This window comes from Neovison vison, chromosome 7 (assembly GCF_020171115.1).
Source record: "Neovison vison isolate M4711 chromosome 7, ASM_NN_V1, whole genome shotgun sequence".
Taxonomy (NCBI): domain Eukaryota; kingdom Metazoa; phylum Chordata; class Mammalia; order Carnivora; family Mustelidae; genus Neogale; species Neogale vison.
In genome coordinates, this window is record NC_058097.1 from 133,252,463 (window position 1) to 133,324,551 (window position 72,089).

Sequence of the window (72,089 nt, forward strand, 5' to 3'; positions counted from 1 at the left end):
GAGTGGTCAACCTGTTGGTCAGTGTTCAGCTATCTATTAACCTAAAAGAGCTGTTGCTTCTGGTGTCTGCATGGGGAGCAGACCACACAAGGGTTCCTCTAGTTTCCTCTCGCACCTCTAGGATACATCCCTTATGTATCACTCTCTTTGTCCATCTTTCACACCTATTCTCATGTGAAGTGATGGTATTTGTGAGATAAGTTGTGTTTTTCTGGGCAACTTGTGAGTTTTAAAACACAGGGCTTGAGAACTCATGTCCTAGAGGCACAGAAGTTAAAACAAACAATCCTTAGGAGAATTGAAATTAGGTACATTTTTATTTTTATGGATACAAATGCAAAATGATATCTTATATTTTGTGTTTTTAATGAGGACCTTAGAATCAGAGAAATGAATGTGTGCATTTATTAAAAACGTGTTGAGAGAGGCTCATATTTTTGGATTATTCTCTAACTCCTTTTGGGTTTATGAAACCTGCCCTAGGCTGTTTCCTTGGTGTGGCTAACCATGAGAGTGCTTGCAATATCTGTTTTCCTCCTCTACCTTACCCACAGAAAAATAAAACCTGTTTGAGATGGTAATGAATGGGCTGAACTAAAAATCCTTGCTGTCCTAGTTTTTGTGGCAGGCAGTGTGCAGGATAGCTATGAGATACAATCAATGCCGATGAGATGTGAACGGGATTACACCAAGACTTCCCAAGAAAGCTTGATCTTCCCAACTCCGATGCTGGACCCCCTTCCTTCCGTTCTTGCCTTGAATGCCAGCATGGTGGCTTCATCTCTAAAAGCCACTTACAAATCGTGATAGAAAGTCCAAGAGAATCACAGACACATTTACCCTAACACTGAAGTATTGAGCCAATGCCAGGAGCCACTTACTTCCAGACTTTCATTTTATGAGAAAAACAAACCCATATTTTTTAAGTCAATGTAGTTGGGGCTTTCTGTAGCCTGCAGCCACATAATAGACTGGGCTTATTGTAAATGTCCACAGGAGATTATGTTCTTTTCTAAAAGATAGAAGGATCTCTCAGTTCAATAAGAATTGAGACAAACTTTCACAAGGGAAGTCTGAGGATGTAATCATGGAATAGGAAGAAATATCTAAAATAACTCCAAGTCAGAAATTAGTTGGCTGAATCTGAGAGACATGTAAATCATGTTGGGTATGTGAGCATATAACCCTTTTGCCCTCCCTCGGAGAGACATTATATAGCTTGTGTCAGATTTTAGATTGTGTCTCCTCAACACCAGTACTGGAAAGCAGTGAATAAATACTTTCAATGAGTAGTAAGTGCATACTGCTTCTGAACATACTATGCAACATTGTTGAGAACTTCTTATCCTCTGACCTCATTCTGAGGTGTTAGAATATAAAATATCCGTAAGAGATTTTCCTTGTACTTAAGGAAATGGCAGTTCAGTGCATCAAGTTTCATGTAAACAGGTAATCTGAATGTTGTAAGCAATATCTTTTTTTTTTTTTTTCTAACATACTCAAGGACAAATTACCAGAGTTGGTTGGTGGACTTCAAACTATGAACATAGCAAACAACGATAGTAACTGCAAAGCACAGGCTCCTACAAAGACAAGGGCGGATATATAAGGATGTGAGAGTGGTTAATATGTAAAATATAAGAGAAGTGTTGGCAAGAGTGGAGTTAGATTTAAATTATGAAGGGTGTTATATAGTGAGCTAAGAAGTTGGGATTTTAGGATTTTATTCTACTGGTAATGAGGAATTAACATGGATAGCTAAGCAGTGAAGTGAAAGCTCAAGGCATTTGGCTTGGGACTCAGAGTAGTTAGATATGGATGAGTCCTTAAGAGGGACATTATGTGATATCTTATGAAAAGTGTAAGAAAATAAAATAGCATTATTGGGCTTGCAGCACTTTTGGGTCATTCACAGATATGCATTGAGTGGCAAAAAATCTGAGTTGCCCAGCACGCATGGTACCAGCTGAAAGTGAAATAAGGTGATGCTCTGCCTTCTTGTTCTAGCTTTTGTACTGTCAACAAGTATGCTTTTCACAATCCAATTAGTGCTACATTTCTCCCATTTTGTGCTTTCTGTAGTTGATTTCACTGTTAAAATGGCTCCCAAGCACAATGTCAAAGTGCCGTCTAATGCTCCTAAGTGCAAGAAGGCTGTGGAGTGCCGTAAGGAGAAAATGAATATCAGAAATGCTTTGTTCAAACATGAATTTTAGTGCTCTCGGCTGTGAATTCCATGCTATTGAATCAATACTATCTATTAAATATGGTGTCCTTAAACAGAAACACACATAAAACCAGGTTATGTATTGATAGATTGACAAAAATGTGACTAGAGGCTTACAGGAACCTAACCCTGTTTTTCCCTTTGGAGCACTGGTTCAGCATTTGCTAATTTATTGTTCATAGCAATTTTATAGAACATAACTATTAAAAGTGAAATCGACTTGTGGGGTGCCTGGGTGGCTCAGTGGGTTAAAGCCTCTGCCTTCAGCTCAGGTCATGATCCCAGGGTCCTGGGATCGAGCCCCGCATCAGACTCTCTGCTCAGTGGGGAGCCTGCTCCTCCCTCTCTCTCTGCCTGCTTCTCTGTATACTTGTGATCTGTGTCTGTCAAATGAATAAATAAAAAATCTTTAAAAAAAAAGAGAAGGCATCAAATATTAAAAAGAAAAAAGAAATCGACTTGCATATATGTTGACCTGGAAGAGACATTTGAAATGATCAAATTCAGTGCCTTTATTACACAAAAGAAACTGCAGTCTGAAGGTGTAATACAAAGTACCCAAGACTGTATACTTATTTGTCACTGAGATTGGATCAGCATTAGGACTCTTAATTTCTTCTTCAGTGGTTTTTCCACTTCACAACAATGCAAACCTTTAAACAGAGTACTGCCGTGGATGGAATATTTGAATCAGAGTATTAGCTCATTGGACTTCCTCTTATTAACTGGAAGGAGAACTGATAGATATATGTAATGAATTCTACACGAGACACTTAGTTTCTGCTCTACTCCCCTGCCTTCATCAAGATTGATAGTAAACTTGTGTGATTTCAGTCTAAATTTAGATAGACTCAGGACCTAAGAGCCTTTTAAAGATGACTGGAAGGAACTCTCATGCGTATACACCTGGGCTAGTAGAAATACCATGTTTCTAATACCAACCATCAGCCTTTCGGGAGGTTATAATCCAGGATAGGAGTCAACAAACTATGACTATAGATCAAATTTGTTCCATATCTGTTTTTATAAAGTTTTATTGGAACTCACCCAATATTTGTTTATGTATTATCTATAGCTATTTTCATGCTGTAACTGTGTAACTGAGTAGTTGTAACAGAAATTGTATGACCCTTTATATTTAGTGTCTTGCCCTTTATAGAAAACTTTTGCTGACCCATGTTCCAGCCTATAGCCTGAACTCCGGTGCCAGTTTTCCATGTGAACGGTTTGTGGTGACAGTCTTTGAACACATTTCATCAGTTGTTTTGCCCTTAACTTGTAGTTTGAGATATTCCATTGAGGAGCCTTATCAAAGTGTCTAAATGACATGAGAGGATTATCGTTTGCTATTTGGTGTCATCCAAAAATCTGAATCAATTTTACAAAAGTGATCCATAACTCATTTTAGCACTTACTGAATTACATGTCAGTCACCTGACTTCCTCAGCTCAAGGACTACAGTGGTAAGATTCTAAATCTACAAGGCATTGCTTGCGTTAGCCCATCCTTACCAGCTGTCAACACTACCTGAACCAATTGTTATTGTGGTTGTCAGAGCTGACATTCGAAATCAGCAACAGGACAGAATTAACTTCCCAAGTGTCTTTCCTGTTGCACAAGCATATGTAAGAAATGCTTTTATTTAGCTTAGTGACATTTGCTACCCCAGTACTGACAAAACATCGTGTCTAAACAAATGTTGATTGCACAGATTCATCTTCCCATGATAATGAATGTTAAACGCATAGAGATAATTATATAATAATCTCAAAACCACACACAGTGATTTTTGCTTAATGGAATTACTTGGGAAAGAGTGTTTTAATTTTGTAACCTGACACTTCAGTGAAAAGAATACTGTGGTAAACATTTTAGCAGCGCTTCTTCTATATTCTGATTCTTGTTGAAATGAGCATTGTCTGAATGGAGGTTTTCTCAGCCTTTAAAAATTTCTTTTCTTAATTAGCATATTATGGCTAAATTAGCACATCATTTCACTTTCTTGTTACTCTCATTAGATATCTTCAGTAAGGAAGGTTTAATGTTCCAAATGGGTATTTTATTAGAATTATTAATTTGATAAAATCATTGTCTTTGAATGTGCTAGGTCTGGAGTAGAGATAAGTAGGGTAGTAGGGCTTCGGGTAATCAGACAAAGTTGAAAAACTGCTATTCTCTCCTGGATATAGACCAGAGAATATTTTTTTAGAGACTCTTCCCCTCCACCCCTGGAATCGACACAGAGCCAGAGGGAGAGAGAGAGAATCTTAAGCAGGTTCCACATCCAACATGGGACTCGATGCAGGTCTCAATCCCAGGACACTGAGATCATGTCCTGAGCTGAAATCAAGAGTCAGATGATTAGCCAACTGAGCCACCCAGGCACCCTTTCCATAGAATATTTCTAAGGGTTATAAGAATAGTAGAGCAGGAATGAAAAGAAAAGCATAACCATGGGTGAGGAATGCAGAAAGATAAGATAGCATAGGTTTGAACCTCATTTAGAGGAAGGAATGACAAGGTTATGGGTCAAGACTGAGGGTGAACATACACAAAAATTAACTCAGGATGTATTTAAGATTCAAATGTAAGACCTAAAATTGTAAAACCTAAAAGAAAATATAGTGGGTAAACTTGACATCAGTCTTGGCAATGATTTTTTTTTTTTTATTTGACACCGAAAAGCAAAGGAAATGAAAGGAAAATAAATAAGCAGGATCATGTCAAACTAAAAAGCTTCTTCACATGGAAGGAAAACAGTCAACAAAATGAAAAGGTGACCTATGGAATGAGAGAAAAAATTTACAAACCGCATATCTGATAAGGGATTAATATCCAAATATACAAGCAATTTGTACAACTCAATAACAAAAAACCAAACAACTCATTAAAAAATGAGCACTAACTTGAATAGACAATTTTCAAAGGAAGACATACAAATGTCTAAGAGGGTTAAGCCTCTACTTTTGACTCAGGTCATGATCCCGGGGTCCCAGGATTTAGCCCCGTACCGGTCTCTCTGCTCAGCAGGGAGCCTGCTTCCTTTCCTCTCTCTCTGCCTGCCTTTCTGCCTACTTGTGATCTCTGTCTGTCAAATAAATAAATAAATTTTTAAAAAAATAAGTTTAAAATAGAATTGCCATATGACCCAGCAATACCACTCATAGGTGTATATCCAGAGGAAACAAAATCATTACCTTAAAGAGGTACCTGTATTTTCAAGTTCATTGCATCATTATTCACAATAACCAACATATGGAAACAACCTAAGTGTCCATTGACAGATGAATGGATAAAATGTGATAGATGATTGATAGATGGATGGATAGATAGAGACAGAGATATATGTACACACAAAAGAACGTTATTTAACCATCAAAAGGAAGGACATCCTGTCATTTACACCAACATGGATGAAACTGGAGGGTATGATGCTAAGTGAAATAAGCTGGACAGGGAAAGACAAACAACACATGGTATCACTTATATATAGAACCCCCACATAAAACTCAGAGTATGAAAGGGGTTTCTAGGGTCTGGGGATGGAGAAAATAGAGAAAGTTGGTAAAAGGATACAAACTTCCATTATAAGATGTAAAGGGTCTGAGGATCTAATGTCTCACGTGGTGATTATAGTTTTTAACACTGTATTGAATAATTGAAATTTGGTAGCAAAGTAGAACTTATATTTTCTCCCCAAAATGAAAGAAAATAAGTATGTGAGGTGCTGGATCTGTTAATTACCTTAACAGAATCCTTTTACAACATAAATATATGTCAAATTATTGCATCGTATGTTTTAAATATCTTACAAATTTTTTGCTCAATTACACCTCAGGAAAGCTGGGGAACAATGAATGAGAGTGAAGACATAGGATGGGCTGGGCAATATTTATAAAATAAATTGTGATGTGCAGAAATAATCATGTTACATATGATATACATTTAAGAAAGGTAAGAGATTAATTAAGGCTACTGAGGATGCCTTGGCATTGGGAAAAGTGGGCTATTTGAGAAGAAACACAAAATATGAAGATGAGCATATTTAGGATATGAGATTGTACATCTAGATTCCACAATTTTATATTGGGTTAGTTGACCTACGGTTCTAGTTGTAAATCACCAAAAGCAAACATCACTCTAAAATGCCAAAGGACATGTGCAGTTGTGATCAGAAAGGAAGGATTGTCCATTTCAAAGCTGTTCTTTTGTGTAGTCTCAGCTGACCTTAACTGACTAAATTTTTTACCCTTTCATAGGCCAGTGGTGAAACCAGTGACCATCCTGACAATGGTCTGTGACAGCAAGCTCATTAGCATCATGAATTTCATCTTTCCAACCAACTAGCCTTGAGTAAAAAGTCAGTGGAGTGCTGCTCTTCTGAAGGTCCATTGCTCAGTTCCTAACATCATGGACTTGAAAGTCAGAAAGACAGAAATTTTATATCCAGCTTTGCCATTTATTAGGTCTGTGACTTTGGGCACTTGGCTCAACTCCATCCAAACTACAACACTTTATATTAAGATAAAAATAATAATTCCCAGGCTTAGGTTTCTGATTTTTTTTTAAAGGAAATTACCTAGAGTATAGGAAGCATTGATAAATCAGTTATTATAGAAATGAATAGTTTCACCCTTTGAACATGATCTTGGGCTATATTAAGGACAAAATAGTCTATATTCTATAAGCAAATAATGGAGATAAGCAAAGATGGGCAGAACAGCTGGAGTCTTCCAAGGTGCTCTTTGAAACCAGAGTTGAACAAAAATTTATTTTTTTAGATTCTAGCATTAATTTGATGTTCTCATGGCTTCAGCAGAGATCCATTGCTATTATACCATACCATTTCACCAGATGTGGTTTTTAAATCTGTGTGCGGACCCAAAAGATGACTTTGCAAGATGCGGATTTATATAGAATTCAGTCTCTAATCTCTTTACAAATAGATCTAGACAGCAATTTGTGACACAGTATTTTGCTCAAGTGAGCCTTAAAGCCCGTGTTCATCAGGACTCAGCTTAGTACTACCAGATGCACTAATAAGTACATTTTAGGAATGCTCCTTTTGAGAAAACAGAATCTGTAGATTAAAGTTCAATTGGAAGGTTGTGACTCAGTCTCTCAAGTGTGCTGTCTGTGAAGTAGCTCCTTAAAGCAAAACAAAACAAAGGAAAAGATTTCACAGTCAAGTTTAGCCACTAGGTTTCTAAGGAATTAGAACTATGCCTTGATGTCAATGTGGTTTTTTTTATTTTATTTTTTTGCTGTTGTTGTTTTTTGCTTGTTTGTTTTTGTTTTTGTTTTTGATTTTTTTAGAAAATTGTCATATGTTCTAATGAATAAGGCAGATGTGGTCCATATACACTATGGAGTATTATGCCTCCATCAGAAAGGATGAATACCCAACTTTTGTAGCAACATGGATGGGACTGGAAGAGATTCTGCTGAGCGAAATAAGTCAAGCAGAGAGAGTCAATTATCTATGGTTTCACTTATTTGTGGAGCATAACAAATAGCATGGAGGACATGGGGAGATGGAGAGGAGAAGGGAGTTGAGGGAAATTGGAAGGGGAGATGAACCATGAGAGACTATGGACTCTGAAAAACAAAGAGGGTTTTGAAGGGGTGGGGGTGGGAGGTTGGGTCAGCCTGATGGTGGGTATTATGGAGGGCACGTATAGCATGGAGCACTGGGTGTGGTGCATAAACAATGAATTCTCTTACACTGAAAATAAATTAAAAAAAAAAGAAATTTGTCATATGTATATGAAGTAAAAAACAACTTCACTTTGGCAGTCCTTTGTTGCCTTATTCTTTTAGAGCTTTTTAATTACGCTGCCTTCCTTTGGGTCCTTAAAAAGAATCTTCTCCAAACTTGCATGATTTGGTGAAGCAATGATTCCATATAATTTTATTTAAAACAAGAAATTTTAGGATTTGAGAAAGATATCTTCCAAGGCTTTCTTTGATGGCAGAGATTGACCTATACCAGGATTTTCAAAATTGACCTCTATAGAACTCTAGCTGCTCCTTAATATTGCTCCATGAGAAAGAAGGTAGTAACATCATCAGATTTAATTTAGGGATTATGTTTGATTTTTATACAATCTCATAAAAAATTGTGAGAAGCTTCACGCTAGAGAAACTTGTTCGCTCATGTTTAACCCATGGTTTAACTCAGTGTTACCCCCAGTTTTTCTAAGTGTATATACAGAATATACCTTTCTCTCCCCAGCTACAATTTATTGTCCCCTTGTGAATTTATTGTTCTATGAGGGTATACTTTGGGAAACATTAATCTACCTGTCATTGACAAATAATTGCAGAAAGATGGAGATAGATATTTAATTAATTACCTTATCACATAGAATGGGGTGGCACCCTTAACTGATGATAACTTTGTGTCTACTTTTCTGTCAGTCCATTCCTTCTCTCTGTGATGTGGGCTGCGTTTTGTATTGGTGACCCTAAAGAAACGGATTAGTTTGTGCTGAAAATAACCTTTCTTACCCAGGAAGATGGGGTGATTTCCACCTTAGGCTGTCTCCAGACAATTGTCCAGAAGGCTTCCATCCCCTTTAGATTTCTCTTTAGTCTTTTTCTCTCTCATGATTCTCTTTGGATCTTTTTAAAGCAGGTGCGGAAGTACAGCACTAATGTTTTCTATTTTTTCAACATCAAAGCCCATCTAAGTTATTTTGCATATTGTTTCAAATTCTATATTTGGATGGTTGTTTTTAATTTCCAGACTATATCATCTTACACTACCAGCCATTGACTATTAGCATGTTTGAATAGATAATTACTTTATCAAGTCTGCTTTGCATTTAGCTTCATTCTTTTCCGGTTTAATTACTTTTTTTAAAAAAATTGTCACTTTCTGCAAATGTAATGAAGGCATCCTTCATTTAAAACACTGATAGAATTTTCAAACATCTCAGATTCCAGATTCAGCTCTCCACATCCACTCGTGCTTCTAAAACAATTTCCTCAAGGTAGTCCCATTCACTCACCAACCAATCTTTGGAGTTAACCCAAGTATTGAAGTTTTTGAGTGCAAGTTGTCAATGTCACCCCTCTTTACATCTTGGACCCATGAAGTGTCTGTATAGAATATCAACAAACAGTATCAGAGAAGTATGATCTAGACCATATCTTCAGAGCTAACTTGTAAAAATACCACTTGAGAAATAACAAATGCCATAGGGGATCCCACAAATTTTATTTATTGTTTCTTCCTTATTTACAGAGCTTGTTTTCCTATGATAATAAGAAATTAGTCTGTTATACACCTTCATTTCTGCAAGTCGCATTACCTCCCTGCTAAATGTGTACTGAGCTGGATGGCTGCTAGTTTGCATTTTTATAAAATTTATTTATTTTTTCCTATTTTAACATTTGTAAAGTCAGTTGAATCTTATAATTGATGGGATCCTAGCATTGAGTCATAGTTTAATTGGCAGACATTTTTCTTTCTTAGTGATGCATACAACAATGATGAGTAGGATTCAATAGAGATTTGATGAAATACAGTATTTTAATGCTCCCAGTATATAGAGAACAATGCTTTGTGCCTGGGCATGATGAAGTTCTTAGAGAAGAATTATCAGTTTCTCATGTTTATAAAGAGTTCTCACACACATTGGATCATGTGATTAATATAAAGACAATGGAGTTATTATTAGCCTAAATTTGTACCTGGCAAAAAATACATCCTTAAGTGACTTTCCCAAGGAAATAGATTCACAAGGGCAGGAGCCTTATTTATTTTATTTAGAGAGCACAATATAGTGTTTGGCATATAGTGGGAACTTCATACATATTTGTAGAATGAATGGAAGAATGAATTTATACTCAAGTTTAACTTATTCTCATTTGAGTATTTTTCTCTTTCCTTCAAAACATTGGTGCATCTGCCTCATCTCTCTCTAGTATTTTACTGTCTCTCACACATGATGAACTCATTACGAGGCAAGATCAAATAAAAACACATTTCAAAGACCTATCGTGGGGTACCTGGGTGGCTGAGTTGGTGAAGTGTTTGCCTTTGGCTCAGGTCATCATTCCAGGGTCCTGTGATCAGTGGGAGCCCACTTCTTCCTCTGCTCCTGCTTTCTCTCTCTCTCTCAAATAAATAAATAAATAAAATATTAAAAAAATAATTTAAAAACCCATCATGACTATGTATTCAACATTTAGATTTGGAAGAATTTTAAGAGATTATTACTCCTATCTTCTTCATCCTAAAGAAAAAGCACGCCAAGGACACAAGAAACCTAATGATTTCTTCAAGTTTATATGACCAGGACGTGGCAGACTTCAGCTTTGAATCAGGCATTCTGGTACTTTGCATTACACTACCACCATGTCCTCTATATGGTGGTCTAATAAAGCCGGTGAATCTTTTGTCTTCAAGATTAGTTTGAACTTGCAATACATGTGTCCACATTGCTACAACTTACCCCTTGAGGGCCTCACAGGAGCTTCAAACACATATTTTGCAAAACAGAATTTATTATAGCTCATTCAACTTTGCACTGCCTCCTGTATTCCCATCTGGGCTAACAGAAGACCCACTTTTTCGGTCAATCTGGTGCAGCACTTCAGAATCATTCTTGATTTCTCTCTCTCCCCATAGCAGTGTAACTGCTGAGTCTTGCTAATTTCAGAAACTACCCATTTCTCACTTCTGTCTCCTATCCCACATGTCATGGCCTGGTTTTAGGCCATTGCTGTCTCCATCCTAAAATATCATCGTGGTCCCTACAGGGTCCTTCTTCTCTTGGGTCTTATCCTCTGAAATCTATAATATAAAATGTATAGTAAAAAACCTATAAATTCGAAAATGATCTCAATTCTCTTCTCATTCAAATTTTCTACTGGTTCTTTACCTTCAGATTTAAATCCAAGTCCTCAATATGACCTATGAGTTCTTGCAAAATCTGGCTTCTGCCTGACTCTCTGCTCTGTCTCCCAACTGAACCCACACCTCATAGTCACACCAGATGTTCAGGCACAGTGATTAGGAACTCTGCTCTGGAGTTTTCAAAGATAGAACCAATTCCTAGTTCTACTTTACTAAGTGTTTAAGTTTATTTTAAGTGACTTAATTTACCTAGGCCTCGGTTTCCTCATTTTCAAGGTGAAGCTAACAAGGTTCCTATTCTATTACACTGTTGTAAAGAATAAAGGTGATAATCTATGTAAAATATTGATTATATACCTGACACATGCATTTTTAGCATGCAATACATATTAGCTATTATTATATGTTATGGTTCTAGGTCTTTATTCATGTAGAGTAGCTTTCTAGGAATGTAACTCCTTTTTGTTTTAGCTTGAGATGTTCTTCCTCATCACTGAAGACTCAGTCCAGTCCTTACTCAACTTGAAAAACTTCCTTAACAACCTTTCCCAAGCAGTGTTCTCTAGCATCTATGAGCATCTTTATCCTAACACTGTTCATGCCACACATATTGACTTATCTGTCTGTCCAACTACACTGAGGGCAACTTGTCCTTGAGGGCAATTGTTGTGGCTTTTAACTATGTCCAGAAAGTCTAGCATGGTGTCTGAGACAGAGGAGTTGCTTGAGAGATATCTGTTGTAATTATCTTACAACCATGAGGGCAGGATATCATTACTGAATCCCCAGCCCCTGACTTATATTTGGCAGACAAGTTGATAAATATCTGTTGAATGGATAAATTAGTGGATTTAAAGATGAATAAATACTCCTGTGACTAAGACAATAGTGCATGTTAATTACATACTGTAAGACAATACTGTATGTTAATTCAATAATAATGGTAAAAAGAATCATAGGGAGTAGATGTAGCATATACACACAGTGGAATATTACTTACACATATAAAATGAAATCTTGCCATTTGGGAGAACACGTGTGGGCCTGGAGGATATTGTGATAACTGAAGTAAGTCAGACAGAGAAAGAGAGGTACCTTATACCACTTATCTGTAGCTCTAGAAAACAAAATGAAGAAACAAACAAACAAACAAAAATTAAACTCTTAAATACTGAGAACAAACTGATGGTTGCCAGAGGGGAGGTGGGTAGGAGGATGGGTAAAAGAGATAAAGGAGATTGATAGTTAGAAACTTCAAGTTATAAAATAAATAAGTCATGGAGAAGAAAAGAACACCATGGAGAATATAATCAATAATATTATAATAACATTTATGGTGACAGATGGTGAATACACTTCCTGGGTGAGCCCTTAGTAATGTTTAGAATTGATGAATCAATGTTTTGTACACCTGAAACTGAAATAACATGGCATGTCAATTATACAGGAATGGATGAATGAATGAATTTTTAAAAGGTGAATACTCCCTTTGCTAGTTTTCTTCTTCCATGTGCAAGGGAGGAAAAACTTTTCCTTGACCTTCTTAGGATTTTTGGCTAAGCCTGAACATTAAAAACAGACAAGGACAGAGTAATTGGGAAAACACATGTACATTTACTTATTACAAGTTTTACATGACATGAGAGTCTTCATAAGGAAATGAAGACTCCAAAAAGCTGTTAAGCTTAAGCATTTTTATACTAGGTTTGATGAAGAGTAGAAAGTTGTGGGAAAACAAGATAAAAACAAAAGTATATGAGGTAAATAAGAGTAGACAGCTGGGGGAAGTTCAGCAAGGCCTGTTGGTTCCCCTCCCTCTTTAGAGATGAAGATGCTACTTTCCTCTGGGTAAAAGGAGGGCATCTCTCACATGAAGGTCTTCCAGCCTGTTTCAGTGAAGAAGGGGGAGAGGTTAGAGAGTCCTTCCTGCACCTGCCATGGCTCAGATTTCTTTAACTAAAAATTCCCTATGCCAAGGTGCCATACTGGGGGGTCATCACGGCATCTCCCAAAAAACAAAACAAAGCAAAAAACCCACTCTGCTCTCAATCTCTGACCACCAGTACTCTGCACTTCAGGGTAAAATCCTTGTACAAATGGTGTTCGGGATCCGTGATTATTGTTGGTTTTAGGAGGTGACTGACACGTCTGCCTGTGATTTTAAGGCAGTAATCAGTGTCTGATAAAGATGAGGACTGCTGTGTCAGGAGCATTTGGATGTGCCCACGAGACACTCCCTCTTCCAGAACATTCCTCCTGCCACCGCAGTTGAGTTTCCTCCTGTACCTGTGTTTCCCTTGCAACCCCATCATGCCATTGTGTCACCAGTACAGATACTTGAGGGTTCACGGAACTGCTCCTGGGGCTCAATCAGATGGTGCTTCTGGTGCTACGCTGTGCATGGGGGTTGACTCCATCTGCCAGAATTTCTTCTCTAAAAACCCGTGGGTTTGATTATTTACATGAAAATATGCTAGAGGTACAATCGAGATAATCCCTATCAGAGTATAATTTGGTGTTGCTGTGTGGCATTGTCTTGAGAGCGATCCAGGGCCAAGGACCTCCTCTCATGCCCTTCAAGACTCTGGCAGTTCCTCTCTCATCCCAGATCAGTAGATGTCTTTATACTTGCCTGGTTTGTGCAGTCTGTTTCCCCCACCCCCAACCATTAGTGTTTTCCTTCTTCTTTATTCATTTAGTTTCCCTTCTTTGGCTCCATTTGCGACTCGTTCCCCCTGCTGCTCACAGGACATTATTGTCAGCACGTTTTATGGGCCATTTGTGGGGTCACCGGTGAAGTCTTACAACAGGCGTCTAGATTTAGTGGGGTTTTTTTGGCTTGTTTGTTTTGTTTTGTTTTAATAAGGGCAAATAGAGGAATTGGGACTAAAATTGTCAAATCACTAGAAACTCGGGAAGTCAGATTAATTTAAAATGCATGTGAAAACAGTACATTTGCAAAATTAATTTCTTTGGCACTGTAATTTGATAGCATCTTTTTTTTTTTTCACCTCCACCTGAGAACTTGCTAAATCGTGCCTTGAATTATTAAAAAAGAGAAACTATTGGGTATGAGGCATTGGGCCACACTGCTCATGAATGAAACAAGGAGGTTTGCATTAATATTTGCAGATGATCAACTTTATGGAAGAACACCAAATGACACATTCTGTCTTCCCTAACACTCTGTCCTCTTTCAGATACTCAAGCACCAAGCTCTTCACTACCTCAGATCCTTTGTACGGCTATTCCCCCTGCCAGGAAATGCTCTCTCCTCCATTCTCTGAATTGGTAATCTTTCACTTTCCTGACTGTTATCACCTCAGAGATTTGCCTGACTGCTCTATCTTAAACCAGTTTCTCTTTATCATTCTTATCACAACTCCTTTCCTTCTGCCTTCAAAAGCCCCATTGCAGCAAGCACTTATTTTGTTTATTGGCCTGTGTATTTGGAGTTGTCTGTCTCTTTAAAAAGAATACAAGCTTTGTATATTCTCCGGAGAAAGGACTGTGAAATAATAAGAAAAATATATTTGTCTCTGTGTTAGTTCCAGCTAACATTTGGTCTTTGAACCTGTCTCCTCCTAAAACACTTGTAATTTCCTGAGTGATGGGGATGTCTGGCACAGAGCTCCTAAACCCCTTGGAATTTTCTGGGAGCTAGAGGCATCTTTTATTCTAATGAGGCAACTCTTGAAGTTCTCTCTGGAGAGGGCTGGTGACCAGAAAGTTTAAACCATGATTAGAAGCTTGGGATTTTCATCCCCACCTTTCATTCTCCAGAGAGTGGAGCAGGACTGGAAATTGAGTGGATAATAGATCATACCTATATGATGAAGCCTCCCTAAACATCTTCCAAATCCCAGGGTTTAGAGAGGGTTGGTGAACACATCCATGTGCCAGGAGGGTGGCACAGTCCATCTTCACTGGTGCAGAAGCTCCTGGGTTTAGGAGCCTTCTGGATCTTGCTCTGTGGACTTGTCATCCAGCCAATCATCTGCATCCTTTATCAGATCCTTTATCATATAATACACTGGTAAATGTAAGCATTTCACTGAGTTCCGTGAGCTGCTCTAACAAATTATGAAACCCACAAAGGGGTTGGAACCCTGATTTATAGCTGTCAGTCAGAAGTACGGGGGACAGGCTGGGACCTGCCAATGTTATCTGCAGTTTTGTGGGACTTGAGCCCTTAAGGTGAGGGATCTGAGACTAATTCCAGGTAGATGGTGTCAAAACTGAAATGATTTGTACACACCTACACAGTCAGTATGGGAATATGTATGGCCAGAAGGAGTGGCGAAAGCAATAGAAATAGTGTCAAGAGAAACTGCATTTTTCCCTATAGGATCTCTCTCTCTTTCCATAGTATTCCTAGTGGCCAGCCAGTAGTCAAACTCCGTATACAGTAATGTGCTATGCACTGTTGCAAATACTTTCCATGTAACCCATTTACTTTTACAACAACCTCACCAAGGAGATACTATTGTTATCTTTATGTTAGACCTAGGGAAACTGAGGCACAGAAAGGTCAAATAACTTATCCAGTGTCACACAGCTCATATGTAGATTAGCTGGAATTCAAACCCAGGAATTTGGTTCTGGAATCCATGCTTGTCAAAGATAGTCACAGAGTTATATATGAGAAGTTAAATAATAAAAGAAAATGTTCTAATACAAAGGTACGGGATGCACTGGAGTGATGGTGAAATGTCTCCAAATAACTTGGAAACACCAGCAATAATGATGTCCTGAGTATCATCTCTGAAAGAGAAGGATTTCCAGGCCAGCTAAACTATGTAGTTATAAGCATTAAGGTATTGTTAAGGCATTAACATATCTAAAGAAAGAATGTGTCAATCATAATGGAAATTATTCTGCAATGGAGATAAACAACACAAAAAGGAGAATTAAAGAGGTGGTATCAAGCTAAGGAAATCTCCCTCCCCCCCCCAATCTGGAAAGAAAGATGATAAATTGATCAACACCTTACAGGTGTTCTTTTCTCTCTGTCTCTCTCTCTCTCCCTCACTCTTTTTTTCCCCCTGTGATAAAATATACATAACATTAAGTCAACATTTTAACAATTTTTTAAGCGCTCATTTTTAAAGCCTCAGCTGAGAATTCGTATAGCTAATGAACAGCAATTAATATGTATATGCCCTAACCATATGCTTATTTTTCAAATTTTTGGTTATATACTAGGTTTCAGCAAGCATAATAGGGAGCATAGAGGTGGGAGCAAGTTGGATGGAGAGGTAGAGGAGCGACTGTAAGAGTGCTCTCTCTGCATAATAATCATCAGACTGAACTCCAGTATGAGCTGGGGGTTTTGCGAATAACAGAAGGGTTAGCAAAATATTTATCTTCCTAGAATGAATGAAGACTTTTCTTTGGGAAGACATCACAGATGTCCTATCCAACAGTGAACATTATAAGACTCAGAAGGCATTTGGGGGGCTATAGTAGTGTAGTGATCTTTAAAGTAAACATCAAAAATGTCTTGTTTGTAGGTCTTGCTTAGTTGTTCCAGGTAGAATAACAGACTTGAAGAAATACACTGCCAGGGAGGGAGGTGTGCAATGGATTCTGGGCAAGGGGTGTGAAGTTTCCTAAAAGTCATCATGAGAGATCTATACCGTTTTTAAGGAATAAGAGTGGACCCAAGGACAGGAAAGCAGAGTTAGGGGAAAATGGGTTGATATACCATGCAACTTTAAGTGGTATAGTCTTGCAAAAGGAAGTGATAAACAAAGCATAACATTAAGTAACACCTGGTCATTCATCACCCTCAAATGCCCAGGATCTTAAAGTATCACACTGAGAAGTAATTTCAGTTGTTACAGAAGAAAGCAGCTGGGAGGTACAATCCACTTGAAAGCCAAGGCAATGAACCAGAAACCATCCATAAATAACAGGGAGAGGGACTTCAGAAGGAGGGTCTGACCAGCAACTGGGGCTCTTGTTTTTCAAGCATAGTCCAAGGAAAGGATGGACCTTCCAGTATTCCTTCTGCCTGGTTCCAGTGCTGAACACTAAAACTGGAAACCCTGCCCTTTGTTTTAAGACCACAGTGTATAACCAAAATCTGATTATCAATTAGTTTTCAGTGTAGCTTCCTTATATGAAGAAAATATGCTGCTAAAGAGTGTTTATGCTTGGCCCACTTGGTAATTAAAATCCTATATCAACTAATAAACTGGCATTTTGATAGTAATTTGGTTTGCTGTGTAACATGCCTAGTCCAGGGAGATTGTACAGACCACAGTCTCTTTGTTCTGTTCTCTTTGGACATTGCAATTCTCTTCTTACTGATTCACAGTGATTTTGTACATCAGTCCATATGGCTCTGGCTGATATGAGTCACTTCCTGAAAGATGACTCCATTCTTAATGTGCTGAATAAATCTAGTTTCTGACCAGAGGGTGAGGGCAGACATGGGCTGTGATGTATTCATCATCACCTTGGCTTTGGTTTCTTGGTAGTAAAACTGAGCTCCCCAGCTGAATTTCTTTAGGTTTTGTTATGACTTGCCATTTCTGTAAACCTTCTACCTGTTGTGTTAAAAATATTGCAGTGTAGGGGCGCCTGGGTGGCTCAGCGGGTTAAGCCACTGCCTTCGGCTCAGGTCATGGTCTCAGGGTCCTGGGATCGAGTTCTGCATCGGGCTCTCTGCTCAGTGGGGAGCCTGCTTCCTCCTCTCTCTCTCTGCCTGCCTCTCTGCCTACTTGTGATCTCTCTCTGTCAAATAAATAAATAAAATTAAAAAAAAAATATTGCAGTGTAGGATTGTATGTTCTATTTGTATGAAAGGGATTTCCTGAGCTGTGGAAGCCTTGGAATACCCATTTTCTGACACTTAGAAATGAAACCATTAAGGGGCACCTGGGTGGCTCAGTGGGTTAAGCCTCAACCTTTGGCTCAGGTCATGATCCCAGGGTCCTGGGATAGAGTCCCACATCGGGCTCTCTGCTCAGTAGGGAGCCTGCTTCCTCCTCTCTCTCTGCCTGCCTCTCTGCCTATTTGTGATCTCTCTCTCTATCAAATAAATAAATAAAAATCTTTAAAAAAGAGAAAGAAATGAAACCATTGAGGAATCTGCTGCTTCCTAATGAATTTGTAATTTTTTTAGTGTTACAGCCTAGCACTGAATGAACTCAGCATGGTTTTCTCCATCCCCACAATAGCACCATCTTTATTATGCTGGCTGTTCCAGAGGGAGCATACTCCCAACCCCCTCTTAAGCCAGGCTTTTTGCTCTACTTCTGCAAGCTGTGGGAGTGGCCATCTTGTGACCCATAGTCAACATTTCCTACTCTACAACCTGGATGCTTGTTACTGTTCTGTGCTAATACTCATCTGAAAAAGAATTTGAGAAACAGGAATTAGGGGTTTATAGACCCACTGAATTGTTAAATCATTAGATTTAAACTCTTTAGTCATTTTGACTTTGGATAATTTATTTTCATACCAGAACTTATAATTCTGAAAAATCTCTGTGAGAGAGACTTCCTTTTCTCGACTTTATATTTTAAATACAAAAGAATAACACACACACACACACACACACACATAAATTGTGCTGATACTGATTGAACATCTGGTGTTAAATTTGCCTGTGACATTTATGAAACAGAATAACCTAGCAATTCCACTAGAATTACTTGCATATCTTAGTTATTGTTTATGCATTGGTGCTCTCAAGTTAACTGAAATTCCAATACCTCGTGGGTAGGCAGAACAGAGTCAGTAAATCATTACAGTATATTATCAATTCAGATTCCTTGAAAAAGTAGGTTCTTTATTATTTTTTTGCAAGAGATCTCTATATAACTTTTCTATTTATTTATTTATTTATTTTTATTTATTTTTGGCATAACAGAATTCATTGTTTTTGCACCACACCCAGTGCTCCATGCAATACGTGCCCTCCTTAATACCCACCACCTGGCTCCCCCAACCTCCCACCCCCCGCCCCTTCAAAACTCTCAGATTGTTTTTCAGAGTCCTTAGTCTATCATAGTTCACCTCCCCTTCCAATTTTCCTTAACTCCCTTCTCCTCTCCATCTCCCTATGTCCTCCATGTTATCTGTTATGCTCCACAAATAATTGAAACCATACGATACTTGACTCTCTCTGCTTGACTTATTTCACTCAGCATAATCTCTTCCATTCCCGTCCATGTTGATACAAAAGTTGGGTACTCATCCTTTCTGATGGAGGCATAATACTCCATAGTGTATATGGACCACATCTTCCTTATCCATTCGTCCATTGAAGGGCATCTTGGTTCTTTCCACAGTGACCGTGGCCATTGCTGCTATAAACACTGGGGTACAGACGGCCCTTCTTTTCACTACATCTGTATCTTTGGGGTAAATACCCAGTAGTGCAATCGCAGGGTCATAGGAAGCTCTATTTTTAATTTCTTGAGGAATCTCCACACTGTTCTCCAAAGTGGTTGCACCAACTTTCATTCCCACCAACAGTGTAAGAGGGTTCCCCTTTCTCCACATACTCTCCAATACACATTGTTTCCTGTCTTGCTAATTTTGGCCATTCTAACTGGTGTAAGGTGGTTTCTCAATGTAGTTTTAATTTGAATCTCCCTGATGGTTAGTGATGATGAACATTTTTTCATGTGTCTGAAGCCATTTGTATGTCTTCATTGGAGAAGTGTCTGTTCATATCTTCTGTCCATTTTTTGATAGGTTTATCTGTTTTGTCTGTGTTGAGTTTGAGAAGTTCTTTATAGATCCTGGATATCCACCTTTTGTCTGTACTGTCATTTGCAAATATCTTCTCCCATTCCATGGGTTGCCTCTTTGTTTTGTTGACTGTTTCCTTTGCTGTGCAGAAGCTTTGGATCTTGATGAAGTCCCAAAAGTTCATTTTTGCTTTTGTTTTCTTTGCCTTTGGAGACATGTCTTGAAAGAAGTTGCTGTGGCTGATACAGAAAAGGTTACTGCCTATGTTCTCCTCTAGGATTCTGATGGATTCCTGTCTCATGTTGGAGATCTCTATATAACTTTTAGAAAATGAATGGAAGATACAACTTTTGAATGTATATTGCTCTATGCTTACATATAAATAAAACATTTGGGGCAAGTACCTAAATATCTACAAATTAATGCTATGAGGTCTTGAGATGAGGTGGGAAAAGATGCCTAACAATGGAATGCGCTTAGTCTATCATGAACACCCATTTTTTGGAAGATACATGTTTACAGCTCATGGTGCAAGTTCTTATTCTTAATGAAGAAAATCTTGCAATGAGATGAGGTAAAATGATTTCTGGGATACTTTGGTAAGTGATGTATGCACGCAGAGGTCACAGAAACACATTAGAATAAGCTGGGTCTTCGGTAAGGAGATCTCAGAACAAAAATGTCCCATCGAGTTTTAGCCTGTGTTCCAGATATTGATGTACCTGCCTTTTCTTTCTTATTAGTATTCTTATTTTTTTAAGATTTTATTTATTTATTTGAAAGAGAGAAATCACAAGTAGGCAGAGAGGCAGACAGAGAGAGAGGGGGAATCAGGCTCCCCGCTGAGCAGACAGCCTGATGCGGGGCTTGATCCCAGGACCCTGAGATCACGAAGGCAGAGACCCAAGCCGCTGAGCCACCCAGGCACCCCTCTTATTAGTATTCTTGAGGGGAAACTGGCTCTGTATCTTCCAGGGAGTCTTTGCATAGAGTTGATTTGGAACTCTGGGATATACAAATGGAATTGTAAAGAACATCATTAACATGTCAGTGCCGTCTTTAAAACAGCTGGAGAGTAGCCTTGGGGTATTATTATAGTGAGGTTACAGCTCCTTTTCAAATAAAATTCTTCCTGCTATTAGTAATAATTAAAAAGAGGGAATATTTTCATATCTAACACGTTACAATGATCAAAATACCATGAGACTGGCTTTTTATATGGGGGACATTACTCTCAAAACATCATGCATCTACATGGATACTTGAATGAAATGGAGAAAAAAAAGGGGGGGGGGACTCCGGTTGGTTGGGGTCCAGGCTGTATTCCTGGACTGGATGGTGTTGCTGGCTATGTCCGTGTTCAGGGGTCTATGCGCAGGGCTTTGTGGGTGAATGGGGCCTCAGGACTGAGCTGTGTGATCAGTCAGAGCTGTAGGCTGTAAGCTGTGCCTGCAGCTGGCCGGGGCTGTGGACTGGGCTTCGGCCACTAGGTGTTCTCGGCAGTTGGGCAAGGCTGTTGGCAGGTTTCTCTGGTCAGGAGAGGCCCCCAGCTATAGCTAGCAGTTGAGTGGGCCTAGAGTTTGTGCTGTGAGGTAGGTGGGGTTGCTCTCCGGGCTCCCTGGTTGGGTGTGGCTGCAGGTTATGCTCTGTAATTGAACAGGGTCACTGGCCAACTTTTCGGCTATCGACCCTACTGAGCAACTGGAAAGGGCTGTAGGCTGAGCTTTACTGCTGAGTAGGGTTAGAGGCTGGACTCTTGGCTGGGTTGGGATTTAGGCTGAGCTCTGCCACTCAGGGGTAGTATAGGATGAACTCTGATGACAACCAGGGTTGTTCAGACTCTCTGGATATGCAGGGCCAGAAGCTATGCTCATCAGCTAGGGACAGCTGCTGGCTTGGTTCTCTGCCCTTTCAGGCCTGTAGGGTGGGTTCCATAGCTGTCCAGGTTCTCTGGTCAGGTAAGACTAGACGCTATACCCAACAGTTGGGGAGGGCTCCTAAGTGGAGTGGTAGAAAGGGATCCATGACCAGTAGAGCCTATGGACTTGCGACCCACCTCAGGCAGAACTGCTAACGGAGCTCCTTAGCCACATGGGTCCCTGCTCAACTGTGCAGACAGATAGAGCTGCTGGTTGGAATTCTGTCTATGCACTGCTGCAAGTAGGATTATGGTCCACCAAGGTCTGACTGCTGATTGCTGTAAGCCTCGACCTCTTTCGCCATCCTACCTGCTCCCCAGCGGTTGAGACCCTTAGATTCTCCCAGTGATCCCCATGAGATAAGGACTAAGTGGGTCTCTGAGGAAGTGTCCTGCAAGGCTAGGGGAGCTGAGTTTTCACCTCAGGCTCTCTTTTCCCACCAGAAAAACCATAGGCTCAGGGGTCTGTGTGCAGCTGCTCCTCTTACCCTTTCAGGGGTGCTTCAGCCTTGTCCCTGGTCCTGGTGCTATCATAATCACATTTTATCTGCAGAAGTTCACTTGTTTGTCTTAAGAGAGAAATGAAGTCAGGAAAAGCCAATGTCACCATGTCACCATCTTGATGGGCAATGTTTTCTTTTCTTTTCTTTTAAAGACTTTATTTATTTATTTGACAGACAGAGATCACAAGCAGGCAGAGAGAGAGGAAGGGAAGCAGGCTCCCCACTGAGCAGAGAGTCCAATGCGGGGCTTGATCCCAGGACCCTGGGATCCTGACCTGAGCCAAAGGATGAGGCTTTAACCCACTGAGCCACCCAGGTGCCCTGAAGCGTAATATTTTCTTAAAATAAGAAGCAGTATTTCCTGGGTCTTCTCTTATTAATCTGGAGGAACCACATCTGCTACTTCCACAAAATAATTCTGGGTATATGCAGGCAGCAGTGTTTCTAAATGCTATGGACTCAGTGTCTCAACTGTCTATCATGTTCTCTTTTCTCATTTAACTGTGAAGCAGTCCTTACCTTACCCTCAGATGGCAACTTGAAGAAAAAGGATCTTTTTTATTTCAGTTCAGCTCCCACTTCTGGCTGCCTAGATTCTTCTACAGTCCTAGGAAGTTCTTTAGTACCTCAAGCAAATAAATTATTGTTTACATTTCCCTATCCCTTTTTAAGAAACACCCTGACACTTTGAAATGGTAATTACAGAGTGGTTTAATATAGAATTTTCTCTCTTTTATAAAATCATTTAACAAAAATGTATTAGATTCCTACTCGACAGCACAAGTTATAATGGACCCTGGGGCTACAAAAGGAAACATCATATGGTCCCAACCTTAAGGGAGTTTATGGTACAGTGGGAGAGACAGACATCTAAACACATAAGATCCATTTAGTAAGGCCTGTTCTGATGTATCCAATTTACTTAAGTACTGTACCATGTGCTGGATATACAAAGGTACTTCACTCTGCCTCACCAGTTCCCCACAGTAGAGTTTCCTTTCACCATCTCTCTTTTACCTCCCTCCACACTGGCTCAAAGCAGACGAATTGTGCCTTCTTAAAGTTGACCAAGAAGCAAGTCAGAAAGTCTCACAACTGTATGTTGTCTCTCTACCTCCTCACTCCCAGCCCTACCTTTGCACCTGTCTCTACTCTTCCTCACTCCTGTGTTAGTGCAAGATGTGTTCTGGCTCCAGGCTCAAACTTTTGCTCTCATTCACACTTCCCACATCTCCTCAAGCTGTTGCCCCATCACATATTTATTTTCCCAAACTTAGCCTATGTCTGTCCTTTAGCTTTCTGCCATATGCATTGCCTCATGGATTCAGCTTCAAAGAATACATCTCTCCCTTATTCAGATCCTTTCTGTATCTACCACAGCTTCTAGAAAGCACAGGGACATTTAGATTATACCACAAGTAAATATTACTATGTAACCATTGAAATGGCTATAATTATAAAGGTAAAGGATACTAAGTATTGATTAGTGTACAGACCAAAATGAACCTTCAGACACTGCTGGTGGTACTTTCACTTTGGAAAAATAATGTAGCATTATCTAATACATTAAAGATAGGTACACCCTTTGACAATGTAATTCCATTTCAGAGAATTGACTACACCAGCAGAAGTGTATATGTATTGTTCATGGAGAAACATGAAATACGACGTTATGTATGAAACCACAATATAGTTGAAAAGTAAAATTACCATTAAGTTTACAATAAACACATTGTTATAAATTGATGTAACAGAATATCATGGAGTGATGCAAATGAATGAACAGAATTAAACCCATAGCCAGGGTGATTCTCCCAAACATAAAGGTGATCAAGAAAGCAAGACTCAAAAGAATACATCAAAAGAATACATGTGGCATTAATTCCGTTTATATACTTTGGTAAACAAATAAATTATTTTCTTTAGGTATACATGATTTAGAGGTGAAACTACAAAGAAAAACTATGAATTGATTACTGTAAAGATGAATAGTGGATACCTTTGGTAGGTAATGGAGAAGATTACTGGGGATGGATGCCAGGGAACTAGTTCTTAGTAGAAACAAATTAAATGCCAACTATAAAAATAATTTCCAGTTAGTAAGTAACAATTTCCTAATGAATGTAGGAATCTTGCTCATTTTCACCATTAGTGGAAGAGCACAACTTCATGGGTATGCCTACCAGTGGCCGCTCCTCTGACAACAGCCTGGAGACCTTTTCAGAGTCCCAGGGCCTGGTCTCCAATCTTCACTAACCAGGACATCTAACAGTAACCCAGTTTTCCCTTGCTTCTTCATGCAGAGTAAGTTTCACTTTCACTGATGAAAACATTTCTTTGCCATTAAAGTAAAACCTACGGAATCCTTGTGAAAAAATGAGGAAAGGAGCCTTAATTAAAATGAGAAAAAGAGAGGGGCAAACTAAGAAACACGCTTGACTATAGAGAACAAACTGATGGTTACAAGAAGGTAGGTGGGTGGGGTGATGGGGTCAATAGATGATGGATAGGGATTTAGGAGTGTACTTGTTGCACTGGACACTGGGTGTTATGGGGACGTGTTGAATCACTAAGTTGTACACCAGAAATTAATATTACATTGGAGGTACACTAACTAGAATTTAAATAAAAACATGAATGAATGAATGAATGAATGAAGTCAGGAGGCCCTGAGGGGAGCTCTCCACATAGGAGCCACGCCTTGCAGTTTGCAAAACCCCCAGGAAGATAACCCTTATCTTGACAATTGAGGACACTTTTGACATAGGAACTTCATCTCCTGCCCTTACGACAAAGAAGGAAGGTTGCTCCCTGCGCTAGCAACAAGGCACTAACCACTGCTTACAAGCCAACGAGAAGCTTTCACAAGCACCAACTCTTATTCCTCTCCCCTGAGCTTCTGTTCCAAACAATCCCCCCAATTTCCTCCTAAAACCTAATAAAAGTTCACCTTCTCTTTGTCTCTTTGGACTTGCCTGTGGCTTGCCAAATTGTCCCAAATTCCTCTGCTCTTCCCAAATAAACTCATGTTGCTAGTAACATAATTTGGCTGTTTTATTTTGAAGGTTGACATACTCAATTTTACTTACCTATTAAACACTTAAATGCTTTGCTCCACTTCTCTTACTGTTTTGTAAATATTAAATCATTGTACACTCACAGCAACACTCTGAGTCAGATATTATTGTTACTTCGCGTTTTCTTTTTTACTGATAAGGAAACTGAGGCAAAAAGAAGTCAAGAAACTTGGTCCTGTATCTGGTAGCTTCTATTGCTAAAGGCAGTTTCTACCCTAGGTAGCTCCAGAATGCGGACTTACAGGGACTATACCCTTTATGTGCCCATAATGTGTGTAACTATTTGGCTTAAAGACACATCAAGGTAAAATACACAAAGAAACAAATTTCAGGGGCCCATAAACAGAGTACTGCTGTGAACAGACACTAGACAGCCCCCACCCTTTTCCCCACAATTACCTTTTCTGAAAAATTTCCCTACCTAAGTAAATGGTACTATGTTTCACCCAATTGCTCAGGTTAAAGGAAAGGAAAAAAAAGAAAAAAAGGAACCATCCTCAACTTTACTTTTTCCTTCATTTTCTTCATCTAACTCTTCATCAAACCCTTTTTGCTCTACTTCTAAAATATATTCTAAACAAGCCTGCAGAAAACATACCCTTTAATTTTTTATTTTTATTTATTTATTTATTTTTTTAATTTGTCAGAGAGAGAGGAGCGAGAGCAAGCACAGGCAGACAGAGTGGCAGGCAGAGGCAGAGGGAGAAGTAGGCTCCCTGCCAAGCAAGGAGCCGGATGTGGGACTCGATCCCAGTATGCTGGGATCATGACCCGAGCCAAAGGCAGCTGCTTAACCAACTGAGCCACCCAGGCGTCCCACCCTTTAATTCTTTAGTTCAGAAATCAACAACATTGTCTTTCAAGGGTTAGATAGGATGTATTTTTGGCTTTTGTGAGCATATGGTCTGTCACAATGACTCTGTTCTGCCATTGAGAAACAAAAACAGCCATAGACAATACATAAACATGGGTGTGGCTGTGTTCCAATAAACTTGAAAAAAGCAGGCTGTTGTCTGGCTGATCTCTACACTATTTTAGTAATGTTAGGTGCCCAATTATATCCTCTGTTAACTTATCACCTGCATGGTGCCTTGTACATAATTGATACACAATGCTAATTCCTGAATAAATGGCTTAAATTATTGTATCACATTAATTTCCAATACAAGACAAATATGATTTCATGACAATTTTCCAACTCTTGGGTTTCAAGGTTTTGCCCCAATTTTTTCCTTATAACAAATATTTCCTAAATCTAAGTCTGAAAGCATTAAGCTCTGATAGTCATTATTTGGAGAGAATGGAAACTGTTGTACCTTCCAATCTATAACATAAATTGTATATGAAGTTATTTTTAAGACAATACAAAGGGAATGGAGCAACTTTGAGAGATATACCTTTGTTACATCTGGAAGCAAATGATTTCATTTTTCTCCAAAGGGAAATTGGTTCTTGGCCAACCAGTGACAGAAAGTTCTATTGTTCTATCATAAACTAGTAATGATTTAATCATTCCTTTTGTATTACTATGTGACTCATTCATGCACTGATATACTGATGTGTATGTGTGTGTGTGTATGTTGGAGTAGGGAGTGGTAGTGATTGTTCATAATACAAGACTATCCAGTTGACATTTTATCAATCAATAGATTGATTAATGTAGTGGTAGAGAAAAGAAAAACAAATTTCTACTTTGGAATCTCTCATTACTTAACTGGTACTGTAAAATTTAACATTTTTGTAGGCTCTCTGTATTAAATTCTGTAGTGGTTTTATGTATAAAGTTTTGTTTATTCAATACTGTTTCCTAAAATAATTTTTAGTTCCTGCCTTTAATTCCTCTTGTTCTCATTACTCAAATCTGATTGATGGTTTTGTCTGTCTGTTGGAGTTTCTCACACACATTTACACAGGAGTGATAGAAGAGGTAAGTCTTGAATTGCATTGGCAGAGAATACAGTGAGTGATTAAGAAACAGTAGAGGAAGATTCTACAGCTCAGAAGGCTGGTTTAGGGCTTTTTCAGGGGCTTATCAAGATAGCTAAAGAAGAAATGACTCAAGTTTGAGTCCAGGAAAATTTGAGAGAGGACACTAATGGAATGAATATTTAAGACACTATGTGCCAAATGTCTCCTTCTCTCTCAAACGAGCTCTCTTCCAAGTAGTTCATTGCTTTTAGGGATATGGACTCTTTTAGTACAGTGAAAACAGTAATGAGATTTGTTTTAAGAATGATTTAAAGCAAAGAGAGCAAGACAGGGCCCAAGCTGGTACTGCTTATGTCTGAGTTAGAAAAAACAAATAGGGATATCCAGTAAAGTGAGTACTACTTAAACTCCATATTAAAGAAAAAATCAAAATGCTTGGGGCACCTGGCTCAGTTAAGCATCTGACTTCTGGTTTTGTTCAGTTCAGGTCCTAAACTTGGAGTTGTGAGATTGAGTCCTATGTTGGCTACGTGCTCAATGTGGAGTCTGCTTGAGATTCTCTCTCCCTCTCCCTCTACCTCCTCCCCAGAATCCATGCTTGAACGCCCTCTCTCCCTAAAATAAATAAATAAATAAATAAATAAAATTTTGATAAATCTACAAATAAAAATTAAAATATGCTTACCTGATTGATACATTTTTTTCTATATGTAATACTCCTGATGTGATGATATAAATTGCAAACCTAAAGTCTAGAGAGAGTACTTTTTTAATTGTTATTTTCTTTATTATGTACATTTATTTCTTTATTTCTTTTATTTATTTATTTCTTTATTATGTAGATGGAAAAGTATTTGATTAATTTGTCCAAGGTCACTTTTGACAAGAGAAATAAAGAGACTTGCTTAAAATGACAGTGAAGAGGGGTCTTTCACAGTTGATAAAGCATCTGACTCTTGGTTTTGGCTCAGGTCATGATTTCAGGGTTATGAGATTGAGCTCCGCATTGGGCTCTGTACTCAGCAAGGAGTCTGCTTGAAACTCTCTCCCTCTCTCCTTCCGTCCCTTCGCACTATGCTCAGTCACTCTGTCTCTCCCTCTCTCTCACTTTCTCTCTCTAAAATAAATCAGTAAATCTTAAAAAAAAAAAATCACAGTGAAGAGCCATCAGAACACACCTGGGTAGAAATATCAAGTTGGTTCCTAGGATCAACAGAAGTTATGAATTTTCATATAGTAAAATTTATTTTTTGGCGTACAGTTATGTGAGTTTTGAAAAGTGAAGGCAGTCATGTAACGGTCACCATGGTCAAGATGAAGAACAGTGCCATCACCCTCTACCTTCCCTTTTGCTGTCCCTTTGTAATCAATCTATCGCCACTCATGCCCCAACCCCATGGCAACCACTCATCTGTCCTCTGAATTTTTTGTTTAGTTTTTTCCAGAAGGTTATAAATATATGGAATTGTGTGATACACTGCCTTTTGAGTCTGGCTTCTGTCCTTGTACCATTGTGCACAAGGTGCAGATTCATCCGTATCATTGCATGTACCGATAATTAATCCAATCCTTTTGTTGCTGAGTAGTGTTCTACTTCTGGATGTATTATGATTTTTTAAAATCTAGTCACCAGTTGAGAAACATTTTAGTTGCTTCCAGTTTCTGGCAATTATAAGATGCTATAAAGATGATGAATAAAGATACCATAAACATTTGCTTTCAGTTTTTGTGTGAACATAAGTTGTCAATACTCTTGGGTAAATACCTCAGCATGGAAATGCTGGGTCATATGGTGGGTGTAAGTTTTATTTTAGAAGAAACTGCCAAACTGCTTTCCAAAGTGGCGGTACCATATTGCAGTCCCACCAGCATATAGGAATGTTCTAGATGCTCAGTTTCTTCATCAACACTTGGTATTGTTTGTTGGTATTTTGTTTTTTTCATTCTAGTACCTGTGTAATAATATTTCATTGTGATGATAATTTACATAACCCAGGTGGAAATGATGTTGATGATTTTTCATTTAAGTACATACTATTTGTATTAATTTCTATGTATCGTTGCTGTAACAAATGGCCACAAGTTTAATGGCTTATAAAAACAACATGGATTTATTACCTCATAGTTCTGGAGGTGACAAGTTTGAAATCAGTTTCACTGAACTAAAATCAAGGTGTTGGCAGATCTGTGTTCTTTCTGGAAATCTATGGGAAGATTCACTTTTCTAGCTTTGGTAGGCTGCTTGCATTCTGTGACTTAGGACTCCTTCCTCTGCCTTCAAAACCAGCAATTTACATCTATCCTTGATGGCCTCTGCTTTCATACTTATATCTTTGATCTCTGACTCTGATCTTCCCTCTTACAAGAAACATTGTGATCCCAAATAATCTCTTTATTTCAAGATTTTTAATGTAATCACACCTTCCAAGTCTCTTTTATCTTCCTTTATCCATTGCATATGCATTTAGAATTTTATTTCTTGCTAAATGGATAGAACTTTTAAAAAATCTTTTGTTTGTTTGTTTGTTTGAGAGAAAGAGCATGCATGAGAAAGGGGTACAGGAAGGGCAGAGGGAGAGAGGGAGAGAGAATCTTAAGGATCCTGAGATCATAACCTGAACTGAAATCAAGAGTCAGACCACTTAACCAACTGAGCCACTCAAACACCCCAGTAAATAGACCTTTTAAAAATCATTAAGCAATGTCTCTGGCAATTTTCCTTCCAGTGGAATCTAGTTTGTCTGATATTAATATAACTACGACAGCCTACTTTGATTAGTATTCTCTTGGCATCTCCTTCCATTGCTTTGCTATTCATACTAAAGCAATAAATGATCTAATCTGATTGGATTTTTGTTAACTATTTCATTTCTTTCTGTTTGTTCCTATGGTTTCTCTGTCTCCCTTTTTCCTGTTTTCTTTTGGACTATTTGAATATTTTAATATTTTTTTCCAATTTCTTGATTGAATTTTTGGCTGTATCTCATAGTATTATTTTTTAAGAACTTGTCCTAGGAACTAAAATATACATACTTTACCTTTAACTATTTAGAGTTAATATTTTATCCCCTCAAAGAAAATACAGAAACCTTATAATATGCTCCTTTAACTTTCTTTTTATATGTTATACTTGTCATTTGTAATACATCTGTGTTCTTTGAACTATGTACCAGACAGAAATACAGCATAATAATAATTTTGTTAGTCATTCATATTTTAAAGCAATCAAAAGGGGAAAACAATCACCATACATTTGCCCACATCTTTACCATTTCTTTTGTTCTTTTTTCATTCTTGAAATTTTATGTTTCTCTGTGCTGTCATTTCCTTTTTGCCTAAAAAACTCCCTTTAGCATTTCGACTGGAATAAGTTTTAAAGCAACATATTCTCTTTATTTTCCTTCATTTGGATTTCTTTTTCCTTATTCCATATAAAGTATTTTTATTGAACAACACTTAGGTTGATAGCTCTTTTCTTTTTTAAACTGTAAAGGTATCATTCCACTCTCTTCTGGCCTCCATGATTTCTGATGAGACATCCACAGACATTTTGAATCATTGTTCCTCTAATGCAACATATTGTTTTCTATATATGCATACCAATGTAGAAAAAATCATTTATTTTCAACATCTTAATTGCGATGTATTCTATCATGTTTTCTTTGAGTCTATCCTGTTTGGCATTTGCTGATATTTACAAACCTATGCCCTTATATCTTTCATTATATTTGGGAACTTTTCAACCATTATTAATGCAAATACATATATATTTTATTTTTATGGTCTTTTTTGGGAACTGCAGTGATATGAATATTAGATCTTTTGATATTTCTCACAGGTTCCTGAGGCTGTGTTATCATTTTACATAAATACTTTTTTCTCACTGATTTTTAGATTGCATTATTTCCATTGTTCTGTCTTCAAGCACACTGATTCTTTTTTCTGACCTCTTCATTATTCTATTGATATCATTCAGTGGATTTTAAAAGTTTCAGATATTTTACTTTTCAGTTCTAAATTTTCTATTTGTTTTTTTTTTACAGTTTTTCTTTCTCTGGTAAGAACTTCTGTCTTTCCAATTCTTTCCAATTCATCTCTAGAGTGTTTATTTTTACCACATAGATTATGCTTAGAATAGCTGATTTAAAGTTTTATCTAGACTATCTAAGGGTTAGTACCTGTTCACCATCTATTTTAATTTATCACCTATTCCTGCTTCTTTGTAAGTTCCAGTTTGCTTTGAATTATATCCTAGACATTTTGCCCGTTCTGAGTTCTGAGAACTCAAGTTCTGAGCCCTACTAATATCCTCTGAAAAATGTTTTTTGTTTGTTTTGGCCATCAGTCATTAAAGTTAAATTCCAGCAGCAAGTTCTAGCTACACTCAATATCAGATAAGTTTTCAAATCCTTTTTTAATACTGTTTCAGGTCTGCTCTCTGTGTGTGCTTCTCAGGGGTCTAAGTTTGGGAACTGAATGTTGGTTTATATAGATGTTTAATTCTCACCGCCTTTTCTGTGTTTCTTTGTGTTAGTTCCACGCACAGCCTGTTCGGGGATGAGAGTCTGGGACTTGTGTTGGTTCATGCACAGAATTAAGCAAACTGCTTTCCAACTTTCTCCTCTGCAGAAACTATCTCCCACATACCAGCATACATGGCATCTCTTTTCCCAGTTTTACTAGTGAGAAAAGTGGGGTTTTCCTCTAGTGTTAACCTCCTGCTGTGTCCTACAGATCTTCCTGATTGCATAATCTGAGGGAGAAGTGGCAAAAGAAAAAAGAGATAAAAGTAACAGCTTTCATTCACACTCTTTATACACAGGGCACATTTTCTGAGTTATTCTGAACATTTTCTTTTTCTTTCTTTTGGGGTTTTAGATACCCATACTGATGCTGCAGGACTAAAATTTGATGACTGGGACTACCCATTGGCAGGGCAGGGAGAAGGGGAAAAAAAGAGAGAGACATAATGAAGCTTCTCTCCACACCCTTTAGCTCACAGGGGGTCCTTTTCTGGTCCTTTGGCTAGAAGCCAGGAGCTTCTCTCTGATATTTTGCTCTGTGAAACACTCTTTCATAACTGGGGCCTCATTCAGTTCAAGCTGATAGACAAAGGAGGGAAACAAATATGGAGAATCATCCCCCTTATGGCTTCCTTTTCACATTTTGACTTTGATCCCCCCACTCCTCCTACTATTATTTATTTTTCACTGTACTCTGATAGTTTTTGACAACTTTTGTTTTCATTTCAGTTAATTAACATACAGTGTTATATTAGTTTTGGGTGTGCAATAGAGTGATTCAACAACTCCATACATCAGATAGTTAATTTTTAAATTCTCTCTGGAGTTTTTAATTATGATCAGTTGGAAAAATAGTCTGAGGGCACTTAATCCATCTCGACTGCACTAAGTATGGTTACTCATATATTGATCCTGATTTCCTCATTTTCTTCTTCAGGAAGTAGCAGAGTGTGGTGGATATAAGGAGGTTCTAGGACAAGAAAACCTTACTTTGAATTATGATGCCACCACCAACTGTGAAGGAGGACTAAACCTTTTTAATATTTGTGAGTAATGGTTCCTTATTCATAGTTATTTGAGGATTAGCAAAGGTAACATATAGAAAGTGATTAGAATAGTAGCTGACACTTAGGCCATGATGTTTTACAATTAATTCTACAGGGCACCATTTCAGTGAATGGTGAGCCTGAAGTTATGCAGGGTTGGGTGGGGGTTGTCTCCTGAGGCTACTGTTGTCTTCTTCATCTTTATCTTCATCATCATCATCATCGTCATCTTCGTCATCTTCATCATCATCATCATCACCATCCCATCTTCTCTTAATTCTTGTGTTGTTTCAAACATCCAAGTGAAAACCAAACCTATCCTTATTTATGTTTTGAAACAACTGTCTTCTCAAGTAGAAGATTGCGATTGAATAGACATGGTTGTAAAGATCACTTTCAAAGTACCAGCTACTTTTATCTCGAACAAAAAATAATACATAAACATTCTTCAGAGAGATTGGCACTTCTTATAAACTAAGGTACAACTGGTTCAATCACCAGCGAAGGAGAAAGAAATGATCTGGTTCTCCTCTTGATGGGAGGCTCCCTACCCTGTTGGTGAAGCAAGGCACTCTTCAGAATGATGCCTTCTACAGCATGCTGCCTCTTGTCGGTGACTGTTTTCTCTTCCTAATGTGACTTAGCACCAATCTTCCACATGCTTGAGCTGAGTCTCTTAGGAGGATTTAAATGCAGTCTTCCCCAGGAGAATTTTATACCCAAAACATAATTACACATTGATCTGGTCACAAATCCTTCTGTCAGTACTTATTCCCATCTCAAATTCTTTGAAAACCCCAGAGAATATCACAGAGTTGTAAAATGCAATGTTGATTTCTATTGGGAGTTTTTCTTAGTTTAGAGAATGAAGGAATTTTAAATGTCTAAGGTGAAAGATGTTTAAAATTTTTTGATCTTCAGGAAATGTCTGTGTACCAAACTATACTCCATTATCTTGTGATGATTCCTTCCTTTGTGCTCCAAAATCATATTCTGGCTACAAATGCAAGTTTAAGAATCCTAGATTTGAATGCTTACTCTGCCAGTTACTAGGCACGACTTATCCTTTTTGTATCCCAGTTGACTTGTCCATAAAATAGGGATGGTATATTACTTTCCTTATAAGGTGGTTAATAACAATTTATTTACAGGGGTCAGAATAGCCTCTGATGTATAAATACGTGTGACTTTATTCCTGTTTTACAGGCGAGGGAACTAAAGCACAGAGAAGTTAAGAAACTGATCTTCTCTATACAAAAATTGCAACTATAATGTTAATAAAATTTTCACTTTCTTGTTGTGGCATTGATCTTAGCAATTTTTAGCAATGCAGACAATATGACAAAGTGCCACCATATTAAGTATTAACTTATTCATTCTATCCCTTACATGTGTCCTTAAAAAACAAACAAACTACTGAATAAAGAAAAAATAAAGGAAGTACCAAACATTTGAACAAAGCAGAGTTTGCAACTACAACACATTTGAATAGGGAGCACTTAGAGAAATTGGAGCTGAACATCAGGAAGGCTTGTTTAATTAGTTATTTGTGAAGTCACTAAAAACTTTGGAGATATTTTTTATTAGCAAAAAATATGTGATCCTTTTAAAAAAATTATGATTCTTGAGATTTATTACTGCAATATTTTCAATTCTAGTTAGCTACAGGATATTGGGTAAAATAAATATCATACAGAAAACATTCACCATTTCCTTGCTGGATCATGTTATTTAGGATCTTATTCTCATCTCTTAAAGTTATGCTACAGATAGGTTCTATTTCTTCTTTCTTCTTGGATGTAGCTTTTGCTGGAAATGTGGTCAAGGGACTGAAAACCATGAAAGCAGCAGGGATCACTCAAACTTGTGCCACTGAACTACTGCCCTTTCCCCTCCACCTTCCCACACCCAGCATGTAAGCAGACCTGAGTGAGGCTGCAGAAGGAAATTGCTCTTTTACTTATAGTGAGATGCTTCTATGCTTATTAACAATTTACAGGTAGCCCTGAGACTCGTAGGCTTTACTATTCTTCAACTTTAACCTGTTGAGTATTTGTGTTAAGCAAAACTGCCTGATCTCTTACTGCGATGTACTTTAAAAATTTTGTCACCTTTCACATATTCCTTTGTGGTCAGGTGCTATTGACTTAATCAACCATGTCACAAGAACTCTTGGAATTTTAGCCAACTAAATAGTGTTATTTAGTATTGGTTGTGACCCATCAACTGCACCGAGTATTTTGTGGGCTCATGCATTCTCACAATGTACCTAAGAGGTATATATATATATATATATATATATATATATATATATATATTTTTTTTTTTTGGTCTTGTTTTGTTTTGTTTTTAGGGGGAGGTAGAGAGAGAGCACAAGCAGGGGGAGCAGCAGAGGGAGAGGGAGAAGCAGGCTCTCCACTGAGCAAGGAGTCTGATGTGAAGCTCAATCCCAGGACCCCAGGATCATGACCTGAGCTGAAGGCAGATTGTCAACCGACTGAGCCACCTGGGTGCCCGAGTTAGGTATTATATATATTATTATTCCCACTTACAGGTGAGGGAACCACAGGAAGAGGGGCTGAGTAACTGAGGATACACTGCTAATAAATGAGATGCAACGAACTGAAATCTGATGTCTGTGACTCTCAAGCTTGGGCTCAATTTTTCAGCTCGTGTCACCCTCACCCCTGCTTGCATTTAGTTGGTTAACTCAGGTGAAGATATACATTATGAGTCACCTTCTATATATCCGACATAAGAATCTTGTGATAGAATGAGTAGATAGGTGACATTGCTTTATGTTTTTCCTTCTATGAAATTTTCCTATTTACGCCTATAAATAACCTTGGAACAAAGTCTTTATGCATAAAACATTTAATGAATAATTGATAGAATATGCAGGTAAATCCCAATGCTACATATGGGGTCAGAACGTTTTAGTTATTTTTGAGAGTCTAAGGAAAATTAATTTTTTGACAAAAATTCCCTGGTCTAGGCACAGGTGTCCCAATCATTATGCCATCTTGGAGGCACATGTCTATGCCTGGCAGCTGACTTAGTTTACTGGCACTGTTATTCTCTGCCTGATCTGAAGATTAAACTGGTACAATACACCTAAATGTAATTCCAGTGGGTACTGTTCAACGGTCCTTTAGATTCGAAAGTCATGAGATTGTCAATGCCCAGTTATGAGCTTGCCCAGTTATGAGACTCCCAGTCTCTGGCATCCTCTGCAGGCAATATTTAGGTCTGGAAGACTGAGCCTGGTGCTGATAGCCTGACAGGTCCTGTGTGTGTGTGTGTGTACATGCACTTTGTGTAACTTTAATCGTGTTGTTCAAGGACTTTGGAAATTATCTGTTCATTTATATTATAGAGCCCTTTTGAAAATCCAGTCAGTATTGTATTTTATCAGGAACCCATTGTATTTAGCTTTATAACTGCTGAACAAAATAGAAGGCAAAGTAAAATAATTTTTGCCCAGATGAGGCACTGAATTTCAAAAGGGATTTTAGAATACAGGTTTTGCATAATATTGACTAATCATCTTCTGTTGTGGTGTTCTGTGTCACAAAATATGTAAAATAACCGATACCATGCAGGAAAACAACTTTGTAAAGACATACATATATTTATTTGCCAACTTATTCATTTACTCATTTCATTCTTCAACAAAATATTGGGCTCAAATTAGGTAACAGTGAGCTAGTTACGATGATAAAAACATAAATAAGACAAGATACTAGACTTTGAAGAGATTGTGATTTCATAGGAGACCAGACACGTAAGGAAACAATTACAGTGGGGTGTGATTAGTTATAATGCCTGTCTGTACAAGATACATATGGCAACATTTTTCCCTGTCAGGATGAATATTTAATAAGTATCATTTTCAATGGTGGCATAATACACTTTTACGTAAATATTTCATCATAGACCTGACCATTTCCAAACTTATGGAAATTTATGTTTATACCCTCATGCTTTAACTGTAATAAATGGTGCTTCAATGAACATTTGGGTTCTTTTTACATTTTCCTTTGCGTAGATAATTGGAATAGTTATTGCTGAGTCGGTGGGAATTGAAATTTTAAGCCTCATGATACATATCTTAAATTGTTTTAAATGTTATGAATTTATACCCCCCCCAATAATAAATTTGTCTATTTTGGTGAATCCTGGACAAACACAATACAGTTATTATATATACTACTTTATATATTATGGTCTGGAAAAATCCTTGCAAATTAGATAAATGAAATAGTATTCTATATTGGTTTCTGTTTCTGGGATTATTGGAATTTTCATATTCTTTTGTTATCTAGCTATACTTTTTAGTTCTTGAATTGTCTGTCTGTCCTTTTCTATAGTATCTATTAAAGAACTGGTAGTTTACTTAATGATTACATGGATTCTTCACACATTGACAGTATTAAACTTTGACCATCATATGTTTTTCAAATGTGTTTTTCTTTTCTATGAACCCCCACAAACAAAACCACACAAAGCAAAAATATTTATTTCATCCCTAAACTGTGCCAAGAATACAAAGTAAAAATAAGGCACATATCAATGCACAGTCTTGTTGGGAGAGGGCAAACCTCATCACTAACCACATTAAATTGTGATGTGTACTCATGAGAAAATTATGAACACAGTGTTCTGAAAGAATAAACAAAATATCACACTTGAGTGTGTTAAAAATATGCTTTTTGTACACTCAACCTCCATTTAAATTTGGCTCAAATACTTCACCATATCTGGATGGTGTCCTTTGTGTCCAAAAGTGTGAGGTTCTAAGGAAGGTTCTTCATGTTTGAGTAAGGCTCAATTTTTGTCTATCCAACATATGAACCCTCTTATGTGTTTCGAGATTCCTCCTAGTTTTTTTTTTTTTTAAGATTATACTTATTTATTTGAGAGAGTGAGAGAGAGCATGAGTGGGGAGGGGCAGAAGAAGAAGGAGAAAGAACCTGAAGCAGATTGCATACTGAGAGCAGAGCCCGATGTGGGGCTCAGTCCCACAACTGGGAGATCATGACCTGAGCTGAAACCAAGAGTTGGTCACTTAACCAACTGAGCCACCCAAGTGCCCTGAGAATCCCCCTATTTTTAAGTTTGGGGTTTTATGGGAAGGAAAATGTATAATTCCCATTCAATAACCTCCTTATCTGAATTTATAACTGAGTTGCAATTTCCCATCTAAGCCTAGCTCCCAAGGAATCTTCCCCCAGGAAGCTGGGCTAGTGGAGAAGTTCTTTCGGCAACAAGAGCCACAGTGGCCCCACAGCACCCTTAGAACAAGTGGTGCTGCACGTCCACTGAAAGCCATGGAATAGCCCATGCTGTAGAATCCTGGGAAATGTGGTAGCAGCAGATTCTGTGGCACTGGTTCACACGTCATGGCTTTTTCTTTCTTTCCCCCTTTTCTCATCCAGTTCATCTTGGTAATTCTATAAGGTGCCTGATAACCTTTACTTAAATTTCTTTTTTTCTTTGCTTAATTTAAATCAAGTATTGGTGTTTGTTGCTTACATTGCCTAGATAGGTGTTATTGTTGGCTTAATATACATATGAAGCAGACATAACTCAAAAGACTTGCCCAATTTAGAGGCTCGGTGGCTTGCTCGGACCTGTTTTCCAGAGATGACAAGTGAGGTCTAGAGGAAACTAGATAGCAACCCAAAGCCACATGGTGGCAGAGCTAGGGTTAGAATCCTTGGGTCTTGATGACAGATAGTCTCCTCTTTGCACTTTTCCTCAGTCCTGCCACATTGATTCCTATGTTTCTCTGACCGGTCCCTGTTTGCCTAAGTCACATCAATTAGATAAGATCATGTGCTTCTTGGGACAGATTTTTTGTCCTCTCCTAACCCCAATTGTCCTGTATAGGATAGGAGACACCTGCAGGGCTGAAGTGAAGCTCAATGGAGTGTATGAAAAATAATATGTCAAAGTTGATATTATTTAATTCAATTAATCAAATTTATTATATATTATAGTTGACTACAAACCTAAGACATCACTCTCTATTCAAAGATATAGATACATATGGAAAGAGAGAAAGAGATTCTCTCTCCCCCCTTCTTTGCTCTGCATATGCATATGGTCAATCTGTCTATTACTTATCAATCTGTTATCTATCTATGTAGCAGAGACAAGTCTTACATAGAAGGCAGATAATAAGTGAAGCCATTTTGCTTTTTTTCCCCTCTAATTTAATAAACTTCATACTGGTTAGTTCATTAGAAGGTAGTGAGTTACGCAAATTCCTTTACATTCCCTTTTGAAAAAATCATTAAAAAATGATTTCTGATGCCTTTAAGAAAAAAAATAATAAATCAGGTTTTTAATCATGCTATAGGATTGATATATTCAACATTTCTGTCCAAAAGTAACATTAGCTCAATTCAACTAACCATTTGGGTAATAAGTCAAACTGAGAGAAGGAGTACTAAGGTTAATTACACACTTTTTCTGCAGCTCTGTAATTGCTTCATTCATTTTAATCTTGCATCCTTAGGTAAGTTTCTGGCGGTTTGAATCCTGTGGTCTCCTACTGTGTGTCAGAAATTGCTCATACTTCTTTGACTCCCCCTAGAGAAGCCAGCCCAGAATCTGAGCCAGGTAGGCACACCAGGACACCAAGCGTACTTCCTTGATTAATACTAAAGCAAAAAGCACTTGGGAATGTCTTTCGCTGATAGAGTTCTTTCTAGGCACATGTCTTTTTGTGGTTATGAAAATGCCTAGGTCATTTTATTACAGATTTCAATATTCCTATTATCAGAACATGTCAGAGATGATTGGGTGATTGGTTCGAGATATATACAAATTTCCTTACTGAGAAATTAAAAATTTTATTTTGTTACCTTTTATAATTTTAATATATGGAATATCCTTATACAGAACTATAGTACTATATGTACCGAAATCTTCTTTACATTTATCCTGAGATCCACAATCTAAGTAGATATTAGTTTAAATCTGGATCAGAGGTGAATTCATTTGAAGGAACAAAGTGTTGCCTCTTTGTATGAAATTTCAATATACAGAGGAATTACCCATTAATGGCTGTTAATGGCCCCTAACTGTACAGTGTTTAGAGCAACAATCACTGCCTTGTTTTCAAGTGTAAACAGAGGATTATCCTTTTGTATGTAAATTAGTATTTTCTGCAGGGACATAGGTCGTCTTCAATTCATGACATTCTGCAGTTCTCATTCCTAGGTCATCACGTTAGGCCTCAGGGGGCCACCAGGCAGTGTGCAAATGAGCTGACTTCAGGCTGGTTGTTTCCAGAACATGCACCTGATGGTTCTTCTGTGTTCAGTTGATGTGTAACTGCTAAAAGCCACGGGCAACAGCAGATTAACTCAATGGTTCTTTCACTTGTGTCTGTTAGGTCAGAGGGAAAAACTCTGTGTGTACAAATGAGCTGTGTAAAAGGGGAAGGGAAGTAGGAAAAAAAAGGTACCCCAAATTGTCAGTCCAAAAAAGAAAGTGCCTGTGTATGACATTGCGCCTCTAAATGCCCAAAGTTACATTGGGCGATGGCAGCTTAATGAGATAAACACCTGAATTTCTAAGACGACCCCTACAAAGAATCAGTCCTTATCCAGTTATATAAAGTAGGCACGGAGTTGTGGTCTGAGTGCAGGGTTTGGAGCAGACTGCCTGGGATAGAATCCTTTGCTCCACCATTACCTTTCCGTGATCTTGGGCAAGTTAATTTAAGTACTCTGGGCCACCCCAAGTCATTACAGGACTCTCGCTGGTTGTCAGAATTAGATCATGGTAATCCATATCAGTCCTCTGAAGAGAAGCTTGTCCAGTAAATGCAGGTTGTTATTCTCCTTATGGCACATAACATAAATTATAATCACTGAAAAGAACCGTATAAACTTTCTCAAAGTCTTTTAAAATAGTTGGATAATTGAAATAAACAAAACTAGAGATTGCAAGGACCTATTTTATATTTTAGCAAGAGGTTTTCATTAGGTTAAACAAAAACCTTGTTGTTTAACTCTTATATTGTCCCTGCTCCCCTTCCCCCAGGGGATTCACTTAAAAACAAGTCCCAGAAACCAGCTCCAGGTAACAAAGCCCAGATACAAGGGTGGGTCAGGCCAGGTGGAGACATGGATCAGTGGGGTGTTGCATACTGTCTCCCTAGTTACCAAAGAGTATGGGCCCTGCCCTTTGGGAGCCTTTTTGGTGCCAATCCTAATGAAGGTGTAACAGGCTGGTTCAAACGTCTGCTAGGGTAAATTGTAACTCAATTGGTCACCTGGCATCGCTATGGAGTTTCCTGTGTGTGTTACAATCTCATTGGTCACCTGTGCGTGGCCAGGCCCGACCCCATGGCCTTTGCCCTTAAAAGCTAGTCTGTGAAACAAAAGGTCGCTGTGTCTTGTAAGAGGTGAGGCCCCAAACGTTCAGTTAGATTGATTCTTGATGCTTGGCACAAAATAAAGCTTTGCTTGACCTTCACTTTTTATCAGTCTCGTTCCTTTAATCACGGACCCGTTATTGGGGCATAACAGAGATGAAGGCAACAGAGCTGTGATTTAGTTTCCTATCGGTCCTTCCTCTGTTATATTGGGAGATGAACCTGGGTTTGAATCCCAGTTTCTTCGCCTATTTACTTGGGAGCTGTGTGAATGAGACTAAGTTCCTTGACCTCTTTTAGCATCATTGTTCTCCTTTTAACTAGAGTGCTGATCTGTTGGGTCCATAATCAAAGGAGCGAGACCGATACAAAGCGAAGGTCAAGCAAAGCTTTATTTTGCGCCAAGCATCAAGAATCAAACCGACCATTCAGGGTCGCCTCTTACAGAGAGGGCGACCCCTCCCTGCCTTACAGACTAACTTCTATAGAGCAAAGGCCATGTGGTTGAGCCTGGCCACACGCAGGTGCCCAATGAGATTGTAACACACAGAGAAAGCTGCACAGTCATGCTAGGTCACACACAGGTGGCCAACTGAATTACAATTCACCCCATAGTAGCCCCCAAAAGGCGGGGTCCACATTCTTTGGTAGTTAGGGAGATAGTATGTGTGCTTTACTAATTGGATGTCTCCACCTGGCCTGACTTGTCCTTGTATTCTGGGCTCTGTTATCAGGGACTGGTCGACCATATTTTACTGGTTTCCCAGACTTGCTTTTAAGTAAGTTCCCCTGGGAGGGGCAGGCAGGGTCAGTTTAAGTTATACTGCATAAACAACAAAATCACTGTTTAACTGGATGGAATTGTTCTGGCTGAATAGGCCCTTACAATCCTACTTTTCTAAGTACGTTCATGCAAAGTCCAACTTAGATGGTATATTAAGTGTTAATAGGCCAGAATGGCGACTTCGCAGATATTGGGGTGTTTTTTTTTGTTTTTCTTTTTTTTTTTGCTTTTGTTTTTGTTTTCTCTCTGAATCAAAACCAACACAATTTGATTTGAGTATAACACAATAAATACCAAAGTTCTGAACCTTAAAAAAGTAGTAAGATGTTTGTTAAATAAAAATTCTTGATGTACATGGTAAGTATAAAAACAGACTATGAGAAAAGTAAAAAGATGGAGGGATGACCGAAAATTCTAATATCCAAATAGAATCACTTCTGACACTTTGGCAAATACTATTTTTCCAAATATTGCTCTATCTGCCTATAAATATTTACATTTATATGTATATGTATAGATTTTTCTATAAATGGGTCTTAAAATACAAGTTTTTCTGTAACTTGATCCCCTGCCTTGCATGTATTGTGGGTATCTTTCTAATAAATATGTACACATCTACAACATTATTTTTAATGACTGCATAGGATTCCATTTTAAATTTCTTGCAGAATTGACTTAATCAGCATCAAACTGATACTTAGGTCACTTCCAATTTGTCTTCCTGAAAAAAGTGCCACAACAGTGCACACGTACCTAACATCTGTGCACGAACATCTTTCTGTGCTTGAGCCATTTTCTACATGTAAGTTCTGGCAAGTAGAAGAATGCAAGGTAGACACAGTTTCTGTTTTGATGTAATTTCTTATCCTAATTGCTCATGTTTCTTGTGTAATTAGTAAGAGCAAACATCATTAATTTATGAGATTATTTTTCCTTCTGTCACAGGAAGCAGGTACAGAGTTTAGGGAGGAATAAAGGGCCTAAGGCACCAGGCTCAGCCCCATAGATAGTGTTCCTAGCCCCAGGGTGGAGAGTTGAAGGTGCTGCTGAGTGAGGAAACCTCACAGACAGCATGTCTGGTCCGAGGTAGACAAAGGACAAACAACGTAGCCTCTGTCCAGTGTGGGCGCTTACGAAATGGGGTACATAAAAAGAAAAAGAAGGCAACAACAACAAAAAATACCAGTAAAATGTTCTCAAAATGTTTCCAGATTTCCTGAAGTAACTTCAATCTTTTTCAAAGGCAACCTGATAGAAGTCTCCAGAGAATTCCTTTTAGGTTTCAATATTTTTATAAAGGTGCTTCTTAACATTCTGATCTATTTCAGGAAACAATGTCAAGGATTATGAGTCATGCAAATTTTATATCATATGCTAAAACTGTATCTATATTAAATTATAAGTTATTATTTATTGGGCACAAGTGGCAGCAATGTGATTAATTTAATATTCTCAATAATCCTAACCAAGTTTAAATTTTTTTTTAAGATTTTATTTATTTATTTGACACAGAGAGAGAGATCACAAGTAGGCAGAGCAGCAGTCAGAGGGAGAGGGAGAAGTGGGCTCTCGCCTGAGCAGGGAGTCTGATGCGGAGCTGGATCCCAGAACCCTGGAATCATGAGCTGAGCAAAGGCAGATGCTTAACTGACTGAGCCACCCAGGAGGCCCTCACAAGTTTAAACTTTTATTCTCAGTTTTTAGATAAAAACATGGAGGCTCTGGAGAGTTAAGAGTCACTTGACCAGGGTGCCTGGGTGGCTCAGTGGTTAAAGCCTCTGCCTTCAGCTCAGGTCATGATCCCAGGGTCCTGGGATCAAGCCCTGTGTCAGACTCTCTGCTCAGCGGGGAGCCTGCTTCCCTTCCTCTCTCTCTGCCTGCCTCTCTGCCTACTTGTGATCTCTCTGTGTCAAATAAATAAATAAATAAAGTCTTTAAAAAAAAAAAAGAGTTACTTGACCAAAAACATAGTAAGTGGTACAGACACATTTTCGTAGCACATGATTCTTTCTCTCAATAAATTCCATTTAATATAGTTATATTAAATTGTGTGATTTTGTATATTAAAAACTTTATATTATAGAAATAATGTGATATATGCAGTGATTTCTATATGAAATTTTGCTATAAGGTTTGATATGGTATGTGACTGTTTCTATGCCACATTTTGAGGCAAAAGCAGATTCAAATAAAATTATTAGAACTTATTTCTTATTTTTCAGATGTAACCCACTATATGTAAAAGGGTAAAGGGAATTACATCTCTGTGTGTGTATGTGTGTTTATGTGAATATATGAATATATTTATTTGTGGTAGACACACATGTGCACACATAGACATAAATTATATCATTTCAGAAAATAATCAAATCTTATTTTTGGTTGGATGGGACTGTAACTAGCTTCCCAGGCTGTATGTTTGGTAAGTATAGGGACACAAAATAGTTGCTGAATGAATATGTTGAATTAAGCTGTGCCGCAAGGCCAAAAAATGAGTTGTCGGAGTTGCCTTTTATTCTCTATTAAGCTAAAGTTTAATCTTCAGCTATAACATATTAAGTCATACAATTGTCCTTGCTGTGTCAAAAAAAATGTCTAATCAATTGTGTACAGAATTGGAAATGCCAAGCAAAGCATTGTGCAAAATAAATCTCTGTAAGTCATCTGTAAATAATTTTAAATAAATCATGATATTTATTTATTTCTTATCATCGATATACCTGCACTTCCTGTAACATGTGTATAGCTGTATGGGAGGCAATATAGGGTAAAAGATGTGTGCTCTGGAGTTAGGCTACTTGGGTTCAAATCCTAGTCCAGGTGTTCGGCAGGTGAGTTCACCTCTCCATGCCCCATGTTGTCTTTAAAAATGGGAATAATAATAGCAACTCTTGGGGGTGCCTAGGTGGCTCAGTTGGTTAAGCAACTGATTCTTGATTTCAGCTCAGGTCATGATCTTAGGGTCATGAGATCAAGCTCCATGCTGGGATCTGTGCGATGCATGGAGTCTGCTTAAGAGTCTCTTTCTTCCTCTCCCTCTCCCCACCTCTAGTGTGCATGTGCTCTCTGTCTTTGTGTGTATATATATATATATATATATATGGTATATTTTTAAAATAGCAACCACTTGATAAGGTCACTGTAAATGTAAACTAGTTAATACAGTAAAACACATAGAACAGGGCTTGACCCAAAGGGCCAGTAACAATTAGTCTCTTTAAAATCCCTTCTTCAGATTCCCCTCTCAGCGGGGAACCTGCTGAGATTGTCTTTCTCCCTCTGCCCTCACCCTGCTCTCTTTCTCTCTCTCGCAAATAAATAAAACTTAAAAAAAAATTTTTTTTTTGAAAAGGCTGTCTTCATTTTTTCTACTTTCTACACTGTGTAATCCTTCAGAATTTGATCTGTGAAACACTTTCATAGTTATATTTTTCCTTCTGCACACTAATAGAAATTTCTTTGAATCTTACTACTATTAAATTTTTTTGTATGATAATTACAGAGACAACATGATGTGGAGCAAAGTGTAGGAGTTTTAGAATCAGAAATAGTTGGGTTCAAACTCTGAATGATCGCTTAATTTTTCTGTGACTTGGGGAAGTTACTAAGCATCAGTTCTCATAAAATATATTGTCTCTATGCATTGTTTAGGTATAGTGACTAAAGCATGGTAGATGCTCACAAATAAAATTATTTCCTTTAACAAATATAAAATTTTAATTGGCAGCACCATGCCCTTTTTATCTGTGAGTTTGATTGCAGTTCAGCACAGGACCACATATGGGTTCAATTGTACTTAGTTAGATTGTGATTTAAACCAAATTGACACATTCACCCAGGTTAGCTGGCATTAAGCAATGCTGGATTCTGGGGCTCAGATGATATTGTGGGTACAGTGCCCTGCTTTAATTCCCTCTGAATTAGCTCTATTTTACAGAAGACACTCCTTTCTTTGTGGTAAGACAATTGCCACAAATCTAGACTCCTATATTCTCCTATTAACTATCAGGATGGAAGTAAATTCTGGGTCATGATCCCAGGGTCCTGAGAGACCCCTGCATCAGGCTTGCTGCTCAGTGGGAAACCTGCTTCTCCCTCTCCCACTCCCCCTGCTTGTGTTCCCCCTCTCACTCTCTCTCTCTGTCAAATAAATAAATAATCTTTTTTTTTTTTTAAGATTTATTTGTTTATTTGACAGACAGAAATCACAAGGAGGCAGAGAGGCAGGCAGAGAGAGAGGAGGAAGCAGGCTCCCCGCCGAGCAGAGAGCCTGATGCGGGGCTCGATCCCAGGACCCTGGGATCATGACCGGAGACGAAGGCAGAGGCTTTAACCCACTGAGCCACCCAGGTGCCCCAATAAATAATCTTTGAAAAAATAAAATAAATAAATAAAATCTTTAAAAAAAAATGTTGTTCCTGGTTGAAAAACACTGGTCTCTGCTCAGTACCCAGCACAGAGCACGGCACACGATAGGCCTGGATTATTATTTATGGAATGAATCTCTGTTTCCAGCTCAAAAACTGTTCTGTTAAGCAGCATATTTCCCATTCTAGAATCCCAACGAAAGCAGATACTCACAAAAAAATACAAGAGTCATGATAGAAAGAAGCTTTGAGGAAGTTATTCTTTGACATTTTATTTTATTTTTTGTTTGTTGTATTTTTGCATGTTGCTCTTTTCCTCATGACTTGTTATGTTGATTCTGAGGCTACATCTGACATTTTACTCCTGTCAGTCAGTCTATGATTTTGCTGATACTCACGGCATCTTAAGTTTTAACTTCCTCTAAAGAGAGCTCCTAAACTTTCTTTGATGATCGGACAGGGAAATTTAGCAGGAATTCATTATTAAGATTTATGATACGTTCAGTGGACACATACATAAATGGAAAATGAAATGAATGTTGTTAGATTGGCTGTGGTTCTTTTCACATTTCATGTAACAGGTGCAGAGCTGGCTGCTTCAAAACTTTGGGAAACATTTAACATTTCGGAGTTTCTTATTCAGTGGTTCTAGGGTGATACCTGGAAATCAGGTTTTTTAAAAAAGCACTCACAGGACTCAGAAATGTGGCCTACTTTGGGCAACATTTTATAATAGACTCTTCACATAAGATATTAGTTCTCATCTTAGGGGTCTCACACTAAAGAGGTATCTTAATTCCTTCTGTGACCTTCAACCCGTCAGTGGTCAAAGTTGTGCTGTGGATTTATTGCCTGCTAGGAACCAAGTTAAGTGCTAAACCATGTTTGTGGCCCTATTGAAAAATCAGTTTGTTTCTCCCTGTTTGCGCTTGCACTGCATGTATAATTATGTTTTTATGACAGCAGCTGTCCATGCCCCTTGCTTTCTTTAAAAAAGCTTCAGGAACTGAATTGTGGTTCTTTGTGTCCCTAACTGGATCATGGACAGAACAATTACCTGTTTGCTGACTTAATTTCCCAGTGACCTCTTGGGCTGCCTTCAGAACTGCTTCTGGCACCACGATCACTAATGTCTACAAGTGCAGATTGTTCATGCATGGAAGGAAAGCCACTTCCAAAATTTTACATCCCGTATGGCCATTTTGTGGAGAGAGGCTAGCCTGAACTATGGAGATGCAAATTCATCCTTATTTCTTCTAGCTCACAGTTGTGAAGCTCTTTGCTCTTCCCAGAGTATTAGTCTAGCTTTTCTCAGAGTCCGGCCTCTAAGTCTGGATATCTGGCATTCTAAAAAAAGAATATGGGTTTGTACGTTTGCCTGAGTAACTGTAATTCCTAGCGGTGCTTTGGGCTCCCAGTTCATCTGGGAGAGGCTTGCTATTTCCTTGACCGCCATGACTCACTTCTCACTACTTTTCTCATCAACTGTAATTTTATATTAGAACAACTTTTATAAGTGATCAGGCTGTAGAGTGTTTATTTTTTCTTTTCCAGAAAAACTTATGGAGGAAAGATGATCATACTCTATATCCTTAGCATGAACCTGCTTTTTCTCCTGCTCAGTCTGATGAAATGTAATATCCAGTTACTTTGAAGTCAACACACCTGGCAATGTCTATCTAAGAATGTTCTAGGAATAACAGCTGATGTAACCACTCATTTAAGGCTCACATGTGTTAGTTTTAATACACCAGGGGATCTGTCTGCTTGAGGAAGGCTAATGACTTCTCCCTGTTCACGTTGCATATGCACTTTATGCTCATGCCCTCCACTTTGGATCATTTAGATCATTTTACAATAACCATAATTGACTTTTTGGCTCAAGTGCCCCAAACTCTCCTCTAAATTTATCTAATACATATTGTCTAAACCAGGAAATTTTGGCATAACGAAGACTTCTTGCATGTTATATAAATGTTTATATACATTACCAGTCCCATGCAATGGAATCATAGGATGTTCCCACTGCAAGGTGCCCTTAACGAGTATTAATTCTGCCACATTTGTGATATTAATGAGGAAACTAAAATTCAGGGAAATTAAATATCCTGCCCCTGGTCACATTACCAGAGGGTGGCAGACAAGGTCCCTATTACCTTCTGGTTCAGTTTTCTTTGATTGGTAACTAAAGTCTAAACAACATTTATTCATGGTAAGCTCTGTGCTGCCAGGGACTGCTCTGAAGACCACGGATCATGTGTTATTTTCCTCAAGTGTAGTAGAAGCTTTACTTGGATGTTATGAAACTAGAGTCATGATCTCTGGACTTCTGACTCAAGGAGTGAAGATACTGCTCTGGAAATAACTAAGCTTATAAATGCATTTCATGCACTTTAGAAGTTTCCTGGAGTGAGAGATATAGATATATAAAGGCATAGTCATAATCCATAGCTGTTAGTAGGACCAGTGGTATATATAAACTGGTTTGAGAGCACACTTGATGAGAGGAAATGAATTTGGTTTTCCCTAGGTGGGAAGGCCCAGAACCCCCAAAACAGGATATGATATTGAACCTGGAGGCCATGAGGCATGAATCACTGTGTCTGCCTGGTTGACCAAGTAGATGCTGTGGAGAACACAGCACACTTCAGATCCACGGCACAGGACAAATAAAGCCATCAAAGAGGGGAGTGTAAGGTTTTCCTGGAAGACAGATTGAGTCTGAGGTTACCTTGTTTTCACCATAGCACTTAGCACAATGCTAAAAACAAGCTTAGCACTCAATAATGCTTATTAGATGAAGGAAATGCTACTTCCTATAAAGTGTCCAAATTTAAAGAGGCAAGGAAGCCATTTTTCCTAAATTGGCTTTTAAATAAAGATGAAGATCTACAATTAAGAGGGCAAAGGAGCATTTATTAGTAAATGAGTAAATCCATTGATTATAGGGAAGCAATTATTAACCCAGAATGCCAAGCCAAGAAAGCAAAAGGTTGTGCCAAATTAACAAATTTACTACCTAATAAAGCTAAAAGAAGGTTAACTAAGTGCGTTCAATAAAAACCAGTAAACGACCATATAATTAGATGCAACAGTTAATAAAAGCCAGTAGGCACTTTACCAAAGCTAATGAAGAAACTGTTTACAAACTAAGTTTACAAACTAAGACTTATGGAGCTCAAGCATTTTTATGTGCCATATTAATGATGGGGGCAGACAAAATGTTCTGATTTCCAAGTTCAGAAGAAGGCAATAATGGTAGAGAGAATAATGCAATTAAGAAAAGGATCTAGAAGTAAACAATAAGAGATAATAACAGAAGTATACTTTTAAAAAATGTACTAGGATCATGAGACCAGGCAACAGTTTTTGTACCCAAGGAGTAGGAATCTCCTAATGGGTTTCCTATTGCCTCCTTGAGGAAAATGGTTCTCCCTTATGCAGTGAAAAATACAGGCTGGCAGGTGGTCTTCTTGGAACACTTCAAGAGAATCAGTGTGGGAAATTTAATAACTGCTGATAACTTACCTTTGCATAAATACAAAGGATTTCTTAGGCTTCTGGGACTGTCAGGGGCATAAAAGTACTATTAAACAGACATAATTTTCATGGTAAACCAATAATAATCTGAAATTTCTGGTAGTTGGTTACTAAGCAACCCAGTGCTTGGCTTTGTCTAGCTTAAACAATGACTCAAAAAAATATTAAGTTGGCTATAAAGAAATATTCCAGATTTGACTCACTGGGCTATTTTGGTCAGCTGTATATTTCTTTATATATTTCTTTATCAGTACAAACCACAGATCTGGTGGTACAAAAGAGGGGGTTTGTGAGGTCACTGCTAGATTATACTTAATGTAACTACTAAGAAGATCTTCTGTGGATATCTACATGTAACAAAAGAATGTTTTCTCAAGGGACGTTGAACATTTTCCCAAAGCTTGCTTTTTCTGTTTTTTAACTTAGTGCCCCCTTAAGTCAGACAAACTTAACTGAGGGATCTCTTTCTCTTGCAAAACAGGAGGCTTCTTATTACTTATAACCCAACGAAGACCAGGTGATGTTTTAAAATTGTACCAAAGGTATAGATTCCAGTGATAGCATTGTGTTGTTAAAATCCTATAGTCATACTAAAGATAGAAAACATAAAAATCCACAAGTTTTCATTTTAATTATTTTGTTAGCTTTTCATAATTATTTTAGAGCTGAACTGAGTCACCTTCTTCTCTTGACTCCTCGGCCATTTCTGTGCTCAGGCTGCTGTCTCTTCCTGCTACGGGGCCTGACAGGTTTTCATCCGTAGGCTGCACAGTTTAGAGCAACATGGTCTTAAGAGGAAATGATTTCAATACAGATTCCTATATTCAAATATAGAAGGCTGTTTTGGATTTCAGAACCAGATGGAGTATGTAAAAATGGCTGTACAGGATCTGGGGCTCAGAGGGAAAAACAATCTGGACACAAATCTCTTCCTGCTGCTGCTGGTCAACTCAGCTACATCAGGATAACTTGGCCATTCTTGATGTTGCAGCAAATAGACACTGACGTAAATGGCCTCTTGAACCAGGGGAGAGTATTTTTTCTGTGCTCTCTTCATATGACTCTGAGCTTTAATATCTGTGATGAATTTCTAATTTCTCTTAATATGGGGCTCACGTAAAGATAGAATCGTCTAGGAATTAAAAACAAAATAAAACTGTGGAGTGACTCTTGAGCAGTTAAGAAATGTCTTAGAATGTTTGCATTTTAACAGAAGAGTGGTAAGAATAAGACTATTAGTATGTGAGCATTTGACTAGAAATGTTTATTTTAAATCAAGTACAGCATTTACTTAAACAGAAGAATGTTAAGTATGAAGCTATTCTGTAAACATTTAACAAGAAATAGGACAAGCCAACCCTTACTTTTAAAACACATTGACAGCAGAGTAACCTCACATCTTGTAGTTTAAACGTTTAGGGAAGTTCTGAAAAAGTGAATTTGACCACTGGGGAGCTCTATCTAAGGTTAGGAACACAATAGAAAACTACTATATGGCACAGGGACTATCAATTGTAGATAGGGTATACAGAAAATAAAACTAATGATAAAAATGTTAGGGATTAATTTATTAACTAATCTAGTATTCAGAAATATTAACTAATCGCCTTCTGTATATCAGGCACTGTGCTAGTGTAGGTATGTACCCATACATAGGAAGGAAGGACACACTCAAGTAATAAGTAAGGATGTGTATTTGTAAAATACTCACTTATTAGGTAGAAAAGCTCTCTCCACCTATGAGAAAATTACATTCTTAATCACCTCAAGAAGGAGTATATTGCTAATTTACAAACACCCTTCAGCACTGTATATGAACCGAGCAAGAGTACCGGTCTCTTAAAGTGTAATGAGGACCAAGACGGATCAACCCAAGCCTTGACAAAAGAATATAGTCTGATGGTGAAGACAGACAATTCAACCAATAATTACAATTAAAATAATTAAAATTTATAAGATGGAGATCCTGGGAAGTTCACTCTTATGGGAGAGACCATAGCAGGCTCATCTACCTCATCCATGTAATACCAGGAAAGACTTCCCAGAGGAAGTGGAGCGTAAGCTTCCAAATTAAGAAATTCTGTATCGAATGTTTCAACATCATGGCTGTGTAGCCTATTAGGCCCTCACCTTGATCTTTGCTGTTCTGTGGCATAGCATGAAAATATGGAATAAAAGAAAGAAATCAACAGCTACTTTGTCTCTTTAGAATGAACCACACATTGAGAATTTATACTAACAAGCAGAAACTGGTGTCAGTGAGGCAGCTTCTACCACAATCACAAGGTCTCTGTGGAACTGGTGGTCTGTCGTATGCTCCATGGACTGAGAAATAATGAAATAGATTGTGAAGTTATATATCTTGGGTTTTATATGCTAAGAAATGACAAGCATTCTGTAACAGTGTGAAATGGAGAGATGTTGAACACTCAGTACTGTGCCCCAAACAGACAATGGTTAGTTGATGACAGAAACAGAATAATGGCAGTGGTTAAGAGGAAAAAGCTACGGGAGTCTGAATGTGATTTTTATATACTCCAATTCTTCAAGGGATTTTCAATTTATAAGGAAGGGTTTATGAAGCAACTTTGAGTCTTTATCTACTCAGCCCCTTTTCAGACCTTTCCCTTTATCACAGCTCCCAGAGCTTTCTGATTGAGAAGGACAGAGCGTTGCTTGTTTGGGAAGCATCTGGAATGTCAATTAGAGCCATGTCAAATGTAAACTGAAGCTTGCAGTGGCTCTCCATGTCCTTTAAAGAAGTCAAATCAGGTTCCTCATTTTGTGTAGGTAACACCCATGTTTCATTCTAAAGAGGAAAAAGGAGACTGAGATTTATTGAGCCTGTGCTAAATGCCAGAATTATTTACTCATTACCACAATTCTTCCTCAACAAGGTCCCACGAGGCAACTTGCTGTCCTCATTTTACACAAGAATTAATGGAGGCCCAGGGAAGGTAAATCATAGGCCCAAGTACATATATTCCTAGCATTAATTCATGGAGGAGCCTGGGTGTGAAACCAGGAAAACTTGAACTCAGTATTCGTTATTCTGCCTAACTCAGTGATAAAAACTCATTTTATATAGTTATTGTGAAAAGATGCATCAGTCAAGCTCACATTACAGGGCATAGCAGAGTTGATGATGTTTTATTTGGTAATATGGTTAAAAGTATTTATACACTGGCTAAACCCTTCTGGTGCTTAAAATACTCTTTTTTGGATATTAGATGTGATTGGAGGTTCCAGTTCATCTAGGTCACCAGAGTGCCTTTTAAGCCATTAAAAACAACAACAACAACAAAAAAAAAACTTACACTATAAACTCTTCACATATGTAAAATAAATCATCAGTTTTAATCATATGCTACTAGATGATGTTTATGATTTCCAATTCAAATATTTTACTATACTCATTAATGTAATGCACGGTTGGATGCATGAAAATATGCCTGCACTTTTACATATAGAGCTCGGTATTTTCTAATTATATTCTGATAGTTACCAGTTCTTGATGTGTGGTGGTTAATGGGTGCCCTTAAAAATAGTCTGTTCGTTATGGACAAATACTTAATAGCTATATTGATGTATGAATTACTCTCATTGTGCCAGCTATGACACCTATAATTTGCTTACAAACCTACACCAATGATAATGTCTCCAAGCCACATGAGGACTGGTATTCTCTAACTGGATGGTCTTCCTGTATTTCCTAGGCAACTCTGACTATCTTCCAAAGACATTAGGGGTATAATTTGAAAGGAGTGTGTGGGAAGTATTGTATCCTCAGAGATTCAGTTAACAAAGAATAGAATTTCTCTAACTGCTGCTTCAAAGTTCATTCTGTACTTCCCTTCTCCTTCTATTGTGTGATTGCATTTAAACATCTGATTATGAAAGAGCTTTGGAAACAAGTAAGTGGTGTTTGATTAGTTAAGGCCAAATTTCCCTTTGACATTGCCCCATCTCTCTCCCAGGTAAGTTTATTTGGTAAAGGGCAACCTTTGGAATCTGTAGCAGGATTTGCCGTGGCCAGTCAGATGAAAGCCACATTTATGTTCAGTGCAATAATATTCCTGAGATGGGCTGGTTGGATAACAGTGAACCTAAAAAAGAACGGAAGAATCCTATTGAACAACTTTTTCAGAGTAAGTTATAAATACATGTTTTAAAAGGACACTATTTGCATGACTAAAAAATATGCATTTGGCAGAGTATCCAAAGCTTGATTTCAATTACAATGGCATCATGTATATGACACTACAGCTAATGCTAAAAACATGCATTTTGAAAGGAAAGTTGATATACTGTTTCTCATCTCTGTGACTTTATTTCCAATTCAGCTGAAAATGAGCAAGTCTTTTTGTGTTTTAGTTTGAGAGAACAAATATAGTTTTGCATAGTTCTGAAAGCTTTTCTTCTCTCTCCATTTTGAGAAGGAAAGATTGATTTTCAAAACCTAAACTCCTGGGATGCCTGGGTGGCTCAGTTGGTTGGATGACTGCCTTCGGCTCAGGTCATGATCCCAGAGTCCTGGGATCGAGTCCCACATCAGGCTCCCAGCTCCATGGGGAGTCTGCTTCGCTCTCTGACCTTCTCCTCGCTCATGCTCTCTCTCACTGTCTCTCTCTCAAATAAATAAATAAAATCTTAAAAAAAAAAAAAAACAAAAAACCTAAACTCCTCTATCATATAGTGGCATATTTTTTTTCTTTGCATACTCCCCTTACTACAGGAAGATTGCTCTTAAAATCAGTAACTGTCTCTGCAAAAGCAATTTATTTAATTTTAAAATTATACAAAAGCATCTGGAGTCTGGGGTTTATCCATTTTGAATAAAGCTGGGAAAATAGAAGGTATTTAAAATTCCCTTGGCTTTATTTAATGTGAGGTCTGTCCTTTCTATTTTCTTCAGAAACAGTTCATGTTTCTTTACCATAGATAGATATCTCAGATGCTCTACATCAGAAAGACTATCCTGACAGCTTTCCATGAATTGGTAGGAGTCAGATGCCCAAATCTGGCATTGCTAGAATGTTTAGCCATCCTTACAAGTAATGCCAATTTGCTTAATTTTTCTTTAAAGATTTTATTTATTTGTTTGAGAGAGAGAGAGAGAACACCCATGCCTGCCAATGTGAGCAGGGGCAGGAGCAGGGGGGGAAGGAGAAGGAGAGGAAGAATCTTGAGCAGATTCTGTGCTGTGCTTAGAGCTAGAAGCAGGATTCCATCTCAAGACCCTGAGATCAAGACCTGAGGGAAACCGAGAGTTGGAAGCTTAACCAACTGAGCCACCCAGGCGCCCCCTGGTTACTACTTTTTCTTGTTTTTATTTTTCTCCAGCCCTATCAACTTCAATCTCAGAAATGGACTAGAACATAAAACTAAAAGAGGTGGAAAATGGAATAATCAGTTTTTTTCTTGCAACACCCTTAGAAGGCCCTGAGAACACAAAGTTTCAGGCATCAGGTAGATGGATATTTTGTATCTGTTCTAGACTTGTTCCTTGTCTTTCCAAGAGTTTAGTGAGGGAAATGATTGTAGCCTTCCTCCATATTCACCTTATTCTCAAACCACCTCTTATTAAACATACTTCTTTTTATCATCCCTCTCAAATAGAAGCTTTGCTGAATGTGTTGAGTACCTAGAGAGTGTCTAATATTCTCAATGGCAAATCTGATTGTGTATAAAGTTGCAATAACTACAGTAGTGATAATCGTAGCTGACTCTTATTGAATATTTTCTGTGTGCTGGACATGAAGACTTTTTCTCTTACTGTAGTTTTACAGAGCAGGTACTCTTATTATTCCAATTCAATAATGAAGCAATAATGCTTTTAAAATTTGATAACTCTTCACAATTACTCAAACTATAAGAAACACTATTTCAAACCCTCCCAATCAGACTCAAAGTCTTTGTTTTAAGCTCTATGCAAATTCTGATGCCACACACCAAATCAAAATCTAGTGTGGCCGAATCTTATCTTACTTTTTTTCATTCATTCAACCTATCCTGTATGAGCCAGGTTAAGTTCCCTGCCTTCATCACAGGAAATTATAGTAGAAAAAACAGTTGATAAAAATAGGAACAAGCAACAGTAAGTAAGCAAACAAAAAGAATTACCAAATTGTAGTAACTACTATAAACAAAAGCAACTGAGCAGTTAGAAAACATATTAGGTGTTCAGAGAGGGCTTCTCTGTTTTTGTTTTTAAAGATTTTATGTATTTATTTGACAGAGATCACAAGTAGGCAGAGTGGCAGGCAGAGAGAGAGGAGGAAGCAGGCTCCCTGCTAAGCAGAGAGCCCTATGTGGGACTGGATCCCAGGACCCTGGAATCAGGGCCCAAGCTAAAGGCAGAGGCTTTAACCCACTGAGCCACCCAGATGCCTCAAGAGGGCTTCTTTGAAGGACCACATTTAGGTTGATTACTTGAGTGATTTGGAAGGAACCCGGCCTCAAAATGACCAGGAAAAATGTTGTAGATGGAAGGAACAAGAAATGCAGAAACACTATGATGAGAATCAACTGAGCACATTCTAGGAACTGTCAGAATGTTTGTATGAGCTGTGCATAGGGATAAAAGGGAGAGTGGCACCAAATAAAGTTACAAAGTCTCACAGAGTCCAGATTTTACTGGGCCCTAAAACTAGAATTGTCCCTGTTGAATTTTAAATAAACAGCTAATGCCTGTTTTGTATATTTCAAATATTGCATGGAACATACTTATGCTTAAAAAGTCATTGTTTATCTGAACTTCAAATTTTACTGAATGTCCTGTGTTCTTATTGCTGAATCTGCAGCCCTATTTATAATTAGTGATAACTACGTAGAATTTTTACATAAGTGATGTGGAAAGCTACTATTTTAAGAAAGAATTTGCCAAAAGAGGATATAATCATATATGCAGTTTTAAAAGATCTTTCTGGTTACTTGAAGAGACTTAAAGGAGATGAAATAGGAAAACGGGGTACTTAGGAGGATCTGAAAGTTGTTTAGGGGAAAGCTGCCAGTAGCTTAGACTAGCACTATATACATAACTATGGGTTCAAGGTTTATTTTGGTGTCAGAACCAGAAACACAGAGGGGATTAATCTTGCTAAGTAAAGGGTTGTGTTGGGGAACCTTTAGGGATTGGTTGGGGAAAGTTAGGGATTTGTACACAAAATAGTGTGGGGGAAAAATGTAGCTTAGAGAAGAAAAAGTTTTGGGAAAAACAAGATAAAGAAGCATGGCTGGTCAGAGGAAAGTGGAAAAGACTTCTATAAGTACAGTTTAGTGTTCTGGGAAAAAAAAAATAGGACATGGGGCTTAAACAGTGGGTGGGATCTGTTTTAGATGAGCTGCGGTGTGAGTATATGTAAGCCAACTGGCCTATTCACTCAGAATTGTAAATTTTGTTCAAATTAGCTTTATACACTGATAAAATTTACTACCAAAATAACAACATACATATCTATGCACTTTCTAACTTTTCTTTATGTAATAAAAGAGTTGAATTTTAATCATGAACTGTTCTTAATATAGTATACATTTCCTTCCCACATTAGGTCGACCTATTTCACAGTTGATCCTATGGAGAAATATGGGAAGATAATAATTAGATGGGAGAGTGAAGACATGTTTACTAGTTTGTGATACCATGTAAGTAATTGTTAAACATCTTATATAGTTACCCCAAATTTCTCTTGGGATTAAGGAGTATATGGGAGGTAGAATACTGTTTCTACTTTTGGAAATTGAGCTGCCCTTCCTCTAGATGTTTTTTCCTTACAGAAATACTCTCAGTTGCAGATTATAAAAGGATGTCAATATACTATTAACACTAGGAGTGCAGGAAGAAGAGCTAAGATACCTAATATGCTGTGAATGTGTCAAAGTTTTGAGTTTTCTTATAGGCAATATTTTGTTACTTTATATGAGCTCACAAAAGAGTTGTCCTATGAAATTAAATCACTTGCACATTTTGAGTGATCTTTTATAGTTATTAGATATTATTTATTAAAATGCTTCTCATGCACTGGGTTTTTAAAATTAAACATTGAACTTCTAACAAATTAAATATAAATAATTTAATATTAATGGAAATGGATTAATGTTCTAGAATTTTTTTTTAACTAAAGTGAAATTGACAAAAATAATATGGGTGATTACTTACAATTTGCAACTTGGTAGACTCCCTGTGTTTCACCTGCCTTCAGGAAAGAATCCCTGGCTGCTTTTTTGTAACCTGGATTCTGTCCTGATTCAGGAAGCAGCTCCATGGGGCATGACCTTCATCTCTAATTGCCACATGACCTAGCTTTTCACCTGCTAGTGTACTACCTGAGTAGTTCCTACTCTGAGCAATGATTTCACTGTGGAGAAGAGGAAAAATAGTGTGTAGTACTCTCATGTGTGGTTTGAGTGACTTTAATCCTTAGACAAGTTTGGGATCTAGTCAGACATTCATTTCCTTCTTAGAAGTAACTCACAGCATTGTCTATCTTTCCTTAAACTCAGACCCCACTCAACTTATACTCAATGGACCTGAATGCCAGAAGTAGTGAGTCTACTCAATTATAGAATTCCAGTCCTTCAAGAAACCTTGGGGAATCATGTATAGCACCCCCAGTTCTGCTCAAGATGGCACACAAACCATTCCAGTTAGAAATCTATTTTAATTACTGAATAAGTTAAGTACATTAAGTTTATAAGAGGAGAAATTCTTGCAGTGGAAAGAACATGCATTTGGGAGTCAGATAGACCTGAGTTCTAATCATGCCTTTGCCCCTTTCTATTTTTGAGACTTTGTTTAAGTTTCTGTTTCCAAAGTTCAGTTTCTACACATATACAATGGGTTTAATAAAGCTTTCTTTGTGCTTTTGGGAATGGTTGTGGGGATTGGAAATGACTACGGGGAGAGGGTGGTGGGATTGTGGCATAGTTATTAGATCTGTCCCAAATGTACACAGAAGCTATCTCTAAATCCCTCCCACCCCCCGCCTCACATATAAGCAAGTGTAGGCATGGGGAACCCCCCACAACAATGAAAACCAAGTTATCAGTAACCATGTATGCAGGAACAGAAGGCAAAGAGGTTTTGATTACACCAAAAGCCAAAGAACTTCCCAAATTTCCCAGAGTCTCACTGGAACGTGTTGGCCGATCTGATAACAGCAGCCAAACCTAGGGGAAAGAAAACAAAACAACAAAAAAACCTTGCTGCCTCACATGCACTGGGGAGAGCAAGAGTTATACAGTAATGGAGACTCTCAGCCCAAGGAACAAGCCAAAGCAATTTCCAGGACAAATTTGCAAACCAAGGAGGAACTGCAGGAGCTAAAGCTTAGATTGAAAATGGGAGAAGAGAAGAACTAGACAAAAGTCAGGGAGAGAGTAACACAGATTTCAGAAAGGGAAGGCCATGCTTTTTTTTTTTTCTCTTCTCTATTCTCCTCTCTTCTCTTCCCTCCCTCCTTCCTTTCTTCCTCCTTTCTTCCTTTCTCTTTTTCGATTAAGATTTTATTTATTTATTTGAGAGAGAGCAGAGCTAGAGAGGGAGAGAGAACATGAGCGTGTGCAGGTGGGGGTGCTGAGAGGGAGACAGACGCAGACTCTGCTGAGCAGGGAGCCCAGTGAGGGGCTCAATCCTAGGACCCCAGGATCATGACCCCAGCCAAAGGCAGACACTTAACCTACTGAGCCACCCAGGCACCCCACGGCCGTGCTTTTCAACACTTAATATGCAGCACAGGAGGACCCTGGGGCTGTGAGACTAAGAAAGAAAATGAGGTTCATAGGCTCCTATTGAGTCCAAGAACCATCAGAACAGAAAAGGAAGGTAGTGGAATCCCATAAGTGAAACTTAATTTAATTTTTAAAAGATTTTATTTATTTGAGAGAGAGAGAGAAAACACAAGTGGGGTATGAGGGAAGAGGGCAGAGGCACAAGCAGACTCCTCACTGAGTGCAGAGCCCAAGGCAGAATCCCAGAATCCTGATATCATGACCTGAGCTGTAGTCAGATGCCACTCAACCGACTGAGCCACCCAGGCGCCTCTCATAAGTGGAATTTTATGAAAGGAGAAAGCAAGAAAGTGGAAATGAGAGAAAAAGAGAAACAGAATGATGCCTTCACACACAGTGGAAGCATTTCAGGAATCATGTACACAGAATAGACAAATGCTGTCAAATGCTGTGAACTAATTATTTCCACTAAAATTAAAAAGTAATAGAGACCATAAGTGAGCAGCATAAAAATAATAAACAGAACTTCTTGAATATGAGATGTTTGGAAACAAAACTTCAGGACTTGGGAAATAATTAGAAAGAAAAGAAATGCCACTTTGAGAGGAGGTCTAAACTAACTGAAGAGCGTGCTTGCTTTGGCAGCACATATACTAAACTAACTGAAGAGCAAGTTAATACTTCTGAAAAATGCCTTAAGAGAGATAAAAGAAAGGAGAAAAGATATTAACACCTAAAAGGTAAGAAAGCAATAAAAAGTTTTCAAAAGAAAGTGATATAGAAGATGAGCAAAGACTATCCCAAAAGAAGAAAAAAGAAGCAATGCAACAGAACAAAAGTCAAATATTATAATCAAGAATAGTTTCTAGAGGGGCGCCTGGGTGGCTCAGTGGGTTAAGCCGCTGCCTTCGGCTCGGGTCATGATCTCAGGGTCCTGGGATCGAGTCCCGCGTCGGGCTCTCTGCTCAGCAGGGAGCCTGCTTCCTCCTCTCTCTCTCTGTCTGCCTCTCTGCCTACTTGTGATCTCTGTCTGTCAAATAAATAAATAAAATCTTTAAAAAAAAAAAAAAAGAATAGTTTCTAGAAATAAAGGCATAAATGCACATATTAAAATGGCATGCCACAGACCTGGGAAAAATTTAACTGGAGCGGATAATATTAAGACATAGTCTAATAAAACCATGGCTTAAAAATATTATTAAAAAATGAAAAGAAATCCTTTTGCATCTGGGGAATAAATAAGTCACTCATAAAGGAAAGAAATTAAATTGTCATCAGGCTTCTTAAAAGCAATAGTTTGTGCAAAAGATAAATATAAATGAAGAAGGAAAAATATGAGCTTTGAATTTTATATCCTTCCAAACCAACATTCACATTTAAAGTCTCCAGAAAATCTGTGAACACTTAATATCTCAGGAAATAAAATTATCATAAGATTTTCCTGAGGAATCTACTACTGAGCAAGTAAAACTGATAATACCATGAAGAATTATATGGGTCTCTATGTATGTGTGTGTACCTTCTGATGGAGATACATACTTCCTATGACACATTATTGAAAAGAAATTGAACCAGAGTTGATTTTTTTAAAATGCAGCTGAAAGTATGGATACAGAGGAAAATCATGGGAAAAAGAAGCATGTTGAATGACAGTATAGGGGTACAATAGCAAAATCCAGACTAAAGGACCTTCTAAAGGTATATCCTTTCTGTCCTTCACCAAATAAAGTAAGATAGACACATAGAGGAAAATGAAGAGAAAGAGAGAGAAAGAGAAGGAGAGAGAGAGAATTTGGTTGGCCCATAATCTATAGATAAAAAGAGACTTAGGAGACATCAAATAACTGCAAAAATTGAATTTTATTTTCATCTTTAGTTGAAGCAACTGTAAAAATTATGAGCCAATTTAGAACATTTGATGGTTTCATATCTGATGACATTAAGGAATTATTATTAATATTTTAAAATGTGGTAATAGTATTATGTCTGTTTAAGAAGGATTTCTTATCTTTTTGAGATACATATGAAATAGTCCTGGATAAATTGATATGGGCAATGTCTGCTGCCATATTTGAATACCACAAATGACATGATTAAATCTTCATTAATACCACTCATCCAAAGCCCACTGTCTTCCACTTGCACTAAGACAGTGGAGTTGTCATTGGTCTCCCCCTTTCTACTCTTTGCCCTCTGAAGTATGTTCCCAGCACATTGGCCAGATGATATTTTAAACCTACTGTTCAGAGAATAGTCTTAGCAAATATTTATGAAGCACAAACTTTGTGTCAGGTGCATTTCTAAGTGCTCCTTTATCAATAACAACCCCAGGAAGTTGCCCCTATTATCATTCCTGTTTTATAGGTAGGGAAATGCAAGCACATGGAAGGTTAGCATCCAGCCAAAGTAGAGGAGCTAGTAGTGAAACTCAAGCATCTTGGTGTCCTTAACTGTATGTTCTGCTGTTTCAATCACTTGCTCAAACACCTCAGTCACTTTCTCCAGTACCTATAATAAAATCCCACTCCTTTCCATATGGTTGGTTTTGCAGCTTGGATTTCTTCCACCAGCTTGCTGCTACTCAAGCTCTGTCCAGGGGCTTAGGGTTATATCAACAGAGGGGATGGAACACCTTGTTCTAATTTTTCTGCCCTTAGAGAGCATTTTTTCCTAATTTATCTGCTCCGAGGAGGTACGTTTTCCCAATTTGTATGGAGGTGCCAAATGTGCTAACACAGCCCTGACAAGACCCTGCAGGGTCTGCCCCCACCTCACTCTTACCTCATTGTACCAATCTCTCCCTCACTCATTTTGTTCCAGGCTTGTTAGCTCTGTGAGTTTCTAGACTTTCCTGAGCTCTTTCCCACCACAGGATCTTTGTTCTTTGCCAGAGACGCCTAGTCCCTATCTTTCCGATGCTGGTTTCTTCTCCCTGTTGAATTATACTATTTACGAAGACGTTTCGTAGTACTTCTCTCTGTCATTCTTGGACGCAGCATTCTTTTTTTTTTTTTTTAAGATTTTATTTTTTTTATTTGACAGAGAGAGATCACAAGCAGGCAGAGAGGCAGGCAGAGAGAGAGGAGGAAGCAGGCTCCCCACCGAGCAGAGAGCCCGATGCGGGGCTCGATCCCAGGACCCTGGGATCATGACCTGAGCCGAAGGCAGCGGCTTAACCCACTGAGCCACCCAGGCGCCCCATGGACGCAGCATTCTGTTTATGAAAAACATAAATCAGGTAAGATTATTCTCATGTTAAAATCTATTTTGTTCTTATGATAAGGTTGGGCTTTCAGGGTAAAAACCAGGACACCCATTAATCTCTCCACTGAGTTTAGAACTGAGAAGTCCAGGTAGGATCAGAGACATTCAAATATCACCCTTCGTGGTAATGGTAACTGGAGAACATGTCATGTCTTAGCTACAAGGCCACACCGGGTCTGTGGATTTCTGCCTGAGCTACACTCGTTCTCCAGGAATGTGGACTTCTCCCAACCCAGGGAAAGGCACCTCCAAATGTTTTCCCACATGTGTTAACAAGTTAGCATGCTCTCCACCTGTGGTCCAGCAGATCTAAAACAGAGAATGCTTGCAAAAGGTCACCACCTGACATGTCCTGTTCCTGTTCCCAAATCCACCCATGAGGCAAGTCACTCCTGCATGTTTTTTTCTATAGATAATTAGGATGGATACTTTTCCTCTCTCCCTTCAGTGGAAACCAGAGGGGTGAAACCCGAGGAAAACCCCATTTGGGTTTTCCCCCCAAACAAATGCAACCCAGTGTTCTTACTCTGCTGGATTGGCCCATATCATATTGTTAAATTTTCAGGCATTTTTGTGAGCCACATCTGAACATTTGATAGCATGGAATCATCCATGGTGAGGGCGAGGTAGTATTTACACCAGGAAGGAAACTGGAAAATTGGTGAGTGCTACAAATCAAGTGAGCAGGTTATTAAACATGCCCTTGGATATCACCATGGGGGGGGCCTGCATAAGGAAGCACCCACCTGTCCACCTCTCCCATCTTTCAGGTACCTCTTTCACTCTCCTCACTAGTCCAATAGCAGGTCTTTCTGGTCTCAGCCTTAAGTCCTTTGCACTTGCTGGTCCTGTCTGAAGTAGTCTTCTCCTACACCTGTACGTGGCTTGTTCCTTCTCTTCAGATCCCCAGCAAAACACCACACCCTCAGGGACACCTTCCCTGACCATCCGACATAAAGAAGACCCCAGTTATTCTCTGTCATGCTGCCCTCTTTCTGTTTCTTCATAAACTGTACTCACCTATTCCTTTTTCATAGAATATAAATTCTATGAGAATAAGACCTTTATCTATCTTGCTCTCCTCTTTATTACATATACATATACATATACATATACATATACATATATATGTATGGTTAATTAGACATATTTAGTGACCCCATCTCTATCCTAGCTACAAGTTCCCATAGATAAAAAATGAAGCAGAGATAAGTCCAGCTCCAAATTTGGATGAACATTTTTTTTTCTGTTGCCTTAAATGGTACATTTCTTATTTTTGAAAAATAGAATACTATCTCACAGTGTAAACTCTTATTCATAGTATTTACAGCATACTCCATACTTTATATTTGGAATTCTCCAAAGAAATTTGGTGATGAAGCTTTTCATAATTCCTGGAATGTTTGTTGAAGAGAGACTCCAGGGCTAAACACAGTGCTTTCCTTTCAAGTCCCTTCTGGGACTTTTTTTCTACAATATGAGAGCTGAAAATTTATCTTCTTTTTACAGAAATTATAATTTTAAATCATGCTTGCTTTCAATTTTTGTTGTTGTTGTTTTCCTAGGAAGCTTTTGGCTAAATATTGTATCCTGGTAAAGCCTGAAATAGACTGGTTAGTTGGAATGAAAAAGTCTCTTGTTATCAAGCTTGGCAATTATTGTGAAAGTTGGCCTGTGTATGTGTGTGTGTGTGTGTGTATGTGTGTGTGTGTGTGTGTGTGTGTGTATCAACAGTATCTTTTATTGATGTTTAATTGACGTGTAACATTATGTAGTTTCAAAGTGTACGGTGCATTTTGATACGTCTACACACAATAGTACAGCATATGTACTCTCTTGGTGTTAGCTAACAGCTCTATCTTGTCACATAATTGTTATTTCTTTTTTGAGGTAAAAACAATTCAGATCTATTCTCTTGGCAGCTTTGAAATTTATTGTTATCATATTCACTATGCTATGCATTAGATCTCCAGGATTATTTATTTACTAGTTGCAAGTTGGTTTCCTTAAACAAGTTGGCTGTTGATTTAGTTAACCAAGACCTGATTTCAGATTCAGAAACATTCAGTTCAGAATCTAGAACTCCTGAGTCATCTGATTTTCTAAAAAGCTGAGTGTGCTCAGTGAAACATTTTAACTTGATAGAGGCCACACTGTTCTTATAGAGGAACAAACTTTGGTAGCTAATAACTTCAGCAAGCTTATTAAAAAAAAACAAAAACAAAACAAAACAAGAAAAAGACCACACCTTTTTTAATAATTTTTTATTTTTCATAAACATATAATATATTTTTATCCCCCGGGGTACAGGTATGTGAATCGCCAGGTTTACACACTTCACAGCACTCACCATAGCAGATACCCTCCCCAATGTCCATAACCCCACCCCCATTCCCCAAGCCCCCTCCCCCCAGCAACCCTCAGTTTGTTTTGTGAGATTAAGAGTCACTTATGGTTTGTCTCCCTCCCAATCCCATCTTGTTTCACTTATTCTTCTCCTACCCCCTTAATCTCCCCTGTTGCATCTCCACTTCCTCATATCAGGGAGATCATATGATAGTTGTCTTTGTCCACTTGACTTATTTCTCTAAGCATGATACCCTCTAGTGCCATCCATGTCGTCGCAAATGGCAAGGTTTCATTTCTTTTGATGGCTGCATAGTATTCCATTGTGTATATATACCACCTCTTCTTTATCCATTCATCTGTTGATGGATATCTAGGTTCTTTCCATAGTTTGGCTATTGTGGACATTGCTGCTATAAACATTCGGGTGCACGTGCCCCTTTGGATCACTACGTTTGTATCTTTAGGGTAAATACCCAGTAGTGCAATTGGGTCATAGGGTAGTTCTATTTTCAACATTTTGAGGAACCTCCATGCTGTTTTCCAGAGTGGTTGCACCACACCTTTTTTCAAAAAAAGTTTGCTTTAGAGAGTATGGAACACAATACAAGTCAAAACAAGAAGTCAGGACAAGAGCAATAGGCTTCAGCATCCTGTTCAGAGATTCCACGCATAGTTCATCTTCAAAATGGTGAGAGTTGGTGCATGTTTTTCTATGTCAGCAATGTCTCCACCATCAGGTACTCTCATCCGTCTGTGGCTCTGACTTGAGCCAGACCATGTACTGATGCTTGGTCTTTCCTGGCCTGAGATGTTTCTTCCCTCTGCTGTAGACTTGAGGCTGTTAGACTGAGAACTTTTTTCTATGATTCTGTGACCCCTGCCTCCTCCCCAGAAGAACATGACACCTTATTTTATGAGTGTTGGAAACCTGCTGTTTATTGCAACTCAAGGTCAGAAAAGAAGAAATACAGACATAGACTTTAACATGGGGGATTTACCTTAATGAGTGAAGAAAACCTTGTGAAAGTGAGGTGTGTTTTGGGATCATGGGACCTCTGTTCTTAAAGCTCTTTAATGGTTTAGGTGACACAGGAGTTGTCCTATGTGAACTTGTGGTTTTCTTGATCGTTTCCCTTGCCATCTCTTTAGATCTCTAGGTTCCCATCTATGCTAACTAGTAACTGGTAGTAGCATTTTCTTCTTGGGGTGCTGACCTCTATTCTCCCTAGCCCTTTTCTCCCTCTTTCACTGGAATGGAACATGACTGCTTTGGTTCTAGGCTCCAAGCTACCTAATAGAATACATCCACTGAGGTGAGCTGCATTCATTACTAATGATGGGAGGAAATCAATTAACTATCCCAAGCAGACTTTTATTTTAAAAAGGAACACAGTCATGACCAATTAAATCTTTGATATGAATTTCTATTCATGAAATGTTCAGGTTATAAAAATGACACTAAAGGGTCTTTATAATGTCCCTCAAAGCCCATTAGCTTAGACGAGCACCCAAGGGGTGAAAGGAAAAGAAACCGATATTTACTTAGAGCATGTAAAGGGATGTTTTTATACATTCCATTCTTGGTTAAGATTTTTCTCTGAAAATAAAATCCATTGGAAACAAAGTAGATAAAATGACACTTTAATTTCCCTGTGTCTATTGTTTTAAAAAGTCCTGGAGCACCTGGGTGGCTCAGTGGGTTAAAGCCTCTGTCTTTGGCACAGGTCATGATCCCAGGGTCCTGGGATTGAACCTCGCATCGGGCTCTCTGCTCAGAGGGGAGCCTGCTTCCTCTTCTCTCTCTGCCTGCCTCTCTGTCTACTGTGATCTCTGTCTGTCAAATAAATAAATTTAAAAAAAAAATCTTAAAAAAAAAAAAAAAAAGTCCTTATTGGCAATATTCAACTCTCAATTCTGTAACACTGTGAGAAAACAACAACATCAATGACAATAACAATACTACCATCTTTCTTCAGTTATTGGCAGACTTGAAAGGACAGACAGGCTGTAATCTGCCATCCAGTTGAATAATATGGGTATGAGGTAGATGGACACAGGGAAACCTATGTCATATAAATTCCATATTAATGGGACCAGTAAGAATTCAGTGCTATTTGAATAATGGCTTTAGGCACAATATTTCCAAATTTTACACTAAAATATATCCAGAGACTTAGATGAAAACTTAAAACTTAACTGTTAGCTAGACAACTCCATTGTCAACAAAAACAAAAACAAAAACAAAAACAAAAAAAAGAGAGAGAGAGGAAAAAAAAAGTCTACTCACTTGCCTCAAAGTATGCAGTTAGACCTTCTGTTCTTTTTCTATTATCTGCCTCCTGGGTTCTGTGTTAAGAAGCAACTGTATTGATTGGCAGTTACTCTTTGAGAGACACAGAGCACGGTTTTCTTCTCCCCAACAGAAGTGTCTCCTTTTAGGTTTATTGACTGGATTCAGGAATATTGGGTAGTGATCCCCATGGTTGTACATGGTTGCACACGTACATGGATCTACGTGGTTGTACATCCTAAGAGGTGTGATTCCTATAATTAAAAATATCAAGAGGCAGGTTCAGAATATGGCCCTGTTAGTTATGCATTGTGAGGATTTTTATCTTTCCATATATTTATTATATTCTAAGTCAAAGAGGACTGGGCTATCTTAGTGTCACAGACCCAAAGTCAACAAAAGCTCATGAGACTTTGGGAATTTCCCCAATAACAATCCAAACTGACTTGCCAGATGGTTAATAGTTTGAATCAGATTGAACAGACAAGAATTTTGAGCTATCCTTCTGTACGATAGATTATTTACACCCACCCCGCCCAAGAGTAAAGATATTATACAAAAGCATTGAAAAACAAGGAAAAAGCTTTATCATACTGAATGTTTAAAGAAAGAGGAGATCTTTGCAACTTATCGGAAGCAAGAAAAATTTTCGAAAAATGTTTAGTATTCTCAATAGGAGATCGTAATATATGACTCCTTTGAAACATGTTCAGAAAATCATAAAAAGGGAACCACTGAGATTAAAAACAGGAAAATGGGTAAGATAATGAGGTTTTATAAGGAAACTAAAAATGTAATAGCAGAAATAAAATTTTCAGTGGAGGTAATGAAGAAGACAGTTACCTTCAAAAACTGAATTAATGATGTAGAAGATGAACTTCAGAAACTTGCCCAGAATGCAGAGATGGGGGCGGGTGGAGAAAAGAAAAGGCCAATAGTGAGAAGATGTAAAACAAAGAGCACAGAATTCAAGTTAGTACTTGTATCTTTTCCCGAGGCTACAGTCAGGATCTCGGGATCCTGGGATCGAGTCCCACATCGGGCTCTCTGCTCAGCAGGGAGCCTGCTTCCTCCTCTCTCTCTCTCTGCCTGCTTCTCTGCCTGCTTGTGATCTCTCTCTGTCAAATAAATAAATAAAATCTTTAAAAAAAAAAAAAAAAAAAGAATAATCGGAAGTAAAACAATTAACAAAGGTGTAGCTAAAGAAATCTTCCAGAACGAACTGGAAAGAAACATGAACATGGAGATCTATATGCACCCCGCCCAAAGTCAATGTAAAGAAACTGTACCTAGACTTGTCTCGTTAAGATTTTTGAAATATGTTTGCAGAACACAAACCAGTATCAAAAAGGAAAAAAAAAAAAAAAAAAAAAAAAAGAACAAAATTAAAAATCAACTCAGATGCCTTCTTTGCAAAAGCAAAGATTAGAAGAACAGCATCTACATGCTCGGAAGAAAGAGGAAAAAAAAAAAGGAGAGAGACCCTACAACTTTGTACCCAACTGAAGTATTTTTCTTTTGTTAAGGAAAGAAAAAGTCTCAGTTCCTCAAGCTCTCAAAAATGTACCACCGAGTCTTTGCCTTTGCTCAATGTAACCCTTCCTGCCCAGAGATATAAGGATTGCACACTCGAGGGGGTCTTCTTTCTGCTGTCATCTCCTCTGCTTTCCTGACAGGAGGACATTTATTGTTTGTGCTTGGCCCTCATCACTCAATGCAGATGGAATGGCATTTTGAGAACATCAAACTGCTGTGTTTGCTCTGTTCCCCTTTCTTTGGAGGCACGAGGGGACACCCTGCTGCCTTTAGCAGGGACTCAGGTGGTATCGCTCGAAGACTGAGAATCCAAATATGGAGCCAGAGAGCCTGGGTTAAATCTTAGCTTTGTTCCTCAGCAGGGATGTTACCTTGGACAAATTATGTAAAGTCTCTGTCTCTCGGTTATGCCACTGCATAATGGAGACAATCGTAAGCATATGACATAGGAATGTCCTAAGATCACATACATACGTTAATATATGCAAAGAAGAGAGAAGAGTGCCTGGCAGATGGTAAGCTTTGTGCAAATGTTAGTTATTATTTCAGCTGTTGCTAACGATGGCTCACACACTTCCAACAATAACTGACGAAGAGTTATATTTTTAACCCTCCACAGACTGGTGCTGAACGGAACAACATAATGGCCGTTTTAATTCCAAGGAACTTGGGTACAGATATTAATTCTTTAAAACTATTTTTGAATGTTCTTCATTTTAAACTAGAAATAATGAAAAAAATGAGTGGTGTATTCTATTTTCTTTCTTTCTTTTTTTTTTTTTTAAAGATTTTATTTATTTATTTGACAGACAGAGATCATAAGTAGGCAGAGAGCCAGGCAGAGAGAGAGGAGGAAGCAGGCTCCCTGCTGAGCAGAGAGCCCAATGTGGGGCTCGATCCCAGGACCCTGGGATCATGACCTGAGCCGAAGGCAGAGGCTTTTACCCACTGAGCCACCCAGGCGCCCCATCTATTTTCTATTTACACAAAATTCAGGCTAGAACCTATGGTTTATAATATCTTAATCTGTTTTTTAAAATCTGCACATAGAGCATAAGCTCAATTTTACAAAAAAAATCTAGTCATTTCTGGGTGTTAATACAGTTGTCTTATCTCTTACCCTTATTTTTTATATAAATATATCATAACAACAAAATCATGTGTATAAAGAATAATGTAAAGAACACACCTATATTATGAATGAACTTAGGCAATACAACATTCCTAGTATATTTAAAATTCCTTGTGTACTTATCCTCTTTATTTCTTTGTTCCCACTGCCTAAAGGATCCACTGTTTTGAATTTTGTATTTATAATGCTCTTACTTTTCTTTTTGGTTTTATCCCACCTATTCAATATATTGACTAGTTTAAATGTTTGTGAAATTAATGATATCATATGACACATAATCTTCTACAAGTTGCTGTTTTTGTTCTGTTAATTTTTTTATGATATCCACATACATTAGAGTACTGAAGTGCATTTATTTTCACTGCTAAATAATTTTACATTATATAATTAGAATCCATTCCTATACATCTCTCTTTTTGCAGTTCCTTCTGGTTCTATGCTAAGACAAACAAATAAAACACTATAAACATTCTTGTGAATGTTCCAGGATGCAAACCTTCAAGTTTGCCCAGGGCAGTAATTTCCATCGCTAACTCAGACCTAACCTCAGAGTTTCTGATTTATTTAGTCTGAGGACTTGTGGGCCTCGAATCAGTATTTCACGCATCTTCAGGGGTAGGGTAGGAGGTTCAATTTCTTAGGCTCAAATCCCAACCCATTTACTTACTCACTGTGAGGATTTGTGCAAAGAGATACTTAATTTTGATGTGTTTCAGTTTCTTCACAGGAAAAACTGGAGGTGAAAATGAACCCCATCTCATTGGATTAACAGAGTTTATGTAAAAGTAGAGTCATGCTCAGCACTTGATAAATATTAGCTCTTATTAGAAGTTCACTATTTCTCTCTTCAGTTGTGCTAAAAAATTGCTTTCAAATGGTTTTTGAGGCATGATTTACCTTTAATAAAATGAACAGATGGGCAAGAATTGACAATTATATACATCTATATAAGCACGATCATAATTTAAATATAGAAAGGAGAGCTCCCAGGATGTTCCTTGATACTCTTCCAGTCATGCTTCCCCAAATTGATAGAATATTTTGCCTGTTTTTGGACTTCCTCTAAATGGAATTTTATAATGTGTGCACTTTTGCGTTTGGCTTTGTCTCAACCCAGTGCTTTTGAGCTATCACCATATTATTTCATTGTCAACAGTCCAGCACTTTAGTTTCACAAGTAGTATCCCATTTTTTGATCTATCACAATTTGTTTAGAGAGTCTCCTGTTGATGGAAATGGACTTCCATGAACATTCATGTACAAATCTTTTGGTAGATATAAGTTCCATTCCTCTAATGTAAATACCTGGGGATAGACATTGATTAGCTTTTAATTTCAGTAATTATATATTTCACTTCTGGATGCATTTGTTACTTTCTCAAATAATCATGAATAATTTTATATTATCTTTTTTGGCAGATAATTTTAATTTTCTTTTATATTTCTGGAATTATATTAAAATATTCATTTTATGTTTCATACCCAGTATTTCAATATTTGATGTGTGTCCAACATTGAAGCATATATTGGCCATGTTTGAACTTCTTCTTCTTCTTTGTTTTTCTTTTTTTTTTTCCAGTTTTGGATCTTATTTATATTGGCTTTTCTCACTGAGTTGTGAATTTTGAAAAGGACTTTACACTTGTTGCAATATTATGCGTATAGATCTAAGGAGGTCTATATAGAGGAATTTTTTTTTTTCTTGAGAGGACTTGATTTTGCTTCTGCCAAAACAGAGATTTTTTTTTTTTTTTTTAAGATTTGGTTTATTTTTTTTTTTATAAAAAGAGAGAGAGGGTAAGCCTAAGCAAGTGGAGGGGTAGAGGGAAAGGGGGAGAGAGAATCTCAAGCAGACTCCCCACTGAACATGGAACCCCAGCAGGGCTCAGTCTCATGACCTTGAGATCA